Below are 60,948 nucleotides of genomic sequence, written 5' to 3'. Positions count from 1 at the left end.
TAGCTTTCCTTCTAAGGAGCAAGCGTCTTTTAATTTCATTGCTGTAGTCAACATCCACAGTGATTTTGGAGCCCAAGAAAAGAAAATCTGCCAGTTTTCATTTTTTTCCCATCTATTTGCCAGAAATAATGAAAGCTTACGTAATATTAAGACGCTACCAATTTTCCTTTGCAAGGAAGAGTAATGGTGGTGAGGTTGATGAATATTATGAGGTTAAAGTATCCCCCACTGGGTTTCCCTGGTGGCTCAGTGGTAAAGAATCTGTCTGCCAATGGAGGCGACATGGGTTCAATCCCTAGGTTGGGAAGATCCCTTGGAGGAGGAAATGGTAACCCAATCCAGTATTCCTGCCTTAGAAATCCCATAGACAGAGGAACCTGGCGGGCTACAGTTCATGGGGTTGCAAAAGAGTCAGACACAACTTAGTGACTTAACAACAACAACAACACCGTAAATAGTCCTGGGTGATGTCATGGTACTTCCCATGTGTATTTCTTTTATTGCATTCTATCACTGTCTGCAATTATCATGTTTATTACCTGTCTTTTCTCCCCTTGCTGGAATGTACATTGTCCTTGTTTATCTTCCCTATATACTCTATGCCATTTTCCACTCTAAGAACAATTCCTCGCTTATAGCAGTCCAGAGTAGTTTTTGAGTAAATGAGTGAATTGCCATTTAAATAAATAAGGCTAATTCACTTCCCACCTGGACCATTTCCTCAAGTGGAAGATGTCTGTGAATTATTTTGGTCTTCAAATCCGTGATGATGTATATATTTGTATTTCTATACATAGACATGGCTTCCCACATAGCTCAGTTGGTAAAGCATCTAACTGCAATGTAGGAGACCTGGGTTCACTTCCTGGGTAGAGAAGTTCCCCTGGAGAAGGAAATGGCGCCCATCCCAGTATTGTTGCCTGGAGAATCCCATGGACAGAGGAGCCTGGAAGGCTACCGTTCATGGGATCGCAAGAGTCAGACACGACTTAGCACTATCTTATACATAGACACAGGTGGCGCTAGTGGTAAAGAACCTGCCTACCCAGGCAGGAGACTTAAGAGATGTGGGTTCTATCCCTAGGTTGGGAAGATCCCTTGGAGGAGGGCATGGCAACCCACTCCAGTATTCTTGCCTGGAGAATCCCATGGGCAGAGAAGCCTGGTGAGCTACAATCCATGGGGTCACAAAGAGTCGGACACGACTGTAGTAATTAAGCACGCATGTGTACATAGACAGTACTCCATTTCTGGGAAAGGAGACTGTATCAGGATCCTCCTACAGAAAAGTAGAGGCTGGGAGAAAAGAAAAAGGTATGCTAGAGATGCTATGGAAGAAAAGTAAGTGGAAAAAAGTTCAGCACTTGGAGGAAGTGAGAAGAAGGTACTGTGTGATGGGATGAGGCCATTCATAACTTTGCATGATCACCAAAAAGCTCTGCAGCGTTTTCCAGATCAAAACATCCTTTCCAACCCTTAGGAGTTTTGACCTCTGCACCAAGTCCTGCTGTGAGCCTGTATCTCTTGCTCTGTTCCCTGCTTCTTGGCTGCCTTGGCACTCGGTTTTACTTCCTTATGCGTGAGTCATAACAAAACGGGCACTGATTGTGTGTGCTGAGGCCCAGTTGCAGTGGAGCAAGGCAGCTGTGCTGCAAGGAGTTTGGACCTTTCCTCTTGGTCCAGCCACCTTGCCTCTCTTCCAGAACCTGTTCTGTCTGTCCTGCCTGTCCTGGTGCCTACCAGGCCTGGTGGCTGGACTTTAGCTAAGAAGTAAAGAAACCTGTGGGTGGCGTGGGCAGTAGAGGCTGCGGAAGAGTGTTGGGGGCGACTTCACAGAGTCAGAGGGAGACCAGGTGAGAAGCACAGTCTGGTGATGGCAGCTAAATGACCACTTGTCACATAAGATGTATGCTGCTTATGAGCTTTGCTTGTTTGTTCTCAGTTGTAAGTGTACAGAGAGGCACAAATATGGAGGAGGTCTCTTTGCATGTATTGGCCAGGGATCTGTGAATCAGACATATCAAGGTTTAATATACTACTTCCTGCCTTTTCATGTAAGTGGTAACATTTTGACTTTGTTAATAATTTCAATAACAACAACTTGGAAATTCCCTCGTTGTCCTCAGTGCTCTCACTGCCAAGGGCCTGGGTTCCATCCCTGGTTGGGGCACTAAAATCCAACAAGCCGTGTGGTAAGGTCCAAAAAAAGAAAAAGGGAAAACATTTACTACTACAACTATTAACACCACATTCACAGTGTATTGAGCACCTGTTATTTGCTAAGTGCTTTACTTACATTACCCCTAATCTTTATAGTTCTAGGGACCAGGGATTATTGTTCACATTTTATAAATTTTACTAATAAGAAAGTTGAGGTGTAGAACAGTTAAGCCATTTACACAAGGTTATTTAGTTAATATGTCACAGTATCAGAATCTGAACCCAGGTCTATCTAGCTCCAAATTGTAAAAGTTTTAATTTTTATTTGAAAATGAATTTTTAATGAATCATGCTTAAATTTTTTCTCTTTATATAAACTTATTGTAAACTATGTTCATGTAAACTACGAACCACCTATTTATACAAGTATTCTAGAAAAAATATATTGCTCTTTAAAGTAGATTCCCTTGATAATATATGGATTTAAACTTTCAGATGAATTTTTTGTTCCAACTTTGCACGTTCTATACTTATTTTGAGCTAGTTCTATAAATGGTAAGCTTACTTGATAACTGCGTGTTGAAGTTAATGTTTTATTTGCCATTTACAGATGTTAATGTTGAGAAATAAGGCATTTGTTATATAATTTGCCACCACGGGCAGAGAAGGTAATATGTAAATCATTTAGGAATTTTTCTATCAAAGAAGGCAGCCATTGTGTCTTTTTGTGTACGAGTATTTGAATATGATTCATACTTCATTCAAATACTTACCCATGACTATGCCTTGAGTGCTTTTTACAAAAATAAAACAATATGTACTTATTATAGAAGATTGGTAGATTACAGAGAAGAAGAAAAGAATCATGCATAATCCTACCTAAGATAGTTAAGTATTTTATATGGGTTTTTAATTAAAAAGTTTAAGTGTTTTACTTTGTAAGTCACCTTGTGCATGACAAGTCATTTTCCCATAGCCAAGGAGCTATGTCTTCTTTCCTTGTCTTCTTCAAGGAAAGTAAATTTACTTTTTGTTCACTGGTGAATTACTAATAGAAAAAAAAGTATAAAATGCATTGTTTTTTAATTGGAGCTGTCAGTCTAGGCCTATTTTGAGATTGGATATTTGAGACAATTATTCTAGTTTGGCTTGCATTAATCAGTTTTAGTTCAGTTCAGTTCAGTCGCTCAGTCGTGTCCGACTCTCTGAGACCCAATGAATTGCAGCACGCCAGGCCTCTCTGTCCATCACCAACTCCCGGAGTTCACTCAGACTCACGTCCATCGAATCAGTGATGCCATCCAGCCATCTCATCCTCTGTCGTCCTCTTCTCCTCCTGCCCCCAATCCCTCCCAGCATCAGAGTCTTTTCCAATGAGTCAACTCTTCGCATGAGGTGGCCAAAGTACTGGAGTTTCAGCTTCAGCATCATTCCTTCCAAAGAAATCCCAGGGCTGATCTCCTTCAGAATGCACTGGTTTAGTTTATTTAATACTTCATCATATAGATATTTTAACTATTGTTTTTTGGGGGAATAACTTCAAATTTACATTTTGCAAGAATAGAAATCATACCTATATATTCATATACTCTACACAAATTCACCTGCTAATATTTTACTCCATTTACTTTATCACTTACATAGGTGATTTCTCTCTTTTATATTTAACCTCTAAGTTATATATATTAATTTTTTTCTGAATTATTTGCAGATAAGTTATACATATCATAGTCCTTTACCCCTAAATATTTCAGTGTGTATATCCTAAAAGTAGGGATATTCTCTAGTTATTATTCTTAGCCCAGAACAATAAATTTAACTCTGATATGACACTTTTTACCTAGTTTTCTGTTCATATTCCAATTTTGTCCGTTGACCCAATGATATCCTCTGTAGCATTCTCCCCTTTCAGTATCAGTTCAGGACCCAGCACATGGTCAGATACAGTCATATCTCCTTATCCGCAGGGGGCATTGGTTCCAGGAAGCTCTCCCTCCCCCACCATGCTGTGTGCACATACTGAAATCTGCAGGTGCTCAAGTCCCTTGTGAAAAATGGCATAATAGTCAGACCCCTGTATGCTCAGCTTTGGCATCTGCAGATCTAGAGGGCTGACTGTATTGCATTTAGTTGTTACATCTCTTTTGCCTCTTTTAATCTGGAACATTTCTACTGCCCTTTTTCAGAATTCAGCCCCTTCCCCCGACTTTAGAAAATAGAATGGCCATTTTTTTTTCAGGTTTGTCTCATATTTTTCCACGAGTCTAGGAAAACAGTCCCCTGTTATTTGAGCTGCCTGAAGCTATACTGGAGAGAAATGATTTCTCCTTTTCTTCTGCCTTTCAGATCTCACATATGTGTCTCCAATGGCGGATTTCAACCTGGAACCATTCAGGGAAAAGTCCTTGGGGGAAAACAGAGTTCTAGGTTTTCTCCCCATCTGCACAGCAGAGTGTAGAAAGGGGTGGCAACGTTGCTAAAATGAACAACCACTGACCTCCTGTCCTGTTAGGACCCGGGGACAGAAGGACAGCAAGACAGTGAGCGCCCTGCCTTTAGGAGCTTACAGTTCCCAGACAGACCCCCGGGTACTGAGAGGGAAGCACACAGGGCGCTCTCTCAGGGCTCAGAGGCCTGACAGAAAACAGAGGCCGCAGCTGTGTGAAGGGTTGGGTGGGACTGTCTAGGTAGAGAAATGTTCGCTGGAAGGACTGAGGCTGAAGCTGAAACTCCAATCCTTTGGCCATCTGATGCGAAGAGCAGACTCATTTGAAAAGGCCCTGATGCTGGGAAAGATTGAAGGCAGAAAGGGAAGGGGACGACAGAGGATGAGATGGCTGGATGGCATCACCGACTCAATGGACGTGAGTTTGAGCAAACTCGGGGAGTTGGTGATGGACAGGGAGGCCTGGCGTGCTGCAGTCCATGGGGTTGCAAAGAGTCGGACATGATTGAGTGACTGAACTGAACTGAGACTGAACTGAGATAGAGAAATGGCTGAGGCAGTGGACCCCACAGAACAAGATCTATTTTCAAAACAACAGAAGGTCAACATCACTGGAATTTGGTGGAGTGGGGCATCATTTTAAGACAGACAGACTAGTAGAGGCTGGGTTGTGCTAGGCCTTGTAGGACCTGGTGATGAGCTGGCATTTTGTCCTAAGGGAAAGAGAAATGTTATACCCCATATGGCACCTTTGGGCAAATTAGAAGTATCTACCTCTCAAGACATTTTCATCTTGTTGAAAAACTGCGGTAAAATACTTTTATTAGAAGAAGACACTTTACTGACAGCTGCCAGAGGATATAGATGATGAATATAAAATTTACACTGCCTCAGAGGGAAAGGTGCTCTTCCATAAGGCTGTTCCACTACCACAACCTGTACCCAGTATATGGCCACGTGGGTGGGGCTTGATACAGCCTGTATGCTCTCTGTGCAGAGGGGACACAAAGAGAGGGGAAGAGATCAGATAAAGTGTTTTGGAAGCAGATCCTACAATATTTTGGAGGCAAAAGGATTGGTTAGAGAAGATGGGAAAGGGGATGGTGTAGTGACGACTCATCAGGTTTGTGGGTGGCGGTGCCATTACTGATATGGCTACCACTGGGAAAAGACCAGCAAGAACAAAGAAATCCAGTAGTGGGCTTTCCGGGTGGCTCATTGGTAAAGAACCCACCTGCCGACGCAGGGGACATGGGTTTAATCCTCGGTCTGGGAGGATCCCACATGCTGCGGAGAAACGAGTCCCCACGTGCCACAACTACTGAGCCCACACGCTGCGACTACTGAAGCCCGGGCGCCTGGAGCCCGTGCTCCACAAGAGGAGACACCGCAGCGAGAAGCCCGGCCCGGCAACGAAGAGTTGCCCCTGCTCGCCGCAGCCAGAGAAAAGCCCTCACAGCGGTGAAGACCCAGTGCAGCCAAAAAATTTTTAAAAAGTAAAACAGAAAGAAGTGAAGGTGAAAGTCGCTCAGTCGTGTCCAACTCTCTGCGACCCCATGAACTATACAGTCCATGGAATTCTCCAGGTCAGAATATGGGGTGGGTAGCCTTTCCCTTCTCCAGGGGATCTTCCCAACCAAGGGATCAAACCCAGGTCTCCCACATGGCAGGCAGATTCTTTACCAAAAAAAGAAAAAAGAAAAAAATCCAGTAGTAATTAAAAGTCAGGTATTTGTCATCGTCCTCTGAATGTTCTGTTTTCAACTAAAAGTTAACCAAACCCTTGTCTTTTCCAAAATACATATCCTTGAAAAACTTAGAGTCAAGGATAATATCTTTGCCTTTCAGGCTTGTAGAATGGGGTTAAACTCAAATTTTACTAGCATTTCCAAGTTCCTCTTAGGTACTCTGCCAAAGACTTTACACACTCTATCTATCTCATTTTCTCTGTGTGGCAATCCATGAGGTAGTTCCTATTTTTCTTTTCATTTTATAGAGATGTGAGGCTCAGAGAGAGATCTTATCACTCGATTTGAACAGGGTGCCCCAGTTACAAGTTCAAATCAAGAGTTGCCTTGAGTACTGCCTGAGTTGCTTGCTTTTTTCAGCTTTGTCAGTGTTATCCAATAGGAGTCTCTGCAGTGACGGAAATATTTCTGCACTGTTCAGTAGTTATGTGACCTTTAAGCACTTGAAATGTGGCTGATATGATGGAGGAATTAACTTTTTAACGAAGTGATCTTATTTACTTATTTCTTTTTCGGCCAAGTTGTGCAGCATGCAGATCTTAGTTCCCCAATTAGGGATTGAACCCAAGCTTCCTGCATTGGAAGGCGGAGTCGCAACCATTGGACTGCCAGGGAAGTCCCAGGAACTAAATTTTTTATTTCTTTTTGGTTCGCTGGGTTCTTCTGTCGCTGCACTCGGGCTTTCTTTAGCTATGGTGAGCAGGGGCTACTGTTGGTTGTGGTGCCAGGACTTCTCATTGCAGTGGCTTCTCTTTTTGCAGAGCACAGACCCCTGGGGCATGGGCTTCAGTAGTTGACATTATAGGGCTCTAGAGTGTGGGCTTGGTAGTTGCCATGCATGGGCTTGAGTTACTTCAAGGCAAAGGAAATCTTCCCAGATCAGGGATCCAACCTGTGTCTCCTGCATTGGAAAGTGGATTCTTACTCACTGTATCACCAGGGAAATCCCCCCAGGAATGAACATTTTAATTTGAATAACTACACTTTCCTAAAGCGTTAGTCGCTCAGTCGTGTCAGACTCTTTTCAACCCCGTAGACTGTAGCCCGCCAGGCTCTTCCATGGAATTCTTCAGGCAAGAAAACTGGAGTCAGTAGCCATTCCCTTCTCCAGGGAATCTTCTGAACCCAGGGATTGAACTCAGGTCTCCTGCATTGCAGGCAAATTCTTTACTGTCTGAGCCACCAGAGAAGCCCCCCAATGTGTGCATATATTATATATATTATTTTATACATAATTAATTATATATATAATTTACATTTATAGCCCTTCCCATGTACCAGGCACTATGCTGTACAAATATTAACTCAATATCTTCATATGATGCTGTGAGGTAGATAATTTAAATATCCTAATGTTACAAATGAAGAAACTAAGGCAAAATTTGGGTGTGGCCAAGGACACAGGTTGTTGTTCAGTCCCTGTTAGTGTCTGACTCTGCGACCCCATGGACTGCAGCATGCCAGGCTTCCCTGTCCTTCACCATCTCCTGGAGCTTGCTCAAACTCATGTCCATTGAGTTGGTGATATCATCCAAACATCTCATCCTTGCCATCCCCTTCTCCTTCTGCCCTCAATCTTTCCCAGAATCAGGATCTTCTCCAATGAGTTGGCTCTTCGAGTCAAGTGGCCAAAGTATTGGAGCTTCAGCTTTAGCATCAGTCCTTCCAATGAATATTCAGGATTGATTTCCTTTAAGATGGACTGGTTGGATCTCCTTGCAGTCCAAGGGACTCTCAAGAGTTCTCCAGCACCACAGTTTGAAAACATCAATTCTTCGGTGCTCAGCCTTCTTTATGCTATAACTCTCACATCCATACATGACTACTGGAAAAACCATCGCTTTGACTAGATGGAACTTTGTTGGTAAAGTGATGTCTCTGCTTTTTAATATGCTGTCTAGGTTTGTCATAGCTTTTCTTCCAAAGAGCAAGGGTCTTAATTTTATTAAGCTTCAGTCACTGTCTGCAGTGATTCTGGAGTCCAAGAGGATAGCATCTGTCACTGTTTCCATTTTTTTCCTATTTGCTGTGAAGTGATGGGATTGGATGCCATGATCTTGGTTTTTTGAATGTTGAGTTTTAAACTAGCTTTTCCACTCTCCTCTTTCACCCTCATCAGGAGGCTCTTTAGTTCCTCTTTGCTTTCTTTCTGGCATTAGAATAGTGACATCTGCATATCTGAGGTTGTTGGTATTTCTCCTGGCAATCTTGATTCCAACTTGTGAGTCATCCAGCTTGTCATTTCACATGATGTACTCTCTGCATCTAAGTTAAATAAGCAGGGTGACAATATACAGCCTTGACATACTCCTTTCCCAATTTGGAACCAGTTCATTCCATGTCCGGTTCTAACTGTTGCTTCTTGAAGTACTGCATTTTGGACACTTTTTGTTAACTATGAGGGCTATTCCATTTCTTCTGAGGGATTCCTGCCCACAGTAGTAGATATAATGCTCATCTGAATTAAATCTGCTCATTCCCATCTATTTTAATTCACTGATTCCTAAAATATTGATGTTCACTCTTGCCATCTCCTGCTTGACCACATCCAACTTACCTTGATTCATGGACCTAACATTCCAGGTTCCTATGTAATAGTGTTTTTTACAACATCGGACCTTACTTTCACCACCAGACACATCCACATCTGAGCGTCATTTCTGCTTTGGCCCGCCTCTTCACTCTTTCTGGAGCTATTTCTCCACTCTTCCCCAGTAGCATATTGGGCACCTACCAATCTGGGAGGGGGGCTCATCTTCCTATGTCATATCTTTTTGCCTTTTCATACTGTGTAGCTGGTGACAAAGCCAAACTTTGAGTAGTCCTTTTGGCTGCTAAGTCCATGCCTTTTGTTGTTGTTTACTCACAGAGTCATGTGACTTTTGCAACCCAGTGGACTGTAGCCCACCAGTCTCCTCTGACCATGGAATTTCCCAGGCAAGAATACTAGAGTGGGTTGCCATTTCCTTCTCCAGGGAATCTTTCTGACCCAGGGATTAAACCCACATCTCCTGTATTGACAGACAGAGTCTACCACTTAGCCAGGAGGGAAGTCCCCATGACATTTATGGTAAGATAAATAAATATATTGGGAGGTGAGAGAGGGCAAACATTTTTACTAATAGGTGAGTGATCAAAAGTGTTTCCTGTCACTTTAGACTAGACCTTAGACAACTGATCTGACAGAGCAATTCCTAATCTCAAACTTTAAAGGAATCTTGGAGGTAAATCCATCCTTCTTTCCACTGACAGAGGCTGTTCTGTATGCAGAGGAGGAATGAGGCAAAATGAAGTTGGGGTATGGTGATGGTTGAAAGGAACATTTGTATTTGTCTACAGATAACTACAGCTAACACTTGTAAAGGTTTCTGTGATGGTGATTTCCTATTTTCCTATTTTAAAAATTCATCCTTGCCAGTTTTGTTTTAGCCACCAATTTTTTTTTTTTAAATTTTGTTTCTGACATATTCAAACAGAACAGGATGGGAGGTGGAAGATCTGGGGAGGACAAATCCCAGACCAAAAGAAAGTTGGCTGGAACCAAGACCTGCTTTATGTTCCCTAGGTGGGTGCTCTTTCATGTGGCGTGGGTTCTGATGGCTACAATCAAAGGTAAAAAAAAAAAGTTACTATTTCAAAGAAAAGAAAAAACAAAAAAAATGAAGAAAACAGAAAAAGAAAACATATAAAAGAAAAAGAGGTATTTTTTCAAAATCTTGTTGTAATAGATCAACGGGAAAGAGAAAATTTACTCAAATCTAATTTCTGCCTGTTCACTTTTGTTTGAAGTGAATATGCAGTCTTCCCCACCCCTCACCAGGCCCACAGTCCTTATCTACCTTAGGCATCTTTTACGTCTCCACGGACCCACCAGCACACTTAGCTGTGGTATAAATGAAGGGCACGTTCAACCTTATATACCATCATCACTGTTTCCAGGTGTGTGAAGTACGTTTGTGGTATCACAGAAAATTTGGGGAAAGACCAGAATTCTAAGTCAGGGAATAAACGCATCACTTAAAAGGCTGTGCGGAGTATGCGGGGTATGTTGTTGCCGCCGTCGTTTCCTGTGTTTCAAGCGGTAGGATTTTTAGGGCAAGCAAGTGGAACACGTGAGGGGGCAGGAACGGGCGCGCTAAGAGGATGTAGCAAACACGTCTAGCCGGACGCCTTGGGCAGCTAAATCCAAAGCTTTCATTTCCCGGTCGCGGAAAGTTCCTGAATTCCCCGCAGAGGCCCGTTCGGGGTGAGAGGAAAGGGGGCCAGCCCTCCTTCCATTTTTATAGCGTCGTTAAGCACTTCGCTAGGAGGTGAACCGTCCTTTCGGAGGGCTCGCCTGCGCCCTGCAGCCCAGGTAAAAGACGTCGCACGTGTAGCCAATCCACGTCAGGGCGCGCGCCCTCAACTCCGAGCAGAGGAGCCAATCCCGAGCCCCAGCCTCCCAGGCGGGTGTGGCCTCCGCGCTGGCCCCGCCCCCTCGGGCCCGGCGCGCGGGACGGCCCGGGCGGGGCGAGGGAGCAGGCCAGAAAGGGTGGGGAGCGAGCGCTAGGGGTGTGATCGCGCCCGCGCCCGCGCCCGCGCCCGGCGTGTGGGTGGCGGCGCGCTTTTGCGCGCGCGCGCAGGGGAGAGGCCAGCCCCGGCGGCCGTTGTGGGCTTCGACTGGAGGGGCGGGAGGGTCACCTGCGAGCGTCTGCGACGCCCGCCCGCCCGCCGCGTCCGGATCGCGCCGGCTGCGCGGGGCCGCTGGCTGCACACCCTGCGAAGCTGGGGCGGGAGGCAAGGAGAGTCCGCGCGCGGCGCCCGGGAAGAGGAGAAGTCGGACCTTCGCCGCTGCGGCCGTCCGCGCCCGGCTGGGTAGGTGAACCCCGGGCTTGGTCGTCGGGCGGCCCCCCGGAGGGCCGGGAGGAGAGAAGCGAAACTTTCCCTGCGCTTCCCCCCCGCGGTCCCCGGGCCGTCGGCGGCGCGGGGAGGTGTCGTCGTCTCGGGCGGCGGCGGCGGCGGCGGCGGCCGACGCCATGTTGGGGTCTGTGAGAAACGGGGCGCTCCCGGGCGGCTCCCCGCTCCCTGAGGGGCCGCGGCCGCCCGCCGGAGGGCTCGCGGGCCGCAGGGAGGGCCGCGCGGGTGCTTGTCCGGCCCGCGGGGAGGGGGACCCCGCGGTCCGGCGAGAAGTTGTGAGGGTGTGAAGACGGGTGTCCGTCGTCGCCACTGGCGTCTTGGGGTGCCAGCGTCTTTCTGTCCAAAAAGTTTGAAGGGTCTGGGCATCAGGGACCTTGTAACTTGAGCAGCGTCTTTTTATGGGATTTGAGGCAAAAAAAAAAAAAAAAAAAAAAAAAAATGGCACCGCACGATTTGCCCTGATAGAAGGGCTGAGTCTGACGCCTTACTTATTTGGAGTCTTTTAAAGTCGTATGCCAAAGTTTTTCTTTAACATATTTGTTGGGAGGCCGACAGCTTGCTGTTCATGCGACTTGAATACCCCGTGCGCTCTTACTACGTTGTAATAGTAACTTGGGAGTGTGCGGTGAAAAGAACGAGCAGTATGAAGGTTACAGACAACCAAGCCCTTCTCTGTAATTCATAGACTCGATTTGTTGATTTTTTAGTGCGTTACTGAAGCAATTCAGCTAAGAAAGCCAGGACCGTTCACTGAGAGAAAGGCATGTGTTGTTCCCTTAAGAATAAGGTGAAGTGATCTTGACATTGTGAAGTTTTCCCCCTCCGTTTGGTTCTATAAAGGTGCATGCCTACCGTGTTCTGAGCATTTACATTTTTCTGTACTTCGGTAGCTCATGGGGTCCTCGGGTTAATTCAGTATTAAGGAAGGCTTCTGTTTTTAATCTCTTCGGGTCCTCACAGCATTGGAGGTGAATGGTATTAAGTTACTTATGTGGAAAGCACATGTAATCGCCTCAAAAAATAAAACTGGTGCGCTGACCAAGGCATCAAAAAAGATTCAGCTTGAATCAGCCCAGTAAATGAATGTCAATTACTAGTTTTAATAAAGGCATCTGGGCTTCCAAATTTCTGTTAATTGTATTGAGAGCATTCTTAATCACAAACAAGATAAATACTTCAACATGTCTTGGAGACTTTCTCTTCTTAATCTGTAGGTAAAAATAGAACTTCTGCTCAGATTTGATTGCTAATATTCTTAGTTTTTTTTTTTTTTTTTTTTATTGTCAGGTGATTGCCATTATACATATGTTTTTCTGGATGAAAAGTTACCCAGAATAGAGGTGATTTGACTAATGTCACAAATCTAGCGAACAACTTGGTATTTAACTGAGGTCTTATAACTGAAGCCTTCTCATTTTTCTTATAACATAACTTTGCAGGATACTTAACTCATTCCCGTGGAACAGTTTCTGTCCATTTTGTTTTCTCTGTCCTAGCTTCTCTTTCTGATTTTAATTTAGTTCCTTAGTGAGTGTGTGTGTATTTCCTAGGAATTTCCCTCATTTCCAAGGTTTTATGTACTGAGAGTTTTCCTCTTAAAAATACTCAGCCTATGCTCTTGAAAACTTTTTTGCACGGTTCTCCTTATCCCACTCCCTTTTCTCCCCAAGAATAAGTCACTTATCTATCCAGATGCATCCCAGTAAATATTACATTTTTCTGCCATGGCACTTCCTCAACAGCAAGCGTTACATGAGCTCTGACTTGCCTCTTCATCCTCAGGGTGCTGAGAACATGATGCTCAGAAAAGGCTTGAATGGATGAATACACATACACTTTTTGTAAATATACTTCATGAATTTCTTTTTAAGTTGCATTTCCAAGAGTGAAAGTAGTTAGATCTTTTCTAATTGCCCCCCCCCGCCTCTTTTTTTGAGATTTTATCTTAGTAACTCAACTAATTTTGGGCCAGGGGTACAGAACTTGAATGTTTATGAAATTTCCAAGTAGATATAATCAAAGAAGCAGTAGCAGTGGATCAGCAAAAAGATAGTAATCATACTTTTAAAGTGCAACTGTATTTAGTGTTTGCACTGGGTAGAAATAGTTAATGCCTTAAAATTTTGAAGATCCTGTTTATACATTTAAGTTATTTGATGGAACACCCTAATTTCTCTTGTCACTTATTGTTTTGCTAGAATTGTCTTAGAATTTTGCTTTAGAACATCTTGCTTATTGGAAAACGTAAACATTGCTTTTCTGTTTATGAATTTATCTTTGGAACCAGCTTTGTACACCAGCTGTGTGCTTAATAGCAAGGTGTATGTTGGCTTAAGAGAATAAAATGTACTCCGTAGATACACTCTCACAGTGCTGTTTTAAATTGCAAACCCTCCCTAGGTGGTGTTCTGTAATTCTGTAATGAAATTACTGTAAAATTTGGGGTTAATTCATTGTTCCCATAATTTTCTCTCCATTCAACCCATAAATCACAAACTTTGTGCTTTGCTTGGGGGTGGGAGGAGAGGGGGACCTGGGAAGAGAACAGAAGGCATTCAAGTAGTTGCTGTGAGTGCTAGAGAAAGCAAGTTACATGTAGGGTGGATTGGAACAAAATCAAACCAAACCTCAATTCTAGCTGGGCTCCATTCTAGCTTGTGACTCTTGTATCTTGAACAGGTCACTTCATTTCTTTAACCTTCATTGAACTTATTTGTAAAATGGACACAGAAACATTTGCCTCCCAGTGTTTACTAAGATGTTTGTGGAAGTGCTTGGTGCAGGATGTTCAGTAGGTTAATCAGCAAATGAGCACAGTGGCAGTGAGTTATAGGGAAGGAGCCTTTAGAAATACCTAGTTCAGTTCTCAACTTTGGCCGCACATTAGAATTCCCCGAGTAGCTTCTTAAAAATGCTTGATGCTTGAATCCCACCCTTCAACAAATTAATTACAATTACTGGCTTTGGAATCAAAGTATAGGTAGCTTTGCCAGGTTTTTTTTTTTTTTTTTTTTTTAGTCTCTTTGTTTTAATGTGCAGTCAGGGTTGAGAACCATTCATTTAATTCAGTCTCTCATCTCCTTATTCTGTTCATTTTGTGGTTGAATAAAGTGCAGAGAGAGGTTAAGTACCAGCCAAATTCCTGTCAGGTTAGAAAGAATGAATTTGGAAGAAAGTGAAGTGCACAGAGATTAAAGTAATAGTTACCTTTATTTCAGGCCAGAAAGGCCACATTCAGAGCTACAGTTCACTAAGTCCAGTGACCTTTATCTCCATTTTACATTAATGACCTACGTGAATGACTGTGTTCTTCAACCTTGTCATCATTTAGACCTCAGGTCTCAAACTGTGACCAGAGATTGTCATTCCAGAGCCTGTCTTTGTATTTTTCCATCCTATCCAGTGAACCAACTTTTTGTCCTCATGGTCACCTGCAGTCCTTCCCAGGCTGTTAGTTTTCTTCCTTTTTCCCAATCTTGAATTCTGTAGTTCATATACTATGAACCCACTAGTACCACACAGTCCTTCTCTCCTTGACCTTATATTACTGGTCAGTTTTCAACTTGTAAATATCACCTTTCACTTTTTCTTTAGTCCCTGCCTAGCACCCCCAGCACATCTATCATGACTGTTAAATATTTGTTTTCCAGCTGCCTGTGTGTTAGTTCATTTCTAATTTTTTTTTCATCCCACAGTTGACTCATTTTCTTTATTGCCTTTTCACTCCTAACTCAGGTTGCTAAACCCAGTCTTGAAACACTTGACTCTTAACAGATGACCTTGCTTCCTTCTATGGATTTTATGATGTGAATTTTCTGTATTCTTTGCATCAACTCTTTCATCTTTTTATTCCATTTAATTCTTTATACTTGTTTTGTTTAAACAGTAGTTGAAGAAAAAAAACTTATTGTATTCTTCTGCATTGGCAGGTGGATTCTTTACCTACTGAGCCACCTAGGAAGCCCCTAATTATACCCATAATTTTGTGTTCATTTTTATAAATATTCTTTGTATTTTGTTAATTTAAAACCCATTTCTTTGTTTATGAGAATATGTTCAATATAAAATAATTAGGCAGTATCAAGATATTTCACCCTAGTATCAATACTTAGAGATAACCAGTAGTACTGAATCTTTGGTGGGTGTCTTTCCAGAATTTAAAGAAAAAGAGTTATATTGTATGTGCTGTTTCAGTTCAGTTCAGTCGCTCAGTCATGTCCGACTCTTTGCGACCTCATGAATCGCAGCACACCAGGCCTCCCTGTCTATCACCAACTCCCCGAGTTCACTCAGGCTCACATCCATCAAGTCCGTGATGCCATCCAGCCATCTCATCCTCAGTCGTCCCCTTCTCCTCCTGCCCCCCAATCCCTCCCAGCATTAAAGTCTTTTCCAGTGAGTCAACTCTTCGCATGAGGTGGCCAAAGTACTGGAGTTTCAGCTTCAGCATCATTCCTTCCAAAGAAATCCCAGGGCTGATCTCCTTCAGAATGGACTGGTTGGATCTCCTTGCAGTCCAAGGGACTCTCAAGAGTCTTCTCCAACACTTTAGAAGCTTTTATTTCATAAATTGCCGTATTTAACAGTTTTCCACTTTAAATATTAATCTGTTTTCTCTGAAGTGCTATCTAAAAATCATTGTATGGATTTGCCGTAATTTTTTTTGTTGAACGTTTAGGTTTTTTCTGACTTTTCAGCATTATAAACAAAGCTAGAGTGAATATCTTCATGTGAACAACTTTGTACACTGGTCTAATTATTTTTTGCGTATATTCTTGGAAGTAGAATGGTGGAAGCTTTTTAAAGTGCTTACATTGCCAAAAATGGCATTCTGAAAGGCTATTCCAGTGTACTCTCAACACTGCATGCTCCTTTCCTCCACATCTTAGGTGAATGATACACCATTTAAATCTTTATTTCATTGATTAGCACTGAGAGCCAATGTTTTCATTTACTGGTTGTTTTCATTTGTTCCCTGATAGCTCATTTGGTAAAGAATCTGCCTGCAGTGTGGGAGACCTGGGTTCAGTCCCTAAGTTGGGAAGATCCCCTCAAGAAGGGAAAGACCACCCACTCCTGTATTCTGGCCTGGAGAATTCCATGCTCTCTATAGTCCATGGGGTCCCAAAGAGTTGGACATGACTGAGTGACTTTCGCTTTTCACTTCATTTGTTCCTTTGGAAATTGCCATTTGTATCTTACCCATTTTGGGGGGGGGAACATTTTCCTTTATCTCATTGATTTATGGGAGCCCTTTATATATTAAAAATGTGATCCTTTGCCACATTGTGCAACAGTTTTTCTTTAACTTTAATTCTCCCCTCCTTCAGTGTTGAAGTTTAAAATGTTTTAAATGTGTAAAATGTAGTAAAATGTTTTCTTTTGTGTTATTTGGCTTTTTAAAAAAAATTGGCTGCATGAAGTCTCAGTTGTGGCATGCAGGGAACTTCATTGTGGCGGCGCAGGCTCCGTAGTTACAGTGGCCAGGCTTTGTTGCTCCATGTGGTATCTTAGTTTGGATTCTTAGCCACTGGACCGCCAGGGAAGTCCTTATATTTGGTTTTTTAAATGTTATATTTAGCCATTCCTTTCTAGGGCTAGAAATTTAGGTTCTGTTTATCGCTATTAGAGTTGATGCCACAGGGAAGACTTTTGTTTTACAGCCCCCTACTACCACCCCCAAGAGTTTTATTTTTCAGGATAAACTTCTGTGGTTAAAAATTCCAGGGTCAAAAACTCTGCTTTCTGAAATATTACTATATCTTACCTTTAGTCCTTGATTTTTTCCCCCACGTTTCCCAGTGCTTATTGTGGCCTTTTGGCACAATGAGTTTATTTAGTCTCTGAGACTTGTAGGACATGTGAGAGCATGTTGAAAAGGTGCTTTGTGCTCTCTTGTCTCCTTCTTTCTTCTCTTGCTTCTTCTCCTGCTTTTTAAACTAGGCATTCCCCAAAGGTTAGTCCCCTGTCCTCTCCTCTCATTCACAGCAGCAACAGTCATCTCTTCACAGATGACTCTTAAATCCCTTTATGTCCTGGAGCTTCCTGCTTTTCTTGGTGTTTCTGTTGTCTGATAGATGTTTGTCTGATAGATACCCTGAAGGTACTTCAAGATAAGTATGTCCCAGAATGATTTCTTCTCCCTCCTGGAACAAAGCTAGCATCTGATCTGCCCAATGGATTATACTTAAACCTTTGAAGTTATCTTACATTCAGTTTCAAACACATTCACTTGGTAGCTAAAGCCTTTCTGCCTTACCTCAGTAATCTCTCTTTTTTCCATCTTCCCCTTTTTATTTCTGATGTCAAATTTGTGGCTTAGACTTGTTACCTTTTGTTAAGAGAATATTGTAATATACCCTTGCTTTTTCTTTTTTTTTTGCCTTCAGTATTGCGTAGTCTCATCATGTGTTCTGCCTCTGTGTGCTTACTAATATTTTCCTAGTTAAAAACCTTCGTCTTCCCATTGCCTATATAGTAAGGTCTAAGCTGGTCAGTCTGATGCTTGGTTTCCTTTGTATTTTGGCTCTTCACTATCTTGCCAGATTTCTACTTTACCGCTATACATTCCCCAGACCCTGCTTCCTCCAGCCCGGGCTCAGTTATTTCCTCATTGTATTTGAACACCATCATCATCTCTCTCTCTCTCTCTCTCTCTCTCTCTCTCTCTCTCTCTCTCTCTCTCTCGTAAATAGTTTGACTTTCGCTCTAAGGCCTAGCTTGAATTTCTAGTCATTTAAGAGTTGTTTCTAAATATTCCCTCTGATCAAAGTTACCTCCCAACCATAATCTTTGCCCTGAGGTTTCATCACTCTTTTTATTTTTCTAATTAAAAAAATTTTCTGTTTTGGTTTGTTTTTCCTCTGCTCCTTTAGACTTTGCGTGCACAGATTTGAGGTAATCATATTCCTCCGTTCATAGCACATGGTATGCGTACCAAACACTTTCTTGTTTTGTTTCCTTCCTTATCATTTTCTCCCATCCTCTTTCCTTTGGAAACATACCCTGATGTATAACACATGAATTACATATATCTGTGTATGTAAGCTTGGTGACTACTTTTCCTCACAAAAATTGTGAGTTTTGAGTACTTCAACCTTTGTACAAAGTGATCAGTAAATTTTTTTTTTACTTGAAATTAATTGAAAATTGCTGATTTTACTAGCTTCCATATTGCTTATACTACGAACCCAGGGATTTAATTTCAGTTTTACTCCTCCACATCTAATTAGTTATGGCAGTCCTGAACCTTATCAGTTTTTTCTTTTCCTGTTGCGAACTTCAGACTCGCCTCAACTTTCCCCTTTTGTAGTAATTTTTCAGCTGGGTCCTGCTTTCAGTCTCTCCCTTCTGAAATCTTTCATTGTTTCCACAGTTATCTTAGAAGAATCCAGATCAGATCAGGCCACTCATTCCTAAGGCTTTGAAAAGAACCCACAGGAATCAACAAGATCTCTCCCCTGTTTTTCTCCACTATTTTTCCACTAAATAACTTCTTCTGCTAAATAACTCTTATACTGCCTCTTCTGCAGCTGTACACGTAACTTTTTTTTTCCAGGGGAGGTGGGGGAAACACTTCATTTTAAAAATTAGGAGTCCTTACAGTTCTTCTGATTTTAAAAGCAAGGAGTGGAGTACATGTAACTTTTTTACAACACATTTTTACTTGTAGGGCTTTATGCCTTATCATTTTTTTTGTCTTTTGAAGTTTAACTTTTTTTTCACAACCTGTTTCAAGTGTTCACCTGCTACATTCTTCCTTACCACTTTTTAAAATTATAGTATTTATTTCATTGTGTTTTTTATTGAAACTTTTTGGAAACATGTCTTAATTCCCAGTGTCTGGTTCATTCTTTTATCCCTTTAATACAAAGCAGAAAGTCTTGAATTAATGAGATTGTAACTACTGTTAGGGCTATGATGGGTACTGGCTTTATTTTTCAAATATTATACAATGATTTAACAGCTGTCAGCACTGTACAGCTGCCCTTGTACAAATACTTTCTGAAATGATGCAGTTTTTTAATCTGAAATTTGTTGATGAAAATATGCATACATCATCATTTTTTATTTGCTAACTAAACAGCTGTGCTTTTTGGCAAGAGAAGAAATCATTTTTATATATTATCATGAGATTGAGACTTTAAAAACAGGATCTGCTATGCTCAACACTTAGAATTCATTATTAGATACTACAGTTAAATAGACCAGAACATTTGCTGTAAATTTAAAATCTGTGGGCCTAGTGAAGCATTTGATGTGTGGGGTGTGGTTCCTGTTTTGTGTGAAAATTAGTACTATGAATGTCAAAAGTGATGTCTTTGATTTTTATAAAACCCAAGATTGAGAAGTTGCTGCCACTTTTAACTGCTCAGTGCACATTGCTGGTATGTATATGCAATCAATTTTGTAGGCGCTGTTGGGAATACAAAGTTGTAGGAAATGATGTTCTTTTTTTTCAGGAACCTTCAAATCTGTTGAAAATAAGCAGACATAGACATTTTTATAAAATTTAATAGAATTGTAAGTGCCATAAAATGGTACAGGTGAAACACCACGTGGCAGTGAGGTTACTGAACTGACTGATAAGGTTTCAGAGTAGCAGGTGAAGGGGAGGAAGCCCAGAGCGTGTCCTGGGAATAACTGGTAGTCTGATTTGATTATAAGAGAACATACAGAAAGAGGCAAAACTGAAAAGATAGGCAGGCTGAGGCTTAACTGAAGGGCTTTACATACTAGATTAAGGATTTGGGATTTGATTTAGTTGGCCAGGGAACTTTTAGTTGTTGAATAGAGAGTTACCTGGTCACAGCTATAGTTAAAGAATATTAATGTTGTCTTGTGTGATGTGGTTTAAATGCAAGTTAAAGACTAGACTTGTTTCAGCTTGAGTTCATATTCTTCCCCTCTTTAAAGACCATTTTTTAAAATTCATAGTGTGACCCTTCTGGTTTTCTAAATTAATTTTAGAAAATCTTCAACTGTGGCTTAGTTGTTCTTTATATACCATGGTGAGTTTTTCTATCATGCCTAACCTATTTGAAACTGCCTTTACAGAGACATTAAATTAGTCATAGCTTTACTTTTCACTTCCTGTTAGTGTTTGAATAATTATTTTGAGCATATTTAATACTTATTACCATATATTTTAGGTTTCTTGTGTCTTCAGTGGCTTTCCCCAAGTGCATAGTAAAGTCCACATGAATGGAATATTTATTTCTGAACGTAGCAAAGTATAATGGAAAACCATGGATTAAAAAAAAAAATGGCATCCTATTGGAAAGGGGAGGGAAAAACTTTGTCTTTTCTTATTGATAGATTAAGTACATTTTATTAAAATCCCATATTTAATTTGCCACATGTTCAACTGTTTCTTGCTTTATTATCCTAGTTTTTTATTGATCGTCTTACCTAGAATTTCCTGGTTATTAATAATAATTTATTTTTTATCAATATTGATATTATTAATCAGGAAATTCTAGGTAAGAATTTATATATAGGTAAATTGATACAGGTAAGAATTGATATAACTTTTGAAAGTAAAACCTTTTTGTCCTTTGCTTAGGTGTGTAGAATAATTGTTCTTTAGACTTAGGTGTATTAGGAGAGGGATAGTCTGCTGTAACACTTACACATTTGCCCAAGGAGGATGTACCTCTGATAGTTGCTGCTTTTTAAAAATATCTTTTTCCTCCCTGCTTTCCTGTTTGTGATTTCGTTTCCTTCTACATTTGCTGTAGTCTGAATTCAGCAGTAACACAGATTTTAAAATGTTGGTTGATGTTAAGACACAGTCAAAAATTTGATTGAAAATTAATTTGTAGGCAAGTAAGGCTTGTAGTGAGCTTCCCTGGTGGCTCAGTGGTAAAGAATCTGCCTGCCAATGCAGGAGTTGCGGGTTCAATCCCTGGGTTGGGAACATCTCCTGAAGAAGGAAATGGTGACCCACTCCAGTATTCTTGCCTGGGAAATCCGATGGACAGAGAGTCTGGTGAGCTGCAGTTCATAGGGTCGCAGAAGAGTTGGGCATGACTTAGTGACTAAAAACAAAAACAACAGTCTTGTAGTAAACCAGGAGTATGATTTATCTATTATAAAGACAGAAAGGGCTTTGCAGATTATTTTATTCAAGGTGGTGGCTGGTGTGGGTGGGTGTAGAGTGGGAGCTTGTATGAAATCTCTTATTTAGTGCCTGAGCTGAGATGAGAGTCCAGGTCTTCTGGTTCATGTGTATTGTTTCTTCTGGTACAGTGCACAGGTGAATGAGTGCTCATTCTCACTGACATAAGATGTCTTGGATTCAAGTAAGAAATTAGATGCTTTTTTGTTTTAAACTCACCTGCAAGAGTGAGATACGAAGTATTGGTTTTCAGTAAGAAGAACTGGGCCATAGTATTCTGTGACAGTTGGACTCGCTTCTCAGTTGTAACTGGTATTCTTCTTTTTAAGAGAGTTTTTGCCTCATCTAGTATTACGTTTTTAACAGGTGGTAGACACTCCATTGAAGAACATATTAACTTTAGAAAAAAGGTTAGCAAAAGACTAGAGTGAAACTTGGACAATTCAACTACAGTTCTTGTCTACAAGAAAACTTTTTTTGAAACTTTGGATGGTTTAATTTTTTACAGTTGGTGTATAAAGCTGACTTCTTAAAGGTTAAGAGGATTTCTTTGTTTTGTTTTCGGTATGCTTTTGCTGTTTTACACTATGAATTAAGGCTGCCAGACACCATTTGCTGGGAAAGAAGACAAGGGAAGCCATGCGGAGAACTGTTAGAACGAGTGCTGCGCCACGCTCAGGCGTGTCCTCCTGTGTGGCCCGTGGGCTGCAGCCTGCCAGGCTCCTCGGTCCCTGGAATTCTCCAGGCCAGGATACCGGAATGGGCTAGAATGTAGAGGTCCCTGAAGTGGGGCTGGATATGGGAAGAAACTAACAAAAATATCAGTACTTTTCTTATAATGAATTAAAAAATACAATGTGGAACAGAGATTAGATTCAAAATAGCAACCAAAGTATGAAGTACCTGGGAATCTATGTAAGTAAGTAACATGATAATCTTGTGATACGAAACCTACAAAATTACTGGGCCCATTAACCCAAGATTTAAAACCTTGGGAAGAGATAGTATCAACCTGTTAGGAACATTTGAAATTATAAAGATGTTAATTTATTCCAAGTTAATTTATGACTAAAATATGAATTCATCAAAATTTCAGTGGATTTGGTCTGTTTATTTTTTTCATTTAATTATTGTAATTTAACATGGTTCTAAACCTTGGCTGCACAGTAGAATTAATTGCCTGGGGAATTTTAAAGGATATCAGTGTAGGCCATACCCCACATACCTCAGACTAATAAAATCAGAACATCTTGGGGAGAGATCTAGATAACCATGTTTCTTAACCATAAAAGGTTATCATCACAGTCTATTGGTTTCAATTTTGGTTTTTGAATTTCTGTTTTAATCAGTTCTAATTATTTGTAATGATTGATATTTATATATTTTATTATTTCTTAGAGATTTTCAAAACAAAAAAATTTTACTTACTAAATATCATAGCTTGTGATTACCATATGGGCTTATTAGACATGTATAAATCTAAGATACAGTACAGGATTTTAGTGATCTTATTTTTCCTATATCTTGAAGCATTTTACTATTAGGAATTATTAACAGCGCTGCCCCCCCCCCCCCCCCCCCAAAAGAACATAGAAGTAATTGCCTAGAAGGATGATACAGTGATAAAATAAATCAACACCATTGCACCATTTTTCAGTTTTGTTATTACATTAACCAAAGTATTGCATCATTTTTCAAAAAGATACAAGAGCAGTTTGGAGATGCCCTTCTTAGTCTTTTCTGTTTATTTTAAGCTTTCTTTTGACATATTTGTGAATATAGATTTTTCATTTTACATTTTCCATATAATGACAATAAAAGGACAAAACTATACATTTCAGAGTGATTAGACAAGTCAGAAGATAAGTGGAAAGAAAAGGCTACACTTAGACTTGATGATGATGGTAAAGCATTATTAGTGAAATCTCAGACTGCAGGTCTTCAACTGATGATTTTCTCGACGATTTCTCAGACTCACAATTAATTAGTAAACAATATTCCTAAAAGCAAATGGAAATATTATAGATTCATGCTTGATAACTTATGAGCAGTTAGCTGCATTTAAAGGATACGTCTTTTATCCTCTGCAAACATACAGATTGTTTACATCTGTATGCATTCAATAACAGAAACATGGAATAAGAAATTTGCTATGTTTAAATTTTTATAAAGATTGTTCTTGTGTTCTTGAAGTTATTATTTTTTACTATCCCTTTGTTCATATTGCTGTAAGGTAGTTGTAAAATGACTCAATATAGTCAAAGTAAACGAAAAGAGTATTTTGGATCCAGATGGTACATTGAGATGACTGTTCTTTCTGGTGTTCTAAAGGTTAGAGCTTCCTTGTGGTTTCAGGCAGCTAAGTTGGGAACCACTGTTCTGAGTAGATGTCATCTGGACGAATAAGCAGAGGAGATTAGCTAAAACATGTAAAATGTTAAGTCATGGGAAATACTCTAGGCTGATTTTACCAGGTGCATGTTACTGACAAAAGAATTAAAAACAGAGTAAAGGATTAGACCAGACAGCCCTGAAGTAGTGTTATAATACTGTATAAAAATTTAATATGATGGAACATCATGAATCAGTAGATTAGATTATTAGTACCAATAAATAATAGCTACCACATATTGACTACTTGCTTTGAACATTATTTACACATCTCCTTTAATCCTCTCCTGACCTAGCTATTATTATTTCCGTTTATAAGTGCGGAAACCTGAGGTCACACAGCATTTGATGATTCCAGAGCAGTTAGCATCTTTAGAATGTGAATGTTTGAAAAGAAAAAAGGGTTTTTTACCTATGCCAGAATAAATTTCAGGTGTATAAAAGCATTAAATGTAAAATTCATGTCATAAAACAGAATACTAAATAGGAACACCCAGTATCTGGATAAGAAAAGTTTAGGAGTAATGGGAAAAAAATCACAAAGGAAAATATATGTAAGTATAACTACTTAAAAACTCCCTCTATGTCTAACACCATAAACAAAATTGCAGAATAATATACTAGGAAAAGCATTGAGGTAAATGGGTTAATAGCCTTTATGTATAATATACAGATTAATAATTAAATATATGAATGTAGGAATACAGATTAGTAAACATATTAGAAAATGGCTGGCCTCACTAGGTAGCTATAAAATAAAACATTCAATTAAATTGAAAGTACTCTTCTTTCCTGTTTTAGGACCTTTGTTCACAGTATTAGTTCCTTTGTAAAGCTGACTCCTCATCCTTTAAGACCCAGTGTGTAGCACCACCTCAGGGAAGTCTTTCAATTATTGAATAAATGAGTTTTTTCCCTAGATCTTGGCACACTGTTGATTTCCTTCATTGCACTTCACTTTTAGAATCACCTGTTCATTTACTTACTGTCTTTCTTCTCTACTAGACTCTGAGCTCTGAGAGGAAAAGAATAATATCCGGCATTTAGGAAGTATTTAGTAAACAGTTTTTGAATGGATAAACATAATAAATGTATAAGAAATGAATAAAAAATCTAATTAAAAAAAATCTACCCTGCTGAAATTTTTAAAGGAAAATACTCTGTGTGAGACAAGGTGGGTCGGGTACAGTCACTGTGCTACGTGGTAAATTGGTACTGCCTTTCAGAATGGAAATCCTGTAAAAGGCAGCCTGCGCTCTGAACACTGGTGCCTTTTGACCCAGTAATTTTTCTTCTTGGAATCTATCCTGAATAAGCCTTCTCTGCCAGAAGATTTATTCTTCCTAGCTCTTACTGTATTCACTGGTATTCCTGCCGAAGAAAAGTAGACAGAAGTTCGGTTGGGCCACATTGTATATTAATAGTTGTCTTCCTTTCCTGCAGATATGCAAGGGGCTCGCTCTTTGGCTAGCGTCAGTATTCTTGTATTCTGATACCCTCACAGAACTCTCTGAGAGTTCTTACTGTTTGGGGCACCTCAGGTGGTAGACTGAATTTGGACTCTGGGAGAAGGTAGAGGCCCTGTTTCAGCCTAGGCCAAAGGGTAATGCCTTATAAATCCAGTTTATTGAGAACCTGCTTTGGGGTATCTAGCAATTATCCAGCAAAAGGTAGTATTTTGATTTCCTGTTTGATAGTCTCGCATCCTCTCAGTCCCTCCCTGTTGTGCCGGGCTAACCTTCTCCTCTGTGTGTGTGTGTGTGTGTGGCATTTGTATATTCCTGGGTTTTCAAGCTCAGTGCTTCCCCTTTTCTTGTCAGAAAATATTTCAGGACTGACAGGAATAAGGGAAGGGAGGACAAAGGTCTTAAGTTCTTTGTGCTCATTGTTTTTCAAATGTATTAATAGGCCACAGTCCACTATGGAAGTCAATCAGATGGGCTACAGCTGTCATTAAAATAAATGAAGATGCTAGAATACATCCGGAGAAGGCATTGGCACCCCTCTCCAGTACTCTTGCCTGGAAAATCCCATGGACGGAGGAGCCTGGTGGGCTGCAGTCCATGGGGTCGTGAAGAGTCGGACACAACTGAGCGACTTCACTTTCACTTTTCACTTTCATGCATTGGAGAAGGAAATGGCAACCCACTCCAGTGTTCTTGCCTGGAGAATCCCAGGGACAGAGGAGCCTGGTGGGCTGCCATCTATGGGGTCACACAGAGTCGGACACGACTGACGCATCTTAGCAACAGCAGCAGAATGCATCCTACATAGTTGAATTATATATGTTTGTAACACTGCAATATGAAATACATTTCATATCGGTGTCAGTGTCAAACTTTGAAAGCTCTTTGTTCTAGCCAAGTAACAGTTAATGCCCTAAACTGCACTTCCATTGCATAATTCTTAAACAGGGGAAAAGATTTATGAACAGAGATTCAGGCTTCATACATTGCAAAATCAGAAGACTGGCCAAATAAATGATGATGACCTATCCTTTCAGGTTATTTTCTCAAATTAGTATTCTTTATCCTCAGTATGTTTAGGGTTTACCGTGAGGGTCCAGAGGCTAGCAGTGACTTTTTTAGTTCTTGTAGAGTCAGTGAAGCCTTAAGGAATAATTAGGGTGCCGTAATATATTGGTTACAGCACGGAGGAATCAGCTTTGAGCCCCAGTTCTGTGACAGCCATGAGCATGGTGCTTAACTCCTTTATGTCCGTTTGCTCATCTGTAAAGTGGAGCTAATAGTGCATATTCTATTATAAAGTTGCTCTGGGTAGGAAGTATAGTAATGCATGTGAAGTGTTCAGCTCTTGCTTGGGCTCCCAGTGAGTAGTTATTCCAGACTTTGCCTGAATCTCTCTCTTCATGCCTTAGATTCTCCTTCAGCTCACATTTCAGCTAATATAACTAGATGCTTCTTTGGGAGAGAAAAACTTCTCTAGTTATTTCACAGGAGTTTGAGAAAGGTAAAATAGGAAAATAATAAATGTGAAAACCACTGCACAAATTTTCTTGATTTTTGTTTTTTTTTTTCCTGTTTACCTCCTCCCCAACTAGGAGGTAAGCCTTGAAGAGTGGGGACTTTGCTGTGTTATTTAGATTTTTTTTCCCCTATACCTAAATCAGTGCCTAACAAACACTTGTTGAGTGTTTGACTATAATGTAAATTATGAACAGTTATCCATAATTGTACTTCCCAGAGCTAAATAACCATTGTGGATATTATAATATATAGTTTTATAATTTTACATACTTAACTACTGTCTATGATTATGTGCTTATATCATATTTCATTGAGTCTAAAGATGAACAGGTTTTACTATATTTTGTGTCTTTAAAATTGGGATGTCTTATAATCATGAGTTTACTATGATTTAATTGGCAGCATTTTTCATTCTCAAAGCACATAAAATGAGACTGTTATCTTAAAAATCAATTGGATCTTAGATTTGATGAAATTTGGTATATATTTGAAACAAAAAGGAGATCATTATGTTCAGCTTTCCCCACCTAAATATCTTGAACATTTTCCCATATCACTGTATTTAGATCTGTCATATTCTAACAGATATTTAGCATATTAATTGTTCAACCAATTCCTTTTTTTAAACATTGGAGCTTTTCCTTTTTTTTTTTTCTGTTATAGTGCTGCATTGAATATCCTTGTACATATCTTTATGCACGTAAGTCAGTTTTCTTTTAAGCACCTGGACCTACGGGTACACATGTTTTCTATGAGGGTAACTGTTTCCCTATATCCTTAATAGTACTGCTTCCTAAGAAATTTTAAAAAATTTTGTTAATCTGCTGAATGAAAATATATCCTAATGTTTTATTTCCTTAGTTATAAATGGAATTGAGCCTCTTTGTCTGTTTAGTGTTTTTTATTTCCTCTTCTGTGATGCACTTGTGTGTAGGACAGTAGACTTTTAATTGGCTGGTAGATTTGCCCTAATTAGAGAGGCCAGCACAGTTTGGCGCCATGCATTGTCATTAATTCTTGGGAATAACTTTCAGGGGCAGAGTCCACCCTTGTGGAAGGTAAGAAGGCTTTATAAGGACCCAAGATTGGGGGGAAAATTAGATCTAGAGCTTACATCTGTGCTCATTTAAAATTAGATTAATGTGGGTTTTGCATATTGCTAAGATGTTCTTGTCAACATTTTTAAGTGCTTTTGCTGTGCCAGGCGATGTGAGTTTCAAAGGTAAACATCGGATAGTCTCTGCCTTTTAGTTTCCATTGCAGCCTGTGGAGAAGACAGATTTCAGTCCTTCCACAAGAGTGAGTCCAGAAGGTACAGAGAATATGAAGAGCACAGAGGAAGGTGTTTAGTCTAACTGAGTTTAAGGAAGGCTTCCTGGAGTAGGTATGAAATCTAAACTGAGTTTTGAAGGATAATAAGAGTTGGCTGCTGCTGCTGCTGCTGCTGCTGCTAAGTCACTTCAGTCGTGTCCGACTCTGTGCGACCCCATAGACGGCAGCCCGCTAGGCTCCCCCGTCCCTGGGATTCTCCAGGCATGAACACTGGAGCGGGCTGCCGTGTCCTTCTCCAGAGAGTGAGCTGGGGGCAGTGACTAGTACAGGGTGCAGCAGCGTGAGAGAAGATACGGGCGGCTGGAGTGGGCCACCAGTGACAGGGTTTTCTTAGAACATAGGATTTGAGGTAGAGTGACTTAGGATGAGTCTGGGAAGATAACCAAGAACCAGGTAATGAAGGGCTTTAAATGCCATACTAAAGATTCTGCATTTTATAAGTTAAGGGGAGTAATTTTGAGTAATGGCATGATCAGATTTGCATTTGTGAAATTATTGCTGAAGATTGATTTAAGGGGAAAGACCTCAGGCAGTGAGATGTGTTGGGAAACCATTCCGGTAATCCAGGTGAGAGAACTGAGGCTTTAGCTCAGTGGTAAGAGCCTCCTGGAAAAATGAGTCATTTCTCTTAGTTTATATTAATATAATATTTGACCCTCTTGTTCAGAATACCTCTGAGATTAAATTTTATGGAACTGTTGACTTATATTAATTTTCTAATTATTTGTTGTTTTATGTCTGTAAAAAGTTTATTCTTTCATAAATACCTTCTTAACCAGTATGGTACTATATAGAGATGGTTAATAAGTGTTTTTGATGATTATAAAAATTGAGAGATATTAGCTCTTTTGGTGTGCTTAGTGATTATTTTAGAAACAGTTGGAGAACTTTGCTTTGGGGTAAAAGCAATGATTTGTTAGATTAAATTTCAGTTCAGTTCAGTCGCTCAGTTGTGTCCGACTCTTTGCAACCCCATGAATCACAGCACGCCAGGCCTCCCTGTCCATCACTAACTCCCGGAGTTCACTCAGATTCACGTCCATTGAGTTGGTGATGCCATCCAGCCATCTCATCCTCTGTCATCCCCTTTTCCTCCTGCCCCCAATCCCTCCCAGCATCAGGGTCTTTTCCAATGAGTCAGCTCTTCGCATGAGGTGGCCAAAGTGCCAGAGTTTCAGCCTTAGCATCATTCCTTCCAAAGAACACCCAGGGCTGATCTCCTTCAGAATGGACTGGTTGGATCTCCTTGCAGTCCAAAGGACTCTCAAGAGTCTTCTCCAACACCACGGTTCAAAAGCATCAGTTCTTCAGTGCTCAGCTTTCTTCACAGTCCAACTCTCACATCCATACATGACCACTGGAAAAACCATAGCCTTGACTAGACGGACCTTTGTTGGCAAAGTAATGTCTCTGCTTTTTAATATGCTATCTAGGTTGGTCATAACTTTTCTTCCAAGGAGTAAGCGTCTTTTAATTTCATGGGTGCATTTTAAAAAACTTACATGCATTTATAATTTGTATGTGCTAATTTCTCTCTCTCTCTTTTTTAAGGCTATTAGCAAAAGATGGTGGATCGCTTGGCAAACAGTGAAGCAAATACTAGACGTATAAATATAGTAGAAAACTGTTTTGGAGCAGCTGGCCAACCGTTAACTATACCTGGACGTGTTCTTATTGGTGAAGGCGTATTGACTAAGTTGTGCAGAAAAAAGCCCAAAGCGAGGCAGTTTTTCTTATTTAATGATATTCTTGTATATGGCAATATTGTCATCCAGAAGAAAAAATATAACAAACAACATATTATTCCCCTGGAAAATGTCACAATTGATTCCATCAAAGACGAGGGAGACTTGAGAAATGGATGGCTGATCAAGACACCAACAAAATCATTTGCAGTGTATGCTGCCACTGCCACTGAGAAATCAGAATGGATGAATCATATAAATAAGTGTGTCACTGATTTACTCTCCAAAAGTGGGAAGACACCCAGTAATGAACATGCTGCTGTCTGGGTTCCTGACTCTGAGGCAACTGTATGTATGCGTTGTCAGAAAGCAAAATTCACACCTGTTAATCGTCGTCACCATTGCCGCAAATGTGGTTTTGTTGTCTGTGGGCCCTGCTCTGAAAAGAGATTTCTTCTTCCCAGCCAGTCCTCTAAGCCTGTGCGGATTTGTGACTTCTGCTATGACCTGCTTTCTACTGGGGACATGGCTGCGTGCCAGCCTGCTAGATCGGACTCTTACAGTCAGTCACTGAAGCCTCCTTTAAATGATGTATCTGATGATGATGATGATGATGATAGCAGTGACTAAGGGCATATTTTGAAATATTTAATCGGGTGTGACTATCTGAGAAATCAGCTCTGGGGGAATGTAAAATTCTGAGCTTTCTCTGGATTTTGCTCTTGCCATGAATTTGCCTGAGAAACTTTCAACCTATGTGCCTCAGTATCCTCTATAGAAAATAGGTCCTGTTATCATCCCCCTCCCCCTGCAACCTCTCCTCACCTCCCCTAGCTCCCTATTCTTCTACAGGGATAGACTGTTGCAAATATATCAGACAGATGTTTGGTTTCTTGTTTTAATTCTAGACTGCTTTCTGGGATGGTTGGGAAGACATGTTTAACATATCATGCGTTGCATTGTTGTTTATTATATGTTCTGTTATATGGAAAAACTGAAAGCAAAGAATGACGGAGAAAGGAGTAAGATATGGTTAGTGAATTATGTCATTAGCTTTTTTCTAACCATCCTATCTAAAGGTTAAGATACCAGTAACAGAAATACATGTTTTGGAAATATTTTGACTTTTTCATATACCAGGTGGTGCCTTATCATAATAGCACTGTTGCATGAAATAAGCCCCTACCTTCTCACTTTTTAGTTTTGTTTTAAAAGTACACTGGTGCTTTCTGAGGTAATCAAATGAATGTTATAGATGGATATAATTAGGAAATACTTCTCATTTGACAGCTACAAGTAACTAAATTTTGAGGTCCTTCATTCTGTATGAATATTTTTTCATAAAACGTTGTTGTGATTATATTTTTACTTTTCATAGGTACCAAATTATAATTGTCGTTCTTAGATTGGTTTGAAATTTGCCAAGGACAAATGGTCGTTGCATTATATCTGCTGACATATTTTTAGGATATAAATTCATCTGCTTTAACATTGTTGCTAGAATGAAAAATCTTACACAATTTCTTGAAATATAAATAGTCTCTTTAAAAAAATCTCATGCTAGAGCACAAATGAAGATTTGGAAGAAATAATGTGGGAGGATGGTCAGTACAGACCAGTTAAGTTTGATTAACTTCATATCTGTGGAAGTATTTTCTATTTCAGTGTGAAACTATCTTGAATTTACAAATATAGTGTTATATTTTATAAAATTTTGTAAAGTCCCAAACAATATTTCTATTTTTGTAAAACAATTGTATGTTTTAATATGTTTCTGAAATCATTTTGCAATCTGTGGGAATAGAGTAGCAATTGATCTTTCTAAATTGTGAACTTTATTGAGTCTGTCTAGATTGCTTTTGAGAAGGGATAATTTTTCACTCTTTGCTTTTGAGGCAGCCATTAGGTTGAAAGTATATTTATCATATAAAACTTGATGCGTTTTGCACTACTCTCTCCATTTGTATGCTGCAAATAATCTTTCAAATGCGAAAAATCAGCCTGAAGTTTGTTTTAAATTCTAAATTCTTTTGTTTTAAAATCTTTAAATCTGGATGTATGGCAAATGTCATGAGAGGTTGATTTAATCATTTGTGACAGGGGATTCTTTGGTTTGGTTAAGGCACTAACTTTTAAATTGTGAAAGCACCTGAGATAGGTCTCCCTGTAGGAAGTGTGAAAGAAAGGCACAGCAGGTTATTTTGTTTGTTTTAATGTCATATGGACTTTTGTTTCTAAGCAATATGTACACATAATCAATAAACATATCTGAAAAGAACCATAAAACCTGACATGTGCTAATGGAGACTTGGTGGTACATAGGAACCTAGCAAATTCAAGAACCAAGGGGAAATGTTCTGAGATAACATTTATGTTGTCAACCTCTATTGACTCTGTTTTTACAATAAAAAGTATTTTACAACTTTATCTTCTGTTCTGTGCGTGTTGTAACTTGAAGATTTTTTATCCCTTGCTAAGGTTAACGGAGATGTTATGCATGCTAAGTCTGCTGCTAAGTCGCTTCAGTCGTGTCTGACTCTGTGCAACCCCATAGACGGCAGCCCACCAGGCTCCGCCATCCCTGGGATTCTCCAGGCAAGAACGCTGGAGTGGGCTGCCATTTCTTTCTCCAATGCATGAAAGAGAAAAGTGAAAGTGAAGTCGCTCAGTCGTGTCCCAACTCTTAGCAACCCCATGCACTGCGGCCCACCAGGCTCCTCCGTCCATGGATTTTCCAGGCAAGAGTACTGGAGTGGGGTGCCACTGCCTTCTCCAGATGTTATGCATATTTTACCTCATTTCAAGAGCTGTGAGTGTCTTCTATGTCAGGGGTTTCCAGCCTCTGGGATCTAATACCTGATGATCTAAGCTGCAGCTGATATAATAATAATAGAAATAAAGTACACAGTCAGTGTAATACTTTTGAATCATACAGAAACCGTGTCCCCACCCCACCCTGTACCCTGATCTGTGGAAAAATGGTCTTCCACAACACCGGTCCATCCCTGGTGCCAAAAAGGGTGGGGACCGCTGTTCTGTGGTTCAGGCATTATTTATTCTAGGCACTAGGAGTAAAGCAGTGAACAGAAATGGCCTCTTTTTCATGGAATTTACCTGCAAATAGAATCCAGACTGTTTGCTTCCAGATTTTTTTGTGTTTTTGGTAAAACTTAAGAATTTTACTTATAAACCTGAAATCATTTTGGTCCCAATTTCTCATCCTGTTCTCTTTAATGAAGCTTACTTGGACTATACTGGATCCCCAGTACATTAATGAAATTGATAACTGTGGCATAAAGGAAACAAAATCCCATAGATGCCAAAGAAAAATGTTAAATTGAATACACCTTAATACAGGAGTTCATGCCTTTGGGTCAAGTACATAAAATGGCCAGTTTTGTACAAAGTCAAATGTTTATATGTCTTTTATGCTGAAATTCTTATAAACAGGTAGTTTTGAACTATACCATTATTCCTGAAAGATTCCAGTAGTTGCGCTGCAGTCTTCTTTCTCTTGGATATGCTAACTTGTTCTCAAATACATGTTTTTTCCTTACACAGTAAAGTATTAGTTATCTACAAATCCACTGGATTACTGTACATTGTAGAAGATAAATAAAATTGAATAGTAATGAAAAAAATAATTGAATAGTAATGACCAGGATGAAAATACATGAAATTGTGTTTATTGATAGTGACTATAAAGTTTGTATTTAAAAGCTAAATTAGAGTCATTCAACATGTATTAAATGAATACCACTGAGATACAAACTAAATCAAATCCCTTATGATTATACAGTGGAGGTGATGAATAGATTCAAGGGATTAGATCTGGTAGAGTGCCTGAAGAACTATGGATAAAGGTTTGTAACATTGTACAGGAGGCAGTGGCCAAAACCATCAAAAAAAAAAAAAAAAAAAAAACTGAGGAAAGAAAAAGATGTGAAAGGCAAAGGAGAAAGGGAACACCCAACTGAATGCAGAATTCCAGAAAACAGCAAGAAGAGATAAGAAAGTCTTAAGTGAACAGTGCAAAGAAATAGAGGAAAAATAATAGGGTGGGAAAGACTAGATATCTCTTCAAAAGAACTGGAGATACTATGGTAATATTTCCTGCAAAGATAGGCACAATAAAAGATAAAACCAGCAAGGACCTAATAGAAGCAGAAGAGATTAAGAAGAGGTGCCTAAAATGTACAGAACTACACAAAAGTATTAATAACCCAGGTGACCACAAAGGTGTGGTCACTCACCTAGAGCCAAACATCCTGGAGTGTGAAATCAAGTGGGCCTTAAGAAGCATTACTACTAACGAAGCTAGTGGAGGTGATGGAATTCCAACTGAACTATTTCAAATCCTAACAGGTGACACTGTTAAAGTGCTGCACTCAATTTGTTAGCAAATTTGGAAAACTCAACAGTGGCCACCGGACTGGAAAAGTTTAGTTTTCATTCCAGTCCAAGGAAGGGCAATGCCACACAGTTGTAAGCATTACCTTACATGCTAGCAAGGTAATGCTCAAAATCCTTCAAGCTAGGCTTAAGCAGTACATGAACCTAGAACTTAGAGATGTACAAGCTGGATTTAGAAAAGGCAGTAGAACCAGGGATTGAATTGCCAACGTTTGTTGGATCATAGAAAAAGCAAGGGAATTTGAGAAAAATGTCTACTTCTGCTTCATTGACTACGCTGAAGCCTTGACTCCGTGGTCACAACCAATTGTGGAATATTAAAGAAATGGGAATACCAGACCACCTGACCTGCCTCCTGAGAAATCTGTATTCAGGTCAAGAAGCAACAGTTAGAACTGGACCTGGAACAATGGACTGGTTCAAAACTGGGAAAGGAGTATATCAAGACGATATTGTCACTCTGTTTATTTAACTTATACAGAGTACATCATGTGAAATGCTGGGCTGGATGAGGCTCAAGGTAGAAGCAAGATTGTTGGGAGAAATAACCTCAGATAAGCATGTCACCACTCTAATAGCAGAAAGCAAAGGGAAACTAAAGAGCTTCTTGATGAGGGTGAAAAAAGAGTGAAAACTCTGACTTGAAACTCAGCATTCAAAAAACTAAGATCACAGCATCCGGTCTCATCACTTCCTGGCAAATAGATGGAGAAACAGTGATAGATTTTATTTTCTGGGGCTCCAAAATGACTGCAGATGGTGACTGCAGTCATGAAATTAAAAGATACTTGCTCCTTGGAAGAAAAGCTATGACAAACCTAAACAGCATTTAGAAAGCAGAGACATCACATTACCAACAAAGGTGCATATAGTCAAAGCTATAGTTTTACCAGTAGTCATGTATGGATGTGAGTTGGACCATAAAGAAGGCTGAGAGCCAAAGAATTGATGCTTTTGAACTGTGATGCTGGAGAAGACACTTGAGAGTCCTTGGACTGTAAGGAGATCCAACCAGTCAATCCTAAAGGAAATCAGCCCTGACTATTCATTGGAAGGACTGATGTCGAAGCTGAAGCTCCAGTACTTTGGCCACCTGATGTAAAGAACCAACTCATTAGAAAAGACCCTGATGCTGGGAAAGATTGAAGGCAGGAGGAGAAGGGGACGACAGAGGATGAGATGGTTGGATGGCATCCCCGACTCAATGGGCATGAGTTTGAGCAAACTCTGAAAAATGGTGAAGGACAGAGAATCCTGGTGGGCTGCAGTCCACGGAGCTGCAAAGAGTCTGATGTGACTTTGTGACTGAACAACGATATTTATGAAGTATCTGTTATATTTTAAACTTAAGGGTCATTTCTATAATGGTTATTTTTTTAATGGCATTCTCTTAAAAATATAAAATTTCTTAAAAATTACTTTGGCATCTGAAGTAAAATTTTTTCGCAACAATATACTTAATATACCAAATTTCAACCCTAGAAAGTAGAATTTTTAAGCCTTTTAACCAACAGTATTGCTCTTTGCATCCACTCTAAATGTAGTGTTTGGCAAAAACAAATTCGCAACAGAATTGCTTGGCTTGAGAATGTTATCCTTTTAATTGAGTAGTAATAGGTAGTGGAAGTTGGTTGATGACATTGCTAATGTGTTGTCTTCACCATCCAAACCATTGTTATATTTGATTATTCACATTAGTTGAAATGATTGCTGTAAAGCTTTGATGTTATTAGCTAACAGTTTATCAAGCAAAAAGGAGTACTGTAGTCAGTATCGCTTTAATCAGACTTACTCCAGTCAGCTTAATGTTTTGAGGAAATAATGTGCTTTACTCTAATTTTAGCTTTATTGAGATATAATTCACTTACCATAGAGTTCATCCATTTAAAGCATACAATTAAAAAATTAAGCTGACGTTACACAGTTCAGTGGTTTTTGTTATAATCTTAAAACCATCACCACCGTTTCCAGAACATTTTCATCACTTCAAAAGTTGCCCTGCACACATTAGTGATCACTCCCCTTTTACTCCCCAATCTCCCCAACCCCCGACAACCACTGATCTACTTTTCTGTGTATAGATTTGCCTTACGTAGACATTTCACAAATCAGGTCATACATTATGTGGTCTTTGGTGACCTGCTTTTTTTCAGGGGAGCTGTGAGGATGCCCTCCTCACCCTGCCTAGCCATCCCATTCTGAGCCATCCACACACGGGGATACTTGACTCCGCGTGGGCTCTGACTCCCTCTGTGGGTCACTCCCACTCCCGACTGAGCGCCCTCCATCCCGCTTTGACACCAGGCCTGAAGCCTTACCCTTGTGTGAACGCCCTTCCTCCTCACTGTGCTTGGGTGAGGAACTCCGGCTCCAACCGACCCACCTATACCAGGCTCCAGCTCCCCGCATGTGGACATCTTGCCTGTTCTGGGCTTTGACTCACTGCACCAGGCTGCCTACAATCCTCACCCCATCACCACCCTCTCCAATGCACTCTCCTCTCTGGCTCTGACCCCCTACCCCAACCAGGCTCCTCTGTACAGACCCCTCCCTTCCTGTGGTCCACCCAGTGGCTTAAGACCGAATGCTCAGAAGGAGAAGGGAAGGACCTATGCACACGATACAGCTAGAAAAAGAAGAAAGGTGGGTGGTGGGGAAAGCAAGCGAGCGAGCAGGGGGATATCTGAATCAACTCACCCGACGGCATGTACAGAGAACTCTGAGCTGCTCTGGCTGACGGAGGTGTGGAGCCAAGAAGCAGTCCAGCCCTTGGCTTGCCCTCCCGCCACCTTGCTGAGACCCTGGGGGATTTGCAAACCCTGGCTTTAAACCAAGTCAGCTGACATTTGTATGTTGCCCAAGATAACCCACGTGGTTTCCAGTTCTTATTTAATGATGATTGGAAAATTGTAAAGTTATGTTCAGGGTTGAAGCTGAAGTTCCAATACTTTGGCCACCTGATGCGAAGAGCTGACTCATTAAAAAAGACCCTGATGCTGGAAAAGATTGAAGGAGGGAGGAGAAGGGGATGACAGGATGAGATGCTTGGATGGCATCACCAACTTGATGGACATGAGTTTGAGGAAGCTCTGATAGATGGTGAAGGGCAGGGAGGCCTGGTGTGCTGCAGTCCATGGGGTTGCAAGGAGTCAGACACAACTGAATGACTGAACAACAAATGTTCAGGGCTTTAGTTTAAAGGGCTTTAGTTTAGTAATCTGGAGAAGGCAATGGCACCCCACTCCAGTACTCTTGCCTGGAAAATCCCATGGACGGAGGAGCCTGGTGGGCTGCAGTCCATGGGGTCGCACAGAGTCAGACACGACTGATCGACTTCACTTTCACTTTCACTTTCATGCATTGGAGAAGGAAATGGCAACCCACTCCAGTGTTCTTGCCTGGAGAATCCCAAGGACGAGGGAGCCTGGTAGGCTGCTGTCTATGGGGTCGCACAGAGTCGGACACGACTGAAGTGACTTAGCAGTAGCAGTTCAGTAATCAACTTGTTTTTAACAGTGCTGTGACCCTAAACCGAGAACATGCTTGAAGGAGGAGACCTAAGACCTCAATTTCAGTGAGGAATCTATGAATGGAATATATTGAATTTTAAGAGAGCTTTAGTGAAAGGAACCAGAGGAATGGGTTTGAAGCACACAATTCTCCAGAAATTATTTGAAAATGTATTTCTTTGATATAAAAAATAAGTGGCTACTCTTATACACAATTCTATATTTACATGTGAGCCAGGATGGTAAACCATGATATAATTTCAGAAAATTACGTGAGTCACATGTATAAAGGTAATGTTGCTAATTAAATGAAAATAATTATACAGAGCAATACATCATCAAGAAATAGAAAAAGCACAAACTGCTGGGGGGCAAGGACAATGAGTTTAAAAGATGATATTTTTAGAATATCTGGATTTTTTAAAAGACCAGTTTACTTTTAACTTGGTATAATAAAGCATATTTTGGGATATAATGACTCAGTTTCACAGGTTTCTAGCTTTTAAAAGCTCTCTTCCTGAATTCAAGCAAAATGGTATTTTTCAGGGTCAAATTTACACACCTTTTAATTATTGATTTTGTTAATATTTCACTTTGGGGTCTACAGAAGAACAGTTTATCTCGCTGTGGGATGACAAAGAGAAGAAAGCTCTTCTGAGTGAATAGATCGGGCATGCCAGCAGTGGTGATAATTGGAATGCTAGCAAGACGTAGCTCAGCCAGGGCTTATTCTCATTTCGAGTCATTCTGTGTCCTGGTCTGTCGTCAGATGAGTGGCTTTGAAGTCTGCTCCCAGGCTGCTCTGTTTGGCCTTGGAGGATAGCCACTAGTTAGGACATTGTGTACCTAAAGAGTGCAGCTCTTTCCAAGCCTTCGCCAGGTCTTAGAACAGTGAGCTTTGGAAGGGAAGATTGGGGTTTGCTTCCTGGCTCTGGAGGTTTGGAGGAAACCCAGCTCAATTGTGACTCAACTGCCTGTTTCTTGGGCTCGTTTGGGACCAGCTAAGGGCAGAAGGCGGCCTTGTTCAGCCTTTCATCCCCAGTGTCTCACACCGTGCCTGACACACAGTAAGCGCTCAACATTGCTGCCCGTTGAACTGAGTGCAGTATGTCTGCCCTGGAGCATCCTCTCCTGGGAGGATGTCTCCTGAGTGTGCCCGGGAACACCAGGCCGCCTGCTCCGGCCCAAGCGGTTGGCTCTGAGGGCGTGCCGGCAGGGGTGCGGCCCGGCTTGTGCTCCAGCGCCGGGACGAGCCCACGTGCGGCTGCCCTGGGAAAGGAGTCTGTGCTCCTTCACTGTCTGTGCCCCGCCTTTGCTGAGCAAGAGCCTTTCTTGATTTTCACGTTTCTGCCAAAGAAAGTCACGTAAGTTTTTCCTTTTGCAAGTGAGCTTTGGAAATCGAATCTGCTCAAGTAAAGGTGAAGAACTTGTCTTCTACTCATCTTCGCTGTTTAGTCGCTAAGTCATGGCCCAATTTGTTGCCGCCCTGTGGACTGTAGCCCACCAGGCTCCTCTGTCCATGGAATCTTCCAGGCAAGAATACTGGAGTGGGATGCCATTTCCTTCTCCAGGGGCTTGAACCTGAGTCTTCTAAGCCTCCTGCACTGCAGGCACATTCACCACTGAGCCACCTGGGAAGCCCCTACTCATTATGACCTCTTTGCTAATCTCTTAGGTTACTCAAATCCAGTCTGAGGATAAATACTAAGCCTCAGGCAGACTTCCAGTGGACTTCCACTGCCTCTCAGCAGGAAAAACTTTCCTAGTAACTTTTCTTTGGGAACAATCTGAATAGGTATTTAAGTTTAGAGGACATATTGCTGTATTTTCCTATGAAATGAGAGGCCAAGAGCTGTCTCTCTATTGAAGCCTATGGCTGGATTTAGATCAGCAGAGGCCAAGACTGTGATCAATTGATATCTTCAAAATACGACGTATTATAAGGATGTACTGGGGATTACCAGGTGGCGCAATGGTAAAGAATCCGCCTGCCAATGCAGGAGATGCAAGAGATTCGGGTTTTGGTCCCTGAGTTGGGAAGATCCCCCAGGGTAGAAAATGGCAACCCATTCCATGGACAGAGGGCCCTGGTGGGTTACAGTCCATGGGGTCCCAAAGAGTTGGACATGAATGAGTGACTGAGCAAGCACGTATAGGGATGTATGGTAAAAAATAACATCTTTTCCCAGGTTTCAAAGTTTTAGTCAGTTTCCATTGAAGGCTCTATGGCTGAAGAAAAGTTCAAGATCTTATAAATTTTTCACAAAATATTGCAGTGATCTGAGTTTGAAAAATAGGAGTTTTAAAACTTGGTGTCACTCTTGTTTCTAAAGGCAAAAAAGAAAGTTGAGAACTGACCCAATAGAATTGATTTCCTTACAAGTAAACTTCATAAACAAAATCTGGATATAATATATTTCAATAAAAGAAACTATACAATATTTAAAAATGTTTGGCACAAGCATGGAATAATCTCTGGATTATTGGAAAAACCATATGACTACTGGAAAAACCATAGCTTTGACTATATGGACCTTTGTTGGCCAAGTAATGTCTCTGCTTTTTAATATGCTTTCTAGGTTTGCCATAGCTTTTCTTTCAAGGAGCAAGTGTCTTTTAATTTCATGTGACCATCAGCAGTGATTTTGGAGCCCAAGAAAATAAAGTCTGTCACTGTTTTCATTGTTTCCCCATCTATTTGCCATGAAGTGATGAGACCAGATGCCATGATCTTTGTTTTTTGAATGTTGAGTTTTAAGCCAGCTTTTCACTCTCCTCTTTCACCTTCATCAAGAAGCTCTTTAGTTCCTCTTCACTTTGTGCCATAAGAATGGTGTCATCTGCATATCTGAGGTTATTGATATTTCTCCTGGAAATCTTAATTCCAGCTTGTGCTTCATCCAGCCTGGCATTTCACATGATGTACTCTGCATGTAAGTTAAATAATCAGGGTGACAATATACAGCCTTGATGTACTCCTTTCCCAATTTGGAACCAGTCTGTTGTTCCATGTTGGGTTCTAACTGTTGCTTCTTGACCTGCATACAGGCCAATTTTGTATAGTCTCCTTGTGAAAAGAAACTGCAAAGCAAATGACTTGGAATCTTAGACAAAAAAACTAATTGCCAGAAATAGGCAAGCAGTGTACATGAGATTATCAGGGGAGAGTGGGAAGAATCCAACAGGCATTCAAGAAAACTGACACTTAAGGGAAAGGAGAAAGACATATTGAAATTAAGGGAGGGAAATTAAGTGTTCCTAAAGCCAAGAGAGGAGAGTGAGGATAGCTGTAAGACAGTGATGTGATGTGTCATGGAGTCAGGGTTTGCTAGGGAACCTGGGAAGGGAGGGATTTGACAGGGAGGAAGTAAAACCAGGTGGGGGTTGATAGAGAAGGAGAAAGCAGAGGAGTCGAGATACAGAAGGTCTTGCTGAAATAAAATACAGATGTGATGATGATGGCTGGAGAGAAAAATGGTGTCTTTTGATCACAGTAAGCTATCGGATTTAAGATGTCATAGGCAGAACAGTTCAGGGTGATGGCAAGGTCCAGGGGTGGCCAAGGGAAGGGCGGCCTAAGTGCCGTGGAGCGGGTTCTCTTGAGAGCAAAGAACTAAGATTGAAGCTACTTAGGACAATGGCAGGACTAGGGGTGGTCAGGGAGATTGAGCAAGGTGCCAAAGGCTCCTTGAATGAGGACGAAGAATGATGCGGGTTGGCATCTGACATTGACAGAGGACAGTATACAGGCTAGTTCCGCATCAGCATGAATGGATGAGCTGTCACTGGGAGCCGATGGTGTGGTTCTCCTCCCGCTCTTGGGTCCAGTCCGGATGAATGGCATCTCCTTGGAAAAGTGACAGGGGAGGAGTGGTGGCCTTGCAGTGATGCGCTGGGGCTCGTTTAGCCCAAAGAGGTGAAGAGGAGACCCACTGTGACATGGTTGTGGGCAAGAGAGAGTTTATCATGAATGAAGTTCCAGAGGGCTCTTGGGGAAAGATTATGGAGAGAAGGGAGCAGGCATAGGAGGTGATCAAGGACAAGGAAACTGAGAGCTCTTTGGAGGTTAGAGTGGGTCTAAGAGATCCAGTGGTCATGTATGGATGCGAGAGTTGGACTATAAAGAAAGCTGAGCACCGAAGAATTGATGCTTTTGAACTGTGGTGTTGGAGAAGACTCTTGAGAGTCCCTTGGATTGCAAGGAGATCCAACCAGTCTATCCTAAAGGAAATCAGTCCTGAATATTCATTGGAAGGGCTGATGTTGAAGCTAACTCCAATCCTTTGGCCACGTGATGTGAAGAGCTGACTCATTGGACAAGACCCTGATGCTGGGAAAGATGGAGGTGGGAGGAGAAGGGGATGACAGAGGATGAGATGTTTGGATGGCATCACCGACTTGGTGGACATAAGTTTGAGTAAACTCCGGGAGTTGGTGATGGACAGTCCATGGGGTCACAAAGAGTTGGACACGACTGAGTGACTGAACTGACTTGAAGAGATGACAAAGGGACTCCCATTTTGGCTGTTGACCAAAGATGATGAAAACCTGGTGCTTGGAGGGACTGGCTGGCTGCAGGTGGTCCAAAGGATGAACCCAGAAGTCCCCTAGGAAATGGCAGGGGGCCTTAGGTCTTTCTGGAGGGAGACAGCCTTCCTTGGACGGGAAAGGAAGAGTTTTTGACAGAGGGAAGGGCATGTTCAGAGATATAGAGAAGAGGGCACTTCATGCTCCAGGGACCATGATTAAGTAGCTCAGTGGGACTGGACATAATGAGGAGGGAGGAGAAGAGAGAAGGCAGAGAGAGGAGACTTTCAGAACATGGAGGTTCTTGACCCTTGTTGCACTGACCCCACCCTGCAAGAGGAAGAGGTAAATAGTAACATGGACACTAAGGAACAGATCATTTTGTTCATTTTGCTTTTTTAGGACCTAGCATAAGCAAGTAGATGTAGGCACTGTTTGTTCTCTTTCCTTTTTATAAATGGTGATTATCAACTGTGGTGTTGGAAAAGACTGTTGAGAGTCCCTTGGACAGCAAGGAGATCCAACCAGTCCATCCTAAAGGAAATCGGTCCTGAATAGTCATTGGAAGAACTAAGGTTGAAGCTGAAACTCCAACACTTAGGCCACCTGATGCGAAGAGCTGACTCATTTGAAAAGACCCTGATTCTGGGAAAGATTGAAGGGGGGGAGGAGAAGGGGACGACAGAGGATGAGATGGCTGGATGGCATCATAGACTCGATGGACATGAGTTTGGGTGAACTCCGAGAGTTGGTGATGGACAGGGAGGCCTGGCGTGCTGCAGTCCATGGGATCGCAAAGAGTAGGACATGACTGAGAGACTGAACTGACTGAACTGATCAACTGTGATAAATCTCTTGTATTAACAATTTAATCTAAGACCCTGAACTCACTTAGACACCTACTATATGCACATCGTTGGTGTTGCTGTGGCTTCACCACGTGACAGTGCTCAAAGGAGACACTGATATTATTAATAAATTTACTCATGCCTGGACTTCTTTAATTAAAAATCCTGGGAATAAGTAATTCAGAAAAACAAGGACAGACTAGAGAAAAGGAAGAAAGTATGGACCCAAGGTAGGATTTGAGGCTCTGAAGTGCAACAGAGATAGATGCATTCAGTTCAGTTCAGTTCAGTCACTCAGTCGTGTCTGACTCTTTGCGACCCCATGAATTGCAGCACGTCAGGCCTCCTTGTCCATCACCAACTCCTGGAGTTCACCCAGACTCATGTCCATCGAGTCAGTGATGCCATCCAGCCATCTCATCCTCTGTCATCCCCTTCTTCTTATGCCCCCAGTCCCTCCCAACATCAGGGTCTTTTCCAATGGTCCACTCTTCACATGAGGTGGCCAAAGTATTGGAGTTTCAGCTTCAGCATCAGTCCTTCTAATGAACACCCAGGACTGATTTCCTTTAGGGTGGACTGGTTGGCTCTCCTTGCCGTGCCAGGGACTCTCAAAGAGTCTTCTCCAACACCACAGTTCAAAAGCATCAATTCTTTGGCACTCAGCTTTCTTCATAGTCCAACTTTCACATCCATACATGACCACTGGAAAAACCATAGCCTTGACTAGGCGGATCTTTGCTGGCAAAGTAATGTCTCTGCTTTTGAATATGCTGTCTAGGTTGGTCATAACTTTTCTTCCAAGGAGTAAGCGTCTTTTAATTTCATGGCTGCAGTCACCATCTGCAGTGATTTTGGAGCCCCCCCCAAATAAAGTCTGACACTGTTTCCATTGTTTCCCCATCTATTTCCTATGAAGTGATGGGACCAGATACCATGATCTTCATTTTCTGAATGTTGAGCTTTAAGCCAACTTTTTCACTCTCCTCTTTCACTTTCATCAAGAGGCTTTTGAGTTCTTCTTCACTTTCTGCCATAAGGGTGGTGTCATCTGCATATCTGAGGTTATTGATATTTCTCCCGGCAATCTTGATTCCAGCTTGTGTTTCTTCCAGTCCAGCATTTCTCATGATGTACTCTGCATATAAGTTAAATAAGCAGGGTGACAATATCCAGCCTTGATGTACTCCTTTTCCTATTCGAAACCAGTCTGTTGTTCCATGTCCAGTTCTAACTGTTGCTTCCTGACCTGCATACAGATTTCTCAAGAGGCAGGTCAGGTGGTCTGGTATTCCCATCTCTTTCAGAATTTTCCACAGTTTTTTGTGATCCACACAGTCAAAGGCTTTGGCATAGTCAATAAAGCAGAAATAGATGTTTTTCTGGGACTCTCTTGCTTTTTCCATGATCCAGCGGATGTTGGCAATTTGATCTCTGGTTCCTCTGCCTTTTCTAAAACCAGCTTGAACATCTGGAAGTTCACGGTTCACGTATTGCTGAAGCCTGGCTTGGAGAATTTTGAGCATTACTTTACTAGCGTGTGAGATGAGTGCAATTGTGTGGTAGTTTGAGCATTCTTTGGCATTGCCTTTCTTTGGAATTGGAATGAAAACTGACCTTTTCCAGTCCTGTGGCCACTGCTGAGTTTTCCAAATTTGCTGGCATATTGAGTGCAGCCCTTTCACAGCATCATCTTTCAGGATTTGAAATAGCTCAACTGGACTTCCATCACTTCCACTAGCTTTGTTTGTAGTGATGCTTTCTAAGGCCCACTTGACTTCACATTCCAGGATGTCTGGCTCTAGATGAGTGATGAAACCATCATGATTATCTGGGTCATGAAGATCTTTTTTGTACAGTTCTTCTGTGTATTTTTGCCACCTCTTCTTAATATCTTCTGCTTCTGTTAGGTCCATACCATTTCTGTCCTTTATAGAGCCCATCTTTGCATGAAGTGTTCCCTTGGTATCTCTAATTTTCTTGAAGAGATCTCTAGTCTTTCCCATTCTGTTGTTTTCCTCTATTTCTTTGCATTCATAGCTGAGAAAGACTTTCTTATCTCTCCTTGCTGTCCTTTGGAACTCTGCATTCAGATGCTTATATCTTTCCTTTTCTCCTTTGCTTTTCGCCTCTCTTCTTTTCACAGTTATTTGTAAGGCCTCCCCAGACAGCCATTTTGCTTTTTTGCATTTCTTTTCCATAAGGATTGTCTTGATTCCTGTCTCCTGTACAATGTCACGAACCTCAGTCCATAGTTCATCAGGCACTCTATCTATCAGATCTAGTCCCTTAAATCTATTTCTCACTTCCAGTGTATAATCATAAGGGATTTGATTTAGGTCATACCTGAATGGTCTAATGGTTTTCCCTACTTTCTTCAATTTAAGTCTGAATTTGGCAATAAGGAGTTCATGATCTGAGCCACAGTCAGCTCCCGGTCTTGTTTTTGCTGACTGTATAGAGCTTCTCCATCTTTGGCTGCAATGAATATAATTAGTCTGATTTCAGTGTTGACCATTTGGTGATGTCCATGTGTAGAGTCTTCTCTTGTGTTGTTGGAAGAGGGTGTTTGCTATGACCAGTGCATTCTCTTGGCAAAACTCTATTAAATAGCCTTTGTCCTGCTTCATTCTGTACTCCAAGTCCAAATTTGCCTGTTACTGTAGGTGTTTCCTGACTTCCTACTTTTGCATTCCAGTCCCCTATAATGAAAAGGACATCTTTTTTGGGTGTTAGTTCTAGAAGGTCTTGTAGGTCTTCATAGGACCTTTCAACTTCAGCTTCTTCAGCATTACTGGTTGGGGCATAGACTTGGATTACCGTAATACTGAATGGTTTGCATCGGAAATGAACAGAGATCATTCTGTCATTTTTGAGATTGCATCCAAGTACTGCATTTCGGACTCTTGTTGACCATGATGGCTGCTACTCCGTTTCTTCTAAGGGACTCCTGCCCGCAGTAGTAGATGTAATGGTCGTCTGAGTTAAATTCACCCATTCCTGTCCATTTTAGTTTCCTGATTCCTAGAATGTTGACGTTCACTCTTGCCGTCTCCTGTTTAACCACTTCCAATTTGCCTTGATTCTGGAGAATCCCAGGGACGGGGGAGCCTAGTGGGCTGCCGTCTATGGGGTCGCACAGAGTTGGACATGACTGAAGTGACTTAGTAGCAGCAGCAGCATGGATCTAACATTCCAGGTTGCTATGCAGTATTGCTCTTTACAGCATCGGACCTCGCTTCTATCACCAGTCACATCCACACCTGGGTATTGTTTTTGCTTTGGCTCCATCCCTTCATTCTTCATGGAGTTATTTCTCCACTGATCTCCAGTAGCATATTGGGCACCTACTGACCTGGGGAGTTCCTCTTTCAGTATCCTATCATTTCGCCTTTTCATACTGTTCATGGGGTTCTCAAGGCAAGAATACTGAAGTGGTTTGCCATTCCCTTCTCCAGTGGACCACATTCTGTCAAATGCATTACGAGTTGGTTATTAGATGTGACAGTTTCAGAGTGGTCCACCATTTGGATGTTTAAGCATTCTCAGTATCCCCTGGGTTTCTTTGTGACTGCTCAATAATTAAATATTAACTCATCACTTTAATTTTTTTTTGCCCTTTTAAAAATAATAACAGAGTCTATAGAAATTGAGCAGTTCAGTCATATTTTAGGTAAAAGACGGATTATTCTAACTCCTTATCATCAACTTGTCCTTGGATGTTCCATGGAGTCCCATGCAGTGATAAAAACTGTTTATCTCGCTCGCTCCTGTTTATGAGATATGACTTCCTTAGCCTGCATATGGTATGTGAGATAAAGGCACATGGAAATGTGCATTTCGACGCGTAAGTGTGAACTGGTCAGTCTTGGGTGGGCTCATGCGTTGGCCAGAATTCAAGATCGATTCTTTTAAACTCCAGTTTTGCCCCTGCTGTGAGGCGGCAGGTGAGCAGGATAATGGAAGTTTGTGGCTGGAAGGGTCAGGTCATCTGACTTACTCTGTCAAGTTGAGGAATTTGGGCCCTGGTGAGGACTTGCCCAAGATCGCCTAGAGTAGTGAGCTGGAGGCCCATGGAAATCTCAGCTTCCTAGTTTCGTGATAGCCGTTTGCCAGTCAGGATCAATCCTTCAGGCACCAGTGTAGCCTTGATTTTAAAAATGCTGACCTGAAGAAGCGTCATTGATTTACAATGAATGTTTTAATGAAGAGGACAGAGCGCAGGAGGAGGACTTATCGTTGATACTGGGGAGCAGCCTCTCCTAACGGCTCACCTCCCCTACCTGGATGGTTCTGGGGTTTGGGTGCAGGTGGGCAGGATGTAGAGGGACAGCGGCCCCTCGAGTGGGTCTGTGCATGGGGTTAATTTCTACACTAGCCCTTGAGGCAAATGTCTAGCCAAGTTAAGGCTTCTTCTGAAAATCCTTTAGGAATAGACTGGCTCACAGGCTCTCAGTCAAGACAAACAGGCTCAGTTTCCCCTGGCATTGGCTGCTTCTTCCTTTAAGCACTAGATGAGGTCCCTGGGTTGCACTCGGCGGGGCATGGTGTACCCCAAACACATATTTCAGACAGTGAATCTCGAGATGTTCCCCCATGGAGGCCTCGGGGGTCTGACCCTGAGAAACAAGGAACAGCAGCCTCAGGTCCTAGAGAGGCAGCAGTATCTACAGGCAACAAAGATGGAAAACTATTTAAAGGTCTTTAACTAAATCATACAATGGACTCTGACTCATTTGAAAGCATATTGGCCCATGTGATGCCACCGTAGACTATCATTTTGTTGAAACCAATACATTCCAATATGACAGTCACAGAAATTAAATTGTCCCACTCTTTAATATATTTCTTCCTCTCTTCTCTCATGTTCTCCCTTTCCCCTCTTCACTTTTTGTCTCCAAACTTAGCTTCCCTCCCTGACCTTCCGCATCCCCCACCCCAGTAGAATTCTTTTAACTCTGTCTCCCCTGAAAATTAGAAAAGACCCTGAGGCTGGGAAAGACTGAAGGCAGGGGGAGAGGGGGACAACAGAGGATGAAATGGTTGGATGGCATCACCGACTTGACCGACATGAGTTTGAGCAAGTTCCGGGAGTTGGTGATGGACGGGGAAGCCTGCAGTGCTGCAGTCCATGGCGTTGCAAACAGTCAGACATGACTGAGGGACTGAACAACAAAACCACTAAAAACGGTATCCACTTTCTATATCCCTCTTCTTTTCCTTATCTCTCTGCTCCTCCAAACTTATTAAGCACAGCTTATCTTTTAGATGTAAGGATAAGGTTCTTTTTTTTCAATTAAAATTTTTAAACGTGCTTAATTTATGTCTTTTTAGGCAAAAGAATATTGGGTGAATGCCCTCTCCTTTATTTTCCCCTCTCTTCAGTGGATGCTAATTTCCCAGCTGCTCATTTACTGGCTGTGTGACAGGACACAATTTTCTTAACCTGCTTCAACCTATTTCCTCTTGTGGGAAGAAGGGATAATAATAGCACTTTCTGGACAGAGTTGTTTTTAAGAAGTTCATCGTTCAGCAGATGTTTAATGAATAGTTAAGCACGAGATGATCAGTGTTTTAATTTACTACTTGTATTTTAAATAACATGCAAATATCTGCTGCCTAATGATAAAGAATATTTTTGTTGTTCATTTAAATTTCACTTTGTTTCATTCCCACAGTATATGTGAATAAGGTTTGGCTAAGAAAACTATTTTAAATAAATAGATTGCCTCATGGCTTTTAGTTTTTAATGGATTTTATGTTTTGGAGTGTTTTAGGTTCAGAGAAACATTGAGAGAAAGTACAGTGATTTCCTATATGCCCCCTTCTCCCCGCCATACACATTCTCTCCCACCTTCAACATCCAGCTCCAGGATGGTATCTTTGTTACAACTGATGGACCCACATTGACCTTTTATTTTTTTTAACTAGAATACTTGTAAGTATAGATTGTTTCTTAAGGTAGTCATTTTTGTGTTCATTGAGGCATCCTAAAGCCTCCCTCATCCGGCATTTAAGGGAAGGGTAGCGGGTCAATGGGGCCCAGCTGCACACCAACCTTTTATTATCTATTCAAGATGCAGGAGCTTCTTGGAATTGGATGGATGGTAAGAATAGTACAACCAGTGTATCCTGTCTGACTGCCCCCTTTCTTTTCTCTTCTACTTTGTAAGGTTCTTTAAGGACCTTGAAATGCAGAAACGCAGCCCAAACCCAACAATGGGTGGGAGACAAAGCCAGCTTCAGAGATGCCAGTGTGTAACGCTGAGGAGGCGCGGGCAGAATCCGCCAACAAATAATAACACCAGAGGCCATTCAGACTGAGTTCCGCGTGGGAGTGGTGAATGGGCAAGGAGCGTCCCCATCAGCCCTCTTCATTCTGCCTGAGAGCACAAAGCCAACCAGGCTGGCTGGGGAGCATCTCGGCCTCCTGTTACTGTTTCCTCAACCAGGCTACGCACTCTGCTCCCCTTGCCAGCCTGTGCGGACATGCTTGGAAAACCAGGCAGGAAGATCTGGCTAGACATTAACTTTCACATTAAACTCTGCCCAAATTAAAAAGGGGACATGTGGCCCTGTGTCTAGACGGTTAGCATATTTGATGCTGACATTTTTTTGCACAGTCACCATGTTTTAGAAGTGATAAGTTCTTCTCCACAAACCAATGGACATCTTAAAAATTAATAGAAGTTCAATTTGAACCTAAGATGTGAAAATGACTCAAGAACAAGGTCCCGAGAGCCTCCTGATTATCTTTGTTGATTTACTAAAAGAGGGAGACAAACATCATACAAGTGAGGGATAAAGAGAATATCTTCATATTTGCCTAAAGCTTTCCATCTTAAAGTCCGAAGTCGCTCAGTCATGTCTGACTCTTTGTGACCCCCATGGACTGTCCATGGCATTCTCCAGGCCAGAATACTGGAGTGGGTAGCCTTTCCTTTCTCCAGGGGATCTTCCCAACCCAGGGATCAAACCCAGGTCTCCCGCATTGCAGGTGGATTCTTTACCAGCTGAGCCACAAGGGAAGCCCAAGAATACTGGAGTGGGTAGCCTATCCCTTCTCCAGTGGATCTTCCCAACCCAGGAATCGAACTGGGGTCTCCTACATTGCAGACGCTTTACCAACTGAGCTATCAGGGAAGCCCTCTTAATGCCTATTGTCAAATATTATAGTTGTCAAGAAATGTATTACGAATTCATTTTTAAAGTGATCAGAAGTTAGGAAGCAATTCTCTTGGAGAGGAAACTGAATGGTTTCTGGAGATGTTCAAAAAGAGGCTGACAAGTACAGTGTTGGGGAAGGCCTGGTGTTGGTCTGGGTTCAGCTGGCTTAGTAAAACTCTGGGGGAATATACTTCACCCTCTCGCTTTCACTTAGACAAATTGGACGTCTGATTTACAGGCTGGGGGTGGGGAATCCCCTCCACTTTTGGCCTAAGTTATGGCGCCTAATCAACTGGCTCATTTAACCATAGATGTGAAAGCTCTGACTGAAAAGCTGCTTTAAATGTAGGCTACTAAACTTTCTCTTATGATTATACAGTGGAAGTGAGAAATAGATTTAAGGGCCTAGATCTGATAGATAGAGTACCTGATGAACTATGGAATGAGGTTCATGACATTGTACAGGAGACAGGGATCAAGACTATCCCATCCCCATGGAAAAGAAATGCAAAAAAGCAAAATGGCTGTCTGGGGAGGCCTTACAAATAGCTGTGAAAACAACAGAGGCGAAAAACAAAGGAGAAAAGGAAAGATGTAAGCATCTGAATGCAGAGTTCCAAAGAATAGCAAGAAGAGATAAGAAAGCCCTCTTCAGTGATCAATGCAAAGAAATAGAGGAAAACAACAGAATGGGAAAGACTAGAGATCTCTTCAAGAAAATTAGAGATACCAAGGGAACACTTCATGCAAAGATGGGCTCTATAAAGGACAGAAATGGTATGGACCTAACAGAAGCAGAAGATATTAAGACGAGGTGGCAAGAATGTACAGAAGAACTGTACAAAAAAGATCTTCATGACCCAGATAATCATGATGGTTTCATCACTCATCTAGAGCCAGACATCCTGGAATGTGAACTCAAGTGGGCCTTAGAAAGCATCACTATGAACAAAGCTAGTGGAGGCGATGGAATTCCAGTTGAGCTATTTCAAATCCTGAAAGATGATGCTGTGAAAGGGCTGCACTCAATATGCCAGCAAATTTGGAAAACTCAGCAGTGGCCACAGGACTGGAAAAGGTCAGTTTTCATTCCAATTCCAAAGAAAGGCAATGCCAAAGAATGCTCAAACTACCGCACAATTGCACTCATCTCACACGCTAGTAAAGTAATGCTCAAAATTCTCCAAGCCAGACTTCAGCAATACATGAACCGTGAACTTCCAGATGTTCAAGCTGGTTTTAGAAAAGGCAGAGGAACAGAGATCAAATTGCCAACATCCACTGGATCATGGAAAAAGCAAGAGAGTTCCAGAAAAACATTAATTTCTGCTTTATTGACTATGCCAAAGCCTTTGACTGTGTGGATCACAATAAACTGTGGAAAATTCTGAAAGAGATGGGAATACCAGACCACCTGACCTGCCTCTTGAGAAATCTGTATGCAGGTCAGGAAGCAACAGTTAGAACTGGACATGAAACGACAGATTGGTTTCGAATAGGAAAAGGAGTACATCAAGGCTGGATATTGTCACCCTGCTTATTTAACTTCTATGCAGAGTACATCATGAGAAATGCTGGACTGGAAGAAACACAAGCTAGAATCAAGATTGCCGGGAGAAATATCAATCACCTCAGATATGCAGATGACACCACCCTTATGGCAGAAAGTGAAGAAGAACTCAAAAGCCTCTTGATGAAAGTGAAAGAGGAGAGTGAAAGAGTTGGCTTAAAGCTCAACATTCAGAAAACGAAGATCATGGCCTCTGGTCCCATCACTTCATGGGAAATAGATGGGAAAAAGTAGAAACAGTGTCAGACTTTATTTTGGGGGGCTCCAAAATCATTGCAGATGGTGACTGCAGCCATGAAATTAAAAGACGCTTACTCCTTGGAAGAAAAGTTATGACCAACCTAGACAGCATATTCAAAAGCAGAGACATTACTTTGCCGACTAAGGTCCGTCTAGTCAAGGCTATAGTTTTTCCTGTGGTCATGTATGGATGTGAGAGTTGGACTGTGAAGAAAGCTGATCGCTGAAGAGTTGATGCTTTTGAACTGTGGTGTTGGAGAAGACTCTTGAGAGTCCCTGGGACTGCAAGGAGATCCAACCAGTCCATTCTGAAGAAGATCAGCCCTGGGATTTCTTTGGAAGGAATGATGCTAAAGCTGAAGCTCCAGTACTTTGGCCACCTCATGTGAAGAGCTGACTCATTGGAAAAGACTCCGATGCCGGGAGGGATTAGGGGCAGGAGGAGAAGGGGACGACTGAGGATGAGATGGCTGGATGGCATCACTGACTTGATGGACGTGAATCTGAGTGAACTCTGGGAGTTGGTGATGGACAGGGAGGCCTGGCGTGCTGCGATTCATGGGGTCGCAAAGAGTCGGACACAACTGAGCGCCTGAACTGAACTGAAACTTTCTTGAGGCTATAAGAGCTTATCCTCTGTCCAGCTGTTGCATTCAGGGAAACAGTCTTTTAATGAACCTCATTTCACACTTGCACAGACTAGACCAGCTTGGCTGGAGGTGGCAGGAAGCTCCTTGTGCAGGTTTCCTGCCCAAGGCTGGGTGGGGTGGGTGGGGGTTTGGGGATGGGGTCTGCGTGAGCACAGCGCAGCGCCTCCTCAGAAAACCTTTCCTGTCTGTGACTGCCAGCACCTGCCAATTCCCCATCAGCTTTCTCCTGTAATATTTTCTCTGTTCTTCACTACCGCAGTAAACGGCTGTAAAATGTTAAGTATCCACACCCTCAATCCCATCCTTCCTGCCCTTTCCCTGGTTTATTTTTTCCTTCCTTAGCTACCATCCAACAGACTATTTGACTTTGTTTACACATTTTGTTTGTTGTCTCTCCTGCTGGAAGTCAGCTTCTTGAGGTCAGGGCTTTTCCTTTGTGTTTACTGTCTTATCTCCATCACCTAAAACAGTGCCTGGCACATAATAGCTGCTCAGTAAACATCTGTGGCCTGAAAAGAATAGCGGCAGGCCCTACCGTTCAGGCCCTCTTCGTAGCTGTTAGGATACTGGCTCAGAATCGCTGAACAGGGGCCTCGCCGGTTTCATGGCAGAGCGAAGGCGGAAGGCGGTGGCGTCACAGGGCAGGCTCCCTGGGCGTGCGCTGTGCCATCGCAGGGACCCATGTTCAGAAGGGGCCTCTGCTTTGACGCTCTGCCGTCACCGTTCTCAGAATCGCTAATAATTTTTTTCTTTGAACGTCTGCTTTGTAGGGAAGTCCAAAGGGAGCACGGAGCGCGCCCGTGCACTTCGAGAGCCGGTCGCACATTTCCGCAGGGTCCCGGGCGCCTGTGGACTGGCACGCCACGCATGCACGCTGGGTGAGAGGCGAGCCGCGGCGGGGTGAGTGTGACCCATCTCTGCCGGGGTCTGCAGAGGCTCCCACTGCCTGAGAAGCCGTGTGCATCAGAACCTGCTTGGAAAGCAGAAAGAGGGCAAGGAACACGCTGGTTATCCTGTCTCAGTCCTGTTCGTCTCCTGGTGAGCCGACTGCTTTCTCTGACAACGACACTGTGGAAGGAAATGGAGACAGAACCCTCCATGCCACTGCTCCTTACTTGTCAGTCAGATGACCGTGGCCGGGCTGGCACTCTGCTCTGTATTAAAGAAGGAAAATTAAGATTAGTTGGGTGAGTGACCTGCAGCATTGCCGCGGTTCTGTGATGAACACAAGACCTATGCCGGTACCAACTCTGAAATGAGGGTTTTGTCCAAGGCGCCTGTGTTTGCATTTAAAACAGGCTTTGCACACTGTAAACAGTAAAATTCATGCTGATACTTAAAAAGTTTACCTTATCTTTTCTGATAACATTAACTAGCAAATAAAACATCCAGGGAAGAAAGGAAAAAGCTTTATATTTTAGTACATTTAATGACACTTTCTCTTGCTATTTGAACAAGCACAGTTCAGTTCAGTCACTCAGTCGTGTCTGACTCTTTCTGACCCCATGAACCACAGCACGCCAGGCCTCCCTGTCCATCATCAACTCCCCTAGTTTACCCAAACTCATGTCCATTCAGTTGGTGATGCCATCCAACCATCTCATCTTCTGTCATCCCCTTCTCCTCCTGCCCTCAATCTTTCCCAGCATCAGGGTCTTTTCAAATGTCAGTTCTTCACATGAGGTGGCCAAAGTATTGGAGTTTCAGCTTCAACATCAGTCCTTCCAGTGAACACCCAGGACTGATCTCCTTTAGGATGGACTGGTTGGATCTCCTTGCAGTCCAAGGGACTCTCAAGAGTCTTCTCCAACACCACAGTTCAGAAGCATCAATTCTTTGGTGCTGAACATGGGAACCCACAAGTGGGTCCCACAAATGAATGAGCTGGCCGTTTGTCATGGCTATGGTTGAGTAATCCAGTCCAGTCTACCAAATTCTGGGGTCTTGTTTCTTAAATAATTATGTAAGTATTGTTGCCACTGCTGTTGATTGCTGTGCTGTGCCTAGTCGCTTAGTGTGTGAGACTCTTTGCAGCCTCATGGTCTGTAGCCTGCCAGGCTCCTCTGTCCATGGATTTCCCAAGCAAGAATACCAGAGTGGGTTGCCATTTCCTTCTCCAGGGTGTCTTCCAGAGCCAGGGATTGAACCCAAGTCTCCTGCTTTAGCACTGAGCAACCTGAGAAGCAGGAAGCCAAACTTACCAGCAGATTGTGTTCCACCTTTTGTTGTTGTTGTTGGTTAGTGGCTTGTGGAGGTCCTTTAATGGACCGGAACCTGGTGGTCCAGAGTCGACCGATAAGAAAGTAAAGGAGAGAGAAAGAGGCTGATATTCCTTGGTTTACTCAGAAAGCCAATAAAGTCCCTGACACGGGGCTTGCTCTGTTCATGGAGGCCTCAGGCACCCTCTCGATGGGGTGAAGGTGCAGAGCGCCTTCTTGAGAGGGTCTTAGAAGCCCGGGCAAGAAAGTGAACTCAGAGAGCCTCTGCACTCCAAAGAAATAGCCTGAGAGAGCGAGGGAGAGAGAGAGAGAGAAAGCAAGACATGGGGACCAAAGCTCTGATGGAGCAAAAAGGTGTTTTATTTAACATTGTGTAGGTATTTATATTGTCTTACAAGATAGCTATTTTCAGCAGAGATAAAATCAAAACTTACAAGGAAACATGAGGTCATCCATATGAGAGAGGGTTGTCAATAGTCACTTTTACCATATGGTTCATAAAAAGGAAGAGGGTACTTATCACCGTATAGAAAAACTAATGAAGGAAATGCCTGGATTCCTCAGCCCCCCGGGAGAGGCTTGCCTCTCCTCTTAATTCCTGAATATTCAGGAATTAATAAGGAACACAGAATTCCTGACAGATCCAAAACAGCACACAGGAAGCCTCCTGTTAAGTGCTTCCTGACAGTGGCTAAGATGTGTTTGACTCCTTTGGGACTCCATAGACTGTAGTCTGCCAGACCTCTCTGTCCATGGGATTTTCCAGTCGAGAATCCACCTTCTTTTACAAGTCAACTACTTAGAACTTGGCACCTAATTTCTCATGGGAACATTGTTTTGAATCATGGTCGGTTCTCCAAGCTAGACCTGAAAAATGTACTGAAATAATAATTTGGCAGATTGTCTTCAGTATATTTGAGCTGTTGGATTAGAGGAGCTAAAGACCGTTAGTGCTGTTTGCACTATGGGATTCCACTTAGTTGCTGGGTGGAGCCGTGGGAATTCTGATTGGTTCTGGCTACTGAGCCATGGGCCCTGGCACGTGTCACCCAAGGCCAGCGTCTAATAGACAGTGTGAGATCCTCTGAGGGAAACTCTGCCGTAGTGACTGGCAGTATTCCAGGGATGGCTCCCCATCAGCCGGGGTGCCAGGGATGGGGTGACAGAGCAGGGCCCCTGTGGACTGGGATGCCATGGAGCTTTGTCGAGCATAACCTCACCTGCTCTGATCAATGAAGTTGTCAATTAGGGTTCTTTGATTGTGAGCAATAGAAGCCAGTTCTGGCTAACTAAAGCAAATAGGCACTTGTTAGATTCTGGGGGCAGCTCACAGACTTGAAGAAAAGTCTGGGTCTTAGGCAGCAAGACAATACCAGGACACTCTTAGTTATTCCGAGGCTGATACCAGCACAACTCAGCTCCAGCCATTTTCTGCTCCTTTGTTACCCCACCCAAGAGTCAGATTTTGGGGAGAGAGGGCTGGATCATCTTAGTTTGGGTCATCTGCCCCTCGCCTGGGGCTTCCCGGGTGATGCAATGGTAAAGAACCCTCCTGCCAGTTCAGGAGATGCAAGAGCCGCGAGTTTGATTTCTGGGTTGGGAGGATCCCCTGGAGGAGGGCATGGCAACCGACTCCAGTATTCTTGCCTGGAGAATCCCATGGACAGAGGAGCCCGGCGGGTTACAGTCCATGGGATCACAAAGAGTCAGACACGACTAGGTGACTGAGCTCGCATGCATGCCGCTTCCTCAGCCAGGAGCTGAGGACCTTGATGGACAGTAGCACTGCCCACAAAGAGACATGGAGATGTTTGTTTCCAAAAGCAACAGACATCTACCAGCACTGCTTGTGCACTCTTGGAGTAGCCTAGAGGGGTGGATGGAGAGGAAAACAACATGAAACTAACCATACCCCTGGGCATGATTTCATAAGTTGGGGTCTGTAGCCTGGGGATGCTGCTGACGTATTTTGTGTCAGAACATTATAGTGGCTGCTGCAGGCACTCCAGGTTGCTGAGGCCTCTTCCATCTTAGCCTTCAGGCCAGCAGTTCTTAACCCTGGCTGCACACAAGGAAGGGGTGAGGATGGGGAAGGGAGGCTTCTCTAAAAATAACCAATGCTGAGGCCTTACCCCTGAGATTGAGGTTTAATAGTCACTATCCAATAGTGAGCTTGGATATCAGAATTTATTAAAGCTCCCCTGGTTAAGTTAACACATAGCCAAGGTTGAAGGGATCTGTTTTGGGATCTTAACCTGGCCATGGCCCCACCAGCACTCTTGGGTGGGAGGACTGAGTGTGGAGAGTTTCTCTCCTGTAGGTTTACTGCCAGAAGCAAGTTCAAACTTCTTTTTCGTTCTAGAAAAGCTTGAGATATTTTTTCCCGTGCAGTAGCTTGCTGCTGCTGCTGCTGCTGCTAACTCACTCACTTCAGTCGTGTCCGACTCTTCGTGACCCCATGGACTGCAGCCTACCAGGCTCCTCCGTCATGGGATTTTCCAGGCAAGAGGACTGGAGTGGGGTGCCGTTTCCTTCTCCAACTGCAGTAGCCTGGTCCCACTTTATTTACGCAAATGTAACTTTAGGTCTGTTGCTGAAACAAATATACTGACTTAGCCCTCAGAGGAGGAGATGAAATACCAGAAAGACTTGGGGCTGGATCGTGTTCACCTGTTTTGTCTTCCCCTGCTCTGGGTGCCCAGGTGACCCCTCTAAGGTCCCTCTACCCTCAGTTCCTGCCTGGGGAGAAAAAGGGACGATCAAAGTCCTTCAGATATGGATCCACTTGCCACAACAGAGTGGTGAAGTTGCGTCTTGGGTCCCCGGTCCCAAAGCCTGGCCAACCAAGAGTGCACGTGCTCTTCCAGGGGCTCTGGCCCACCTCCCTTTGCACGGCGGTCACAGCTGGAGTGGGAGCGGCGGACCCCTGGGGGTGGGCTTGTTTTATCCTTGAGTTGCCATTATCATGAGATCTGTCCCTGCTGAGCTGCTTCCTGTCTTTCATCCCAGCTTAGCGCGTTCCACGTTGGCGTCACTGTTGTCTGTCATCCGTTTGAGCCTGCGGAAGAAAGAAATGCTGCGTCTGGTTTGGGGAGGCCTTCCAGAACATCTGGCCCAGGGTTCCTTGCAAGCTGTAGGTGGAGGCATTTCTGGACACATCTGAGGGGGGAACGTGGTAAGCCCAGGCCACTGAGCCCCTTCTGTGTGACTCAGGCGGCTGGCCCCCACCAGCCAGCTGGAAGGACGGCAAGCAAAGCCTCCCCGTTCGTGGGGTGAGGCCGGGGCACGGCTCCCCGCTGCTGCAGCCTTGTTTTAGGGCTTACCGGCCACAGCATGGCCTGGGTTGCTCCCACGGGTTCTCTCAGCCACATGCCAGCACCCCTGGCACTTTGCGCCGCTGGTTTGGCCTCTGGGGGGGCTGTTCTTAAATCCACTCATGAAGTCAGGCAGCCTCACTGAGGAAGCAGCAACGAGCCCCTTGGAGTCAGACCGTTTTGGTGGGGGAAGGTGATAGCTCTGACTTTTCCCAAGGGAAACTTTTCACAGGAAAAAATGTAACAACTCTCCCCCAAAGGCTCAGAATCGGCAGTGATGGTTCTAACTGGGAAGCGGCATGGTGCCTACACAGGAATGGTGAAGCTTCTTCTGCCACGCTGACTGCTGACCAGAGGCTTCCCATCCCCGTGGTAACTTAACGATAACCCCAGGAAGAGTGGGCAGCCAACGGTTAAGATCGTGGTCTTTGAAATCAGGTGGACCTGTGGTTGAGAGTCAGTCTGTGCTGTTACAAACCTTGTGACCTTGCAGAGTCACTCAACTTTACTAAGGCCTCAATTCCTTCCTTCAGAAACTGGGGACATAAGTGTTTAACTGAATTTGCATTTCCTTAACTTCTTCAGGTCCTTTGTTCTCTTAGCTGTAAACTGGGGATGACAACTGTTCCTGGCTGGGACTTCCCTGGTGGTCCCGTGGTTTAGAGTCTGACTTGCCAAAGCAGGGGACGTGGGTTGGCACCCTAGGAATCTAGAAGATTCCACACGCCACAGGGCTGCTAAGGCCCTGCTCAAAGACACTGAACCTGCATGCCTGGAGTCTGTGGTCTGCATCGAGAAGCCGCCACGACGAGAAGCCCGAGCATTGCGACTAACAAGTAGCCCCTGATCTCTGCAACTAGGAAAAGCCGGTGGGCAGCAACGAAGACCCAGCACAGCCATAAATAAATAAATAAATAAAACCCCCAAAGCAAAAAACAAACCCACAAAACAAAAACCAATTTTTCTAAGCTCAGAGGGTGGTTGTAAGGATAAATGATACAAGGTTTTTGAAGTTCTTGGGCCAGTACTGGGCACACAGTAGTCATGCATAGAATGGAAGCTGTTTTTATCAGGAATGATGGTATCTGCCATCTCTGTTGTAAGCAGTTCTTCAGATCAAATGAAGCAAGGTTCACAAAAGCACTTGGAAAGCGGGAGATGGGCATACATATAAGGTAACTGTTTGGAAACTGAATTCCGCTGTTGATTGAATGATTAATTTTTCTCCTTTAACAGTCAGGGTAGCCACTGGTGGGCCGATGAAGCGTCCTCAGGAGCTGGAGCCCCCACTGGTCCAGGCCCTGCTCTTGCCTTCAGTCGAGGGCTAACCTGATCACTGCATGAAGGCAATATGAAACTTTTCCAAGACTCACAACTCTGACCTTTTTTTTTTTTTGGCAGGATGATGTAAATCTTTTATTTTATTTTTTGAAAACTTTCACCAGATTTGTGCCTTCACCACTGATCTCTGAGAAGCCCGATGATGAATGGGGACCCACTGTTGGGCTCTTACATAAGGAGTCAGAGCTGAACCCCTGCTTCCCGGGGTGCGGCTGTTTAGCAGGATGCGCATGGCCTTGTGGCTTATCTGGCTCCCGTGGTCCCTGTGGAAGTTCCGCAGTGCTGTGGGGAATCCTTTATCCCGAGCAGTTGCAAGATAGCTTGTTTTCCAATAAACCTAGAGTAAGCATCTAGTTATCTCTTGCTGTGTAACCACTGTCCCCCGCTTCATGACTCAGAGCGCCGAGGGGCTTCTGTCTGTCTGTGCCGCCCTGTCTGGGCTGCAGTGTCGGGACCTCGGCTGGGAAGGCGAAACGGCCCGAGGCGGCCACGGGGCGGACAGAGTGGGGCATCTTCCCTCATAAATCCCACCGATGTTTTATGTGGACCATGTTTTAAAAAGTCTTTATTTAACTTGTAACAATATTGTTTATGTTTTGTGGCTGGTTTTTTTTTTTTTTTTTTTGCTGTAAGCATGTGGAAATCTTAACTTCCCCACCAGGGATCAGACCCATACCCCCTGCATTGGAAGGTCTAGTCTTAATCACTGGACCACCAGGGACATCCCCAGACATTTTTTTAAAAGACAGTTTAAGAACACTAGTCAAAGTGGGTGGAGTGCTTAGGCTTATTTGGAAGAAGGATGCCAATAGCCATGCGCTGGTGCCTTGTGTGAGACTGAAGGTTTGGTTTGTGAGGCTGTAAGCTGTTTAAAGTCTCTCTTATACCACTCAAGCTAAGATGCTAACTTCCTAAAGGAGCAAAACTTCCTCGTTTTGCTGAGATCCCAGACAAATCATCTGCTTTCATATAAGCAGAGATGTAGCTCATACCTGACTCCAGTTACCAAAATAGGATAGTCATAGCTGAGAGCCTTCTCTAATTAGACCCTGCTTAATAGCCATGTAATTTCCTATTCATTTTATCCTGAGGAGAGTTTACATCTATTTGCATTGGTTTACTATAATTTGAGAAGTCCTAAGTTCATCATAGTTTCTTAAAAAAAGAAAGTAATAATGTAACTGTGTATATTTGTATTTTTTAATCAGCAGGGTCAGGGCATGGACAGAAAGGGGAAATACTGATGGATAGACAGATTCATAGCAGGACAGAGAAGATAAAAATCATGTTTCATTCCCCCTTCCAGAGATAACTGCTAATACACTTTCACCCGCTCTTTTTTAGTAACATATATTTAAAACATCTTGTTATAAATATGATGCTCA

At 42.5% G+C, this 60,948-nt stretch overlaps 1 protein-coding gene across 1 annotated transcript; it reads left to right on the top strand.

The window, feature by feature from the left end:
* Positions 1-10,943: 10,943 nt before the first annotated feature.
* Positions 10,944-31,182, top strand: PLEKHF2 (pleckstrin homology and FYVE domain containing 2). The gene is made up of 2 exons (XM_052651866.1): positions 10,944-11,208; positions 29,632-31,182. Exon 2 carries the CDS (start codon positions 29,646-29,648, stop codon positions 30,393-30,395), a length of 750 nt encoding a protein of 249 aa, XP_052507826.1. The 5' UTR covers positions 10,944-11,208; positions 29,632-29,645; the 3' UTR covers positions 30,396-31,182.
* Positions 31,183-60,948: the final 29,766 nt, after the last annotated feature.

The sequence above is a fragment of the Budorcas taxicolor genome, chromosome 14, assembly GCF_023091745.1.
Source record: "Budorcas taxicolor isolate Tak-1 chromosome 14, Takin1.1, whole genome shotgun sequence".
In the NCBI taxonomy this organism is placed as follows: domain Eukaryota; kingdom Metazoa; phylum Chordata; class Mammalia; order Artiodactyla; family Bovidae; genus Budorcas; species Budorcas taxicolor.
This window is presented reverse-complemented; position numbering and strand designations above follow the sequence as displayed.

Bases quoted from the DNA above. Each gene is read 5' to 3' on its own strand.
- PLEKHF2 (XM_052651866.1), top strand. From the start codon at position 29,646: ATGGTGGATCGCTTGGCAAACAGTGAAGCAAATACTAGACGTATAAAT.